General features: G+C 30.3%; 1 protein-coding gene across 1 annotated transcript; it reads left to right on the top strand.

The window, feature by feature from the left end:
* Window positions 1-8,511: 8,511 nt before the first annotated feature.
* tll (nuclear receptor subfamily 2 group E member tailless) lies at window positions 8,512-31,547 on the top strand. The gene is made up of 8 exons (XM_014429913.2): window positions 8,512-8,554; window positions 19,981-20,062; window positions 20,786-20,804; window positions 24,403-24,538; window positions 25,773-25,933; window positions 27,614-27,733; window positions 28,768-28,972; window positions 31,270-31,547. The coding sequence occupies exons 1-8, from the start codon at window positions 8,512-8,514 to the stop codon at window positions 31,545-31,547; spliced, it is 1,044 nt and encodes a 347-aa protein (XP_014285399.1).
* Window positions 31,548-67,820: the final 36,273 nt, after the last annotated feature.

The raw sequence follows: 67,820 nt of genomic DNA, 5'->3' as shown, positions 1-67,820 counted from the left end.
TTCGTAAAATCCTTAATGCTCCTTACTTTGTCACAAATCAAGTCATCCATCAGGACCTCAATGTTCCATATATTGTCGATTTGGCCAGAACCAGATACCATTCCTTCCATGATAAACTTCTCAACCACCCAAATCCACTTGTTTCTAACTTGGCTTCTCCTTCCCACCTAATAATCTTCCTAGGGGTCTGAAAAGAAGATGGCCTCGAAATCTACTACTCTAGAAATGTTATTGGAGTTCTATCAGTGGGTAGATTCTCCACATCTCCACGTGAAAAGAAACTTGTCAGCACAAGGATTTTTTTTTTTTTAATAATTTATTTATTGTTATTTACAACTGTATACAGATATATACAACAAGTAAATTTGCTGTAGGTGACATAGTGACATGTTTTTATCATGTCACTATGTCAAAGTTAGTAAAGTTGTAAATAACAATAAATAAATTATTAAAAAAAAAAAAAAAAAAAAAAAGATTCCTTGTGCTGACAAGTTTCTTTTCTCAAGTGGCATGTTTTTAAGCGTTTATTTGTATACAATTGTAAATAACAATAAATAAATTATTAAAAATAAAATAAATTGTACTAAAAACCAGTCAATGCGAATCTGGGAGAAGGCACTCTGGATTTTTCTTTACATAGGCAGGCCCAGCTTAAACAAAAGCCTCTGACTTTTATTACCGTTTTATTGCTGACTTCTATTATAACTGGAAATATGTAAACTAGGTAGAATTCCTGTTAACTTCTAGGAATTTTAGATTCTTAGTAGTATTCATAACATGGACCTCTCCGTCGAGGATCCTTTCGTTACCTCTTCAGGTAGTGATGGTACCGAAAAGGATAGGATTGGGTTGACTTGACTAAACTGGACTTGGAGTACCCATTCCGCTTTTCTTGAGAATCTACACGCAAGTTAAGTAAATATTGAAGACTCAGACTTTAGAACAACGCTAAATTATTGAGCTATATCACTATCTTCAAAGAAATGAAACTTAAAACCGATTGAGTCCCTGGTATAATACTCCTTATTTTGAAAAAGCCTATTGACGCAAACACATTTTGTAATTTGCTATCCATTTCTTTTATGACAGCTTGGTTTCTTGTGTAGTTTATTCACCATTTATTTATTATCTTTATTGTTATTCAATATTATTCATATAATAAAAATATACAATTTATTATGTGAATTATTTTATTCCTTGTGATCCCGAATAAATTTGTCTGCTAGATTATCATTATAAATATATATTTTTTAATTTCATCTTCGTCAAGGCTCGAATGTTCATCTGATTATTTATTATTTAATATCAAAGTTGTGTTTATGATAAATGTTAATAAATTAATTATTAAATAAATCAAAACTTGTATCCTTTTTTGTCTCCACACTTTTTATTTCAACAGTCCAACATTTCGGCCATTTCAGCCATCATCAAGGACATCTAAATATTTAACAGTTTATATTATATATTCATTTGTAACACTTATAACACCAACATTATCACTAATAATATAACATACCTTCAATTATAAATTCTTCTCACATTAAATTTAAAATTTCTTTTGCAGGCTATTCTGCCCAGGTCATTTATTAATTATAAGTTAAAAACCTATTTAAAAAGTCAATTATTAGAGAGTCATATTTATTATTAATAAGCTTACCTGAGCTTAAGTTTAGTTACCTATTCTTCTATTTAAATTCATAATTATCCAATTCTTGTTATTTTAAAACTATCCACCAAAATCACTAAACATATACACAAACCATTTATAACCTCCCACTCACAACAGGTCAGCCTTGTTTTTAAATTAATTTAAATTGCATTTTTGTCTCAATTCGTCATTTATTCTAATTCTCAAAATTCTATATTAAAATTAATTGTAAATAGTAACAAATTTCTCCATTTATTTTGCTTAAAATCTCTGTATAATGTTTGTTTAAATTGTTAGTATCTGTTTTAAAATTAACTGTGTAATTGATGTTCTCTGATATATAAATTGACTCAAGTATTTTTCTTTTGAACAAATTGTTTTCTTTATGTAAAATTATGGTGTTATCAAAATCAAAATTATGTTGATTTTTTGCTAAAAAGGAGGAGTATGATAGGAAGTTAAAAATGATACTAAATGAAGAAAGCACTTATAGAAAACTTAGGACAGACCCGTTGCCAAATATTAAAAAACAGGTGAACAATTATGGGGAAAAACTCTATAAAAATAAAATGATAACTGAAAAAGAATTAAAAAACTTAATAAATAATAAATGTAATCATCCAAGGATGTATGGTTTAGTAAAACTCCATAAGGATGAAAAACCACTTCGACCAATTATAAATGGTATAAATGGACCATTATATAACTTATCAAATTTTTTTAAAGATAGTTTCAAAAATGTTTATAAAGATAAAAATATTGATATAATTAATGTAATAGAGGCAAAAGAGAAACTAAATAAAATTAAAATTGAAGAGGATGAAATCATGATAAGTTATGATGCTGCTTCATTATTTACAAATATACCACTAAAACGGGTTTATAAAATTATAAATGATAAATGGGAGAAAATTAAATTATACACGAATATAAAAAATGAAAATTTGTTTTAAGAGGGCATAAAATTATGCTGTGAAAACGGCAAATTTAAGTATAATGGGGAACTACATAGGCAGTTATTTGGAGTTCCAATGAGAGGGAATTTGTCAATATCAATAGCAGGATTAATCATGAATGATTTCATAAATGATGTGTTTTCAAAATCAGGAATAAATGTCAAAATAATGTTTAAATATGTTGATGATATTTTTTGTATTATGAAAAAAGTTGATATAACTAAATTTTTTGAAGCATTAAATAGTAAAGCATTCTCTAAAAATAACAAAATTATCGATAAACATATAAAAGTGATGTCAATTTTTTCCATAACTGAGTCATTGGTGGGTAACTCTACACTCATAATGAAAACATATTTTATTTCTAGAAGTATTTTAAATGAGTTCAAAGATAAAAAAAATTGGTGCTATTCCTGTTAAAAAAGGGTTCGAAAAATGCCTAAAAGAGGGTATTTGAACATATAAAGTGCTATTAACATAACGAAAGGAGGCTAAGAAATGATATCCACAACATAATAAATTCTTGAGATGTAGAAATGTACAAAAACAATTGCCTGACAACTCATTTAAATATAAAAAATGAATTTTTGAAAAAGTGAGTTGTCAAGCTTTGAATATTGGTTTTCTCGCATTTAAATTTATTTGATAACACCTATTTTTTCATATAGTAGTCATATGATTTCTGTAAATTTATAAAATTAGTACGAGGTAGCCCAATCCCAAAGCGGCGTATCCGCAAATTTCTAAAAGAATTATATTAGAATTTCTGTTATATAATTAAATATTAGATGTATAACCTTCAATTAAATTGTTTTGGTGTTGCTAAGAGAAAATAAAACCACGTTAAAATATAACAAAATCAGGATAACGAAGTTTTTTTATATGCCACTTGGGCTTTCAATAAAGTCATTAGTTATATCGACACAATATGAATTGTGACTTAAGCGACATTAAGTCCCTCAAAATCGACAATACTTTTTTTTTTACTTCTATGTATCATTCTAGAGAAATTTCTGAACCTCAGGATTCAGGAAATCCAAGGTACCAAGAACAATTACTAGTGGTCACTCATAAATTGGAAACCATTCCGCTAAATTTAGAAGATATTGAAGATATCTTATGTTATATGAAATACAAGTCTCCAGGCAATAATGGACTCCCCGCAGAATTGTTTTAAGCAGCGCATCGTCAGGGTACTGCAGGAAGTGATATCACAAATATGGGAGGAGACCCTACCTAAACAATCGAATAAGGCCTTAATAGTGTCAGTATCTAGATAGGGTTCACAAGAAGAAGAGAGAATCAGTAATATGCAGTAACTATTGAGGGATTATTTTGCCTAATACTGAATATAAAATATATAAATAAATAACACTCTACAACAGGCTCTTTCCATATATAAAACTAAAACTAGATGACTATCAGAGTGGTTTCCTTCCCAAAAGGTCTAGAGTTGATCAAGTCTTCACACTCTGGCAGGCGATTGACAAAGTGAAAGAATTCCAGTAGACTATGTAGATGTTGTTTGTAGCTTTAAGGGCTGCCTATGATACATTCGTACGGAGTAAACTCATATTGGACATACATAAACGGGGGCTACCGAATAAACTAGCTCGATTTGTACAATAATCAACGGCGAGTACAATCTACCAAATCAAGTATTGTGGAGTACCGGAACCATTTAATGTAGAAAACTTAACATCACCTTACAAGCAGTCATTGATAGAGCAGGAATAAATCACGAAGGAACAGCGTTTACAAATATCACCCAGGTATACTACCTGCTCTGGTATAGTGCCTACTCTTTGCAGGTGATGTAGTCATCATAGTGAGCAATCTCTACAGAGTATAACAACGGCCTTAAAAGCACTTGATTTAGAGGCAAAGAAGATAAGACTGCATATGACAAAACTCATAGGAAAAACGCAGCAGGCCCGGATATGAAATGGACTCAATATGAAATAGGGCTTTACGTTTTTGGAACGATTAAAAACTTTCAATGCACTGGCTCTATTTATATTATATTAAAAACTATTCACTAAACGAGGAAGTGGAGGTGAGAAGGAGAATTTTTGCAGAAAATAGAATATATTTCTCATTCTCAAGGCTCATTAAAAGTAACCTTGTGAAGAGTACGACCAAGATCATACTGTATAAAACTTAAATATCACCAGTTTTCATGTACGGTAGAGAAGCATGGACCCTCAGCAATAAAATTATTATTAGACAGATTTGAAAGAGTAATTCTGAGGAGAATCCTAGACCGCTAGCGAAAATGGCCTTTGGCGAAGGAAGAGCAGCGAGCTACTTCAGTATGACTAAGAAATTTGCATTTTTTTCATACATTAAAAGGCTAAAATCGCTAGGCGATGTTATGAGGATGAGCGAGGAAAGAATGGCAAGTCGTACTCGAACGACTTATCCATCCACGCGATAGGACGAAGGGCCAATGGAGGGATGGAGAGGGAGAGGATCTTCCACTACTGAATTTCTGCTACCCACGCAGGTGACAGGGAAAGGTAGTAGGGGGCTGTTGAGCAGGCCAAAGGCAGCTCCATGCACCTGTTGTACGGATAAAAGATGTAGAAGAAACTGTTATAAAGTTTTCTCTTCGGTATTAGTAGGCACAGCTTAAGCAAACGATATTCATTTGATATGTTTCTTGCTAAGTCACTCATATCTCTGTGAAGGATGTGCTTTCAATGGATTTGGGAATGTTATAAATTCAGATATAAGGTACTGTAGTGACAAAGATTCAAAACAATGTCTGAGATCATAAAAGTACAACTGAATTTTTCATAACTCCACCCTGTTATTTCGTAACCAATTGTACTGAAACTAACCAGGAAGTTAACAAGAAGATTAATATAATTTTTTTTATCATATTATATATTTTGGACGTTCGGTCTAACAGGAAAACTTAAAATTTTTCCAATATTAAAATGTTGATATTGAGTCCCTTATCATGACAATATCAACATAGTCCTCATAAGAAAACAAGACTCATAAATATTCTTTCAACAATTGATTCAATTATTAAGGCTGATTTAGCCGGAGATGCCGAACGTCAATTCATTAAAAAATCAGTATGTTTTACTTCCCAATACCTTATTTACAGAAATTCTAAAGACAAATTAGGGTTTCAGTAATTAATAATGACTTTTTTTGTTTCCCAAGTTATTGAGTTAAATGCTTAATTTTTTAACACATCAAACATATAGATTTGCGTCCGTTATTTACATCTTCATAATTACAAAGTATTATATCGAAGGAGATAACGGTTTGGTATCACTAAAACAGACAGCATGGAATGTTAAATGGGATTTGAACTTACTGAGAGACATAATATATAAGTAAACTATTTAATATTCAGTTCCTTCTGTTCAGTAAATGTAAATGTATAGTATTTATTTTTATTTCAATATGAGATGTTTATTGCTCACTGTAAATACAATGTGAGAAAATGGTCGGGAGTGCGGTAGTATTTATTGTAGTATAATGTCCTCTTATACATAAGCGATTTTCTTTATAAAAAGTATGGTATTTAGTAGATAATTGTTAACATTATTTAATTGATATTTCTGTTTTATTCATTATTATATGATATCCGAAAGCACATAATGTGTGATTAATTTATAATGATCTGCATCCTCGGTCACTTGAATGACCTGATGATCTCACTTGAAGTCAAGACAGCATCAACACAGATTAGAGAACAGCGACTGGCAGGTCTATATGCATGGGTTATGGCCGGTCAGTGCGCCAGGCCGTCTAGGACGTAATCAGATAGTCCCCAGTCGGAACATAACCTCCACGTAGTTCTGTTTTATAATATGATTATGAACATGATTCTAATGGATCATGATATCGTAACAGTTGTGAGGGGATTGTCATTAACTGACTTATTTGCCATTTGGAAAAGAGAGAGAGGAATACCCTAACTTCTCTAATGGAATAAACTGACCGTACAGAATACCCTTATTGTGAGACACAATATGAATTCTGCACCTTTATTTCCTTGGAATTGTTCCTTACGATTTAATACAAATACTATAGTTACATTCAAATTCACTCCCGCAATACAGCTAATTTAGAACTGAACAAAATGTACTTTACAAGAATAATTCCTAATTACATAATTAAACATAATAGTGCTGCATATAGTCTACAAAAGTGTGAAGATGTAACAGTAAAAGGTATATATAGACACCAATAGTCAAATACACATCTAAGTAAATTAAACTATATAATGATAATATAGTTGGGTAACAATAGATCGGAAGGCTACTGTTAGAATCAAGTTTGCATTGATGCATCAATTCCTGCTTATTTAAAAAAAAAAAAAAAAGGCAATATCTTAAAATTGAAAACACATAGCTAGGATATTGAGTAGGTACTGAAAAAAAGTCGATAATGTTTATAATATATAAACTAAAATTTTGTTCACTATTTTAAAATAAATTCTTTTCAAAATATTCTTGGGATATCGCAATTTGAGCCATCAAACTTATGAATTGGTTATGATTTCGCCGTTAGCTCAAAAAATCATTATATAACTACAGACAGAAAAAACTAAAAATATTTAGAGGCCGTTGTAGCAGAATCAGTAGAAGTGTTACGTTAGATACCACCGGTAAGTCTGCATTAATACGGATTCGATTCCAGCCTGCCCAAGTGGCAGCTTCATGTACGAAAAACTCGTTCCTCCATCTCTAGCTATAGAATAAATAGGATACCTTTAGGTTAAACGAATCCATAAAAAAAAAATCACAATTCTAAAGAAATCACCCATTCAGAAATTTCGTTGTTATTTTGCAATAGATTTATTTACACCAATCTACTAAAATTAGAAAGAAGTAGTTTCAACGTTCTGAAAGGTCCAAAAATATCGAAATCTGTTACATTGGAGAAATAAGTTAGACAAAATGAATCGAAATCTGGCACCAAGTTCTGTAAAAAGTCTATAAGGCTGATTTAATCAGTAATTTCTTCATTTTGAATTTATTTAAAAATCAATTATTTTTTATCATTTGTACTTTTCCTTTTATCTACTACGGAGAGCACATATATTGAAGGAAGAAACATATTTACTTATTTCTTTTCCCTAATCCGAGATATACCATTAACATTTCAAGCTTTTTTTTCATTTCTTTTCTCTGCTCACCCTGCCGTTTTATCACCAAAACGTTTCAATCAAAATAGATGAGTACCCATCACGCACTGTCCTTGTTTGGTCAGACTGAAATGCGTAAACAGAGAGCTTTTGGAATATTTTAAAAATTATAATAAAATGGTAAAGCCTTCATTATTCATTTGGATTCGATAGTTTTATGGTTTTACTAATCGTATTTTACAAGTCAAAATTTGAGGTTTTTGAATGCTACTTTTATTTAAAACAACAATAATCTATGAAATAATTGTAGGCCAATGCTTATTACTTTCACCGGTAATAAAGAATGTGTAATTATTCAATTGTATAAATTGTTCTGATTTTATTTTCAGAAAAAAGAAAAATATGGTGTTCATTATTTTAAGTTCCCACTAAGCACTATAACCTATTTTGTATTTCATTAAAGAATAAAAAACCGAAGGGACTACACAATAAATGAAAACTAAAACAAAGGCTATACCTATTAAGAATAATTTAAAGTATAAAATTCGACCACCATTGTAGTTGTGGCAAACCTCCACAAGCAGAAGACACTGGAGGCGAAACAGGGAGACTTAAACGATGGGTCATGGTGGGGGTTGGTCCCATCCCCACCCTAGGGGGCGTGCCCTCGAGGGGGTAGGCTCTGACCAATCAGAAGAAAGCATGCTCATCCCCATCCCCTGACTCCAAGAGCAGTCAGTCAGCTTGTTTAGTGAGTAGTCAAGTCAGATCGACAATAAGTCAGTGCCACAGTGATGGATCAGTTAGAGACTCAACCGAAGCTACAGCCCACATCCAGTAAGTACAAGTTTAAATTATTTTGAGTAATTTATTATAATAATAAGATTAAGTTAAGTATAAATAATCATATTTTTGACAAAATCATTAAGTAACATTTTAATAATAATAAAAAGATATTTTTTGTTAAGTTTTCAAAAATTAAATATATTGAAATTGAAAGATTATTAAAAAATTATTTGCTTTAAAACTATAAATTCTTATGGAACATATCCCATGGCCGCTTGTTACCAAAAGCATTTTTTTTTTTTTTTTGGCAGTAAATTTACTTTACTTATTTTTTTTTTATTCTTTTCTAATTTTATATAAAAAATATTGAGTGTGTATTTTACAAATAATTTGGCGGTATATACTCAAAGCATAAATAATTAAGTTACTTTTGTCAGACCATTATTTGTCATTCCACCCAATATAAAGATGTTTTTTATTAAAATTAATTTCTCCTAAAATATTCAAAATGACAGCAAAATTAAAATATAAAATATCGAATTTTTAAAATCATAATTTTTGATAATAAAAATGAAAAATTAGGTCTGATAACGATATCTCCTATTGCGTAAAAATATATTTTTATTTCCTTATTAAATTTTGAGGGAGATTTAATCTAAAGCAAAATTTTATTCCTATTATATATGCTATAAGTATAACAATTGATAGAGAATTTCTAGAAGTTTTTTTTGTATAATTGTTATCGACATTTAGTAAAAGTATCAAGTAATCAGTAGATAACGATTGTGTTAAAAAACGCAGAATTTTTTGTTTATTTCTTATATTATAAAAATCAAAATGAAACTTATTCATTTGAACAAAATAATAATAATTTTGGGAAATATTGTTTTGTAGAATATTACACGGCCTATTCACAAAATGTTTACAAACAAGTGCTAGCAAATAAGCACACGATTTAGTGATTTTAAAATAAGATTTAACTGTAATATATTTATTGACATATATATATATCAAAACATTGAATATTATTTCTTTAAAAGTCCAATGTTTCGGCTAATTCGGCCACCCTCAACAATCTAATAAATACCAAAAAAGAACAATTTAATAAACTACAGCATTTATTATACATTCATTTTTAACAGATCTAACATACAACATTATTACTAATAATTTAGCCTTAAATATAAATTTACAACTCACATCCAATCATTTTAAAACTTTTTGCAGGTCATTTGTATCAGTTACAATCACCCTATCAAACAATAATGTAATAGAGAATCATATTAATTTATCAACAAGCTTGTCTTAGCTAATGTCTAATTACCTATTTTGCCACTATTTCATCAGTTTTTAAAAATGTTGATAACATATCAACTTAACACCATCATCACTTTCTTCCCAACACACTAGGTTTAACCTTAGACACATACACTCAAGGTTAGACTTATAATTGATTTATTTTAAAATGTACTATGGTCTAATTTTTTTTTCTTTTATCATAAAAATTCATATCAAAGTTAATCGTAAATAGTAACATAAAATTTACCCATATTTTTCATAAATTAATTGTGCTTAAAATCTCTGAATAATGTTGGTTCAAATGTTTTGTATCTGTTTTAAAATTCATCGTATAATTTTAAGTTTTAATAATTGGATGCGAGGTGTAAAATTATACTTCAGGTATGCTAAATTATTAGTAACAATGTTCTTTGATTTAAACTAGATACTTATTCATTTATTTAAGCTATTATATAATTTTTATTAATACAAAGTTTTGTTTAAATAACCTTTCAACAATATAATTCATTTTAAAAGAAAAGCTGTATATCTAGTATATACACAGCGTTTCTTGAAAAATGAATTATATTGTTGAAAAGTTAGTGCAAAATTGGTTATTTCCTTTTCCTTTTCATATGGTTGTTTCATTTTTATAATATCCATATTGTATAATTACTTTATACATCTTGAAACTTAAAGTTAAAATTACTATGTTGGTATAAAAATTTAATGTTCGTTTGTTACGTGCCATGATCTCTGAAAGATTATGCTGTTTTTTGTTTTTGTTTTTTAGTTTGGTATAGTCCTGGGAAGGTTCTTCGTTATTGGAGTTCTGGATTTATCGGGAATAAAAAAGTTATGATAAAAATTAAACCTTAATTCGACATAACCCAAAATATATACATTTCTTTCATAAAATGTATATAAGAAACTAGGGTAGGTATAGTATAATAGGAATCACCTATCATATTATAGGTTAAATTGTAGGTAAAAAAATTATTGAAATCGAACAATTATTAACAAAGATGTGGCGTGCTGAACATTCCATCCAAATTGATATCAAACTGTCAATTATCAAGTATGTATACGAACTAAGTTTGTATTATTATTTTACCACTACTCTTTTGTTGAAAAACTTGAGTGGAGAATGTATATTAATGGTTTTAGGAAGAGCATACTGGCGTCTTTAACGTTTCTAGGTTAGGTAACCAATACCTGAGTGTTATCCTATTTCTCCGTACTGACTAAGTAAGTCCCAAAACCACAATTACGGTTTGAAGTAACCATTATTGTTTAACAAATCTTGACCAGGTAGAGTACATTTCTGTTTAGAAGAAGAAATCTTGGATTTTAGTTGACCCAAAAATTACCCGTTACAAAAGATTTCTTCTTTTCCATTACACTTTAAAAATTCGTAGCTATAATACCTACTTGAAATAGAACTCATACGGTATCATTGAAAATAATTAACAATTTTCATTGATAGAGTTAATACACATCTTTACATACATAAAATCATAAATAGTTCATGACAAAGTTTAATATAATATAATATATGCTTTCTGCAGCTCCAAATGAAATGTGAAAACTTAAAATATTTCAAAAATATTGACCAGCATCGATTAGTTTTGATATGAATAGAAAATTACATATGTGCTATTTTAAAAAATAAAATAAAAGTTTTTGAAATTTCAGATACATTATTTTACGAGAGTGAAAGGTGCAAGTAAACTACTAAAATTTTACTTTTATTTTGTATTAAAATTGAAAATTCATAAAATAAAATTAATGTTCAATAGTATTTAAATATTGTTAAAAGTATCATTTATAGTTATTGATTGATAGCTGATATAAATAATATAAATCTTATTATAATCAATATTATAAATAATATAACTTCTGTGTGAACTTATATGCAACACACTGTAGGAAAAATCATCAATTTAGGTGGAAAAAATTCATCTCAGAATTTGAAATTTCTGGATGTAGGAGCCTTTTTATTATTAGTTACTTTATGCCATGCAATGTTTTAATAAAGTAAAATGTATAAGCAATTTGTGTTTATATTGGTATTGTCTCTATTTAGTAAAAATGTATTTTTTTTATTGATTCACGTTACAAAGACAGGTAAGACCGAACATTTCCCCGTCAATTCCTTAAATTTACATAATTAAATATGTAGCTCATGTATAAATGTACAAACCTTACTTATTATAAAGTAATGAATGAGATTTTATAAAATGTATACGATAATGAAAAAAAAAAAGTTACCGCTAGGACTCCCAAGAAGTTACAGGGTTTGTTTCTGTAAGCCTTCTCCTCTGAAAATCATATAGAGATTTGGCTTGAAAATTGCTTTTATTTTAGATTTTATATGAAAATTATAATCCGCCGCCATTTTTAATAAGAAGACAGACGGTAATGACGAATTCCGAGTATCATTTTGAGGTGGCCTATGATAGGAGCCAAATCTAAACAAAATCGGCACTGCATACTGTGAGATAGTCGCAGACGGAGGAAAGCTGATTTTTTTATTATTCAATTTTTAGGACTCCAATATCAATCGGTCTTTTAATGAAAAAATATGTAAAACATTATTTTTACACTAGTTATTTATTACAGAATTTTGTTCACTGTGCAACGGTGCTATACCTATCATATCATAAAAAAAAAATAATCATAATAAATATAAAAAAGAAACACATAAAACCTACAATTTTGAGGAGTACTAGAGATATCTATAAATTTTTTAATTTGATTGTTAAGCGAATTGTTAAATCGAATGTTCAGCTGTTAAATACCGTATCATTTTAAATAACAAAAAAAGTTATAACAAAATTATTTTTAAAAAAAAATTGAATATGCAGCAAAACCTTTTGTTTATGAGGAGGGCATATTAGCCGAAACATAAATCATTTGGTTTGTTCAGTAAAATTATTAAATATTTTTTTCTTTAAATTATAACTAATTTATTTATTTTAATATGGCATATATTTAAAGTATATGTGTCACCGTCTAAACAGATAGATTAAATTTTAATATCACAGCATTGTAAAAAAGTTGAATTTCATTGTTAAAGGGTTTTCGAGAATAATGCACAATGTTAATTTATCGACATAATTCCTTGTAAAGGGGAAAAAACGTTTTGTTATTGTGGAAAAAATTGATTATAAGCAAATATAGGTAAATTAAAAAAAAGGATTTAAGGATTTATTAAAATATAAAATAAATATATTTGATGGCTGAGTTGACCCAGAAACAGTGCAACTAAAACAACAGCTAGCTCAATGACTAATAGTTCGAGGGATGTAATTTTCAATTTTAAACTTTTGTTGTTAAGTTAGAAGCAGTTTTAGTTACATTCATTTTTATTCAACAACGCAAAAGGTACGCCCTGAGAATAAAATCAAATCAAGATTACAAAAATTATCTTCCAAGTTTACAAGTTCTTAAATTATTTTATTGATTTTTATAATTATTTTTAGTATTTGATTATTGGTAGTAAAACTAACACTGTAATTTTTTAAATTGTATCTTTTTTATAAGGAAAATTTAGAGAAAAAAATGGTACATAGAGATAGAAAAATCAGGGAAGTTAGTTTGATTAAATGATACTAATAATACACATTTATGTTTATATTATAATTGCACAGTAAAAATTAAAAGTATTTTCCTTGTAACAGATGTATTGTCACTTTACACGTCATGTTTACTGCAAAACTAACACAAAACCAAATTCGTAGAATCACAAAATAATGAAATGAACTGCTTGTTTAATTCGTATAAAAAAAAATTGGGAGAGAGAGACCGTCGAAAAAAATTGATCCAAATTTTAATAAGCAAATACTACAATAATAATACCTACAATTGTAATAAATACATTTTATGAATTTTATGAAACAAGAATTAAACTGCATAACTAAAATTACGATTTTTTTGTCAACATTATGTAAAAAATGTATTGTTCACAATAAACTTAAATATGATAAGTTCATTAAGAACAAATATAAATAAATCAGACAGCAAAAAGAAAATTTGATTATATTTAACGTAATAATACATACTTAGTCATTAATGTCGGTACTATGTTTTATTTTTCTTTATTGTGTTGTATTATATTCTGTTATATGCATTCAGACATTGGTAACAGAGATGAGAGAGCACAATTACGCTATATTAACTGAGGTATATAGAGCAAATGATAACAAAATACAAAATATAAATTTAAAAAAAAATACATTCATTATATGCCTGAAATCGAACTGATATGAATTTCTTGTTTGTAACAAATAAATAGATTTCGTTAGAATTCCTTGTATACGAAGCATTTCTCTCTAGTCAACTCATGCTTAATTTAATGCTAGCTTAGTAAAACTTCCAGTATTATTGAATATACAAGTCTGACCCGTGGCATGTAAGCATAGATTAGATATCTTAACTACGACAATATTCTTAAACAAGGTCTAACGATTATATATAAACTAGCTAATGTTATCAGAACACGTTGTCAATACCACATCAATTTCTAAAGAGCAGATAGATATAAACTGACGTTGCCTGTCAGCCCTCAACATGAAATATTAAGCCGATGGACACCGCTATTAAATGCCTACTGGCTATCAGTGAGTGTGGGAACGGGATGATCCATTCTTGTGAAATATGGATGGGACGCCATACGGTGGCATATGGCATCTAATTGGCCCGTTTCACCTGTGCTCTTTGGTTCCGTCGTGCGGAACTATCCGTGTCATCCGTCGATAGTGAGAGTAAGCGGATTGTATGTTCGCTGGGCATCCTATCTTGATGTACAGGTGTCCCTCTAATTATTAACAATTCACAAGCCGTTGATATAAACAAACCAACAGCCAAAAGTAATAAATAATTTCCTCAAGATGAAATTAGACTTACCATAAAGTTTACTATTACTAGTAAACTAGATTTCATATTCTGTTGACTTAGTCTAACTGGATAAATCAGAAGGAAATCAGAAACTAGCCACTACGAATATGTTTTGTGTCAGCCTTCACTGTCTCAATTAAAAGATGTAACATTATTGAAATTTACAGGAGACAACCCTTAAAATATTGTTCAATTTCATGTTAATGCAGAATTGAAGTACAAATTGCCGTTTTTCAATTAAATTGTAGGCTTTTGGAATATGTCATATCAATTTTCAATGTTGATACATTTATTTTTACTTACGAATAATTCCAAAAATGGCTAAATGTTTGCTAATATCCTGATGATAGTAACATTAGAGAGTTTTCAATGTTTTTTTATTTTTTGAAAAAGTCGATTCACCTTTAGTATTATAACATCTATTGAAGAATGGTGTCAAAACTGGAGAATCAAAATAAATCCTGACAAATCCCATCAGATCACCTTTACTCTCCGTCGTAAACCTCTACCCTCCAGTCCTACAGTATCCTTTCTAAATACTCCACTAACGCCTGTTGAACAGATTCGATACTTAGGACTCCATCTTGACAAGAGACTTACATGGAATCCACACACAAGACTGAAACTGCTCGTAGATTCCGACTGCTACAACACATACTTGACAAACGCTCTAAACTTCCCATTCACTACAAAAAATAAGTATACACTACGAAAATCAGACCAATTTGTACATATCGAATTGAGCTCTGGGGCTCTACCAAACCATCAAATTCCTCCCGCATCCAATCCTTACAATCCAAAATCCTACGTAAAATCCTTGATGCTCCTTATTACGTTCACAAAGACCTTAACATTCCATTTGTTGCAGACTTGGCCCAAAACAGATATGCGTCTTTTCATTCCAAACTCCTTAACTATCCTAACCCATTAATTCTTAATCTGTCATCCTTAACAATCCCTGATAATCCTCGGAGGCGTCTGAAAAGAAGATGGCCACGAGACCTTCTAATTTAAATTAATGTTTGAAGTACCACCAATGGGTGGTTCCTTCCCAAGATTTTCAAGTGTATATGAAACATACAACATATTTACTTATTGTGTTTATTATTTGTACAGTTGTAAATCTCATTAAATAAATAAAATTTAAAAAAACAAAAAAACCTTTAGTATTAATAAAAACAATTTTTAAGTGATAATAAGGCATTATTATTTCTGATCCCATGAAATGAGTCCTTTCCACATAAATCAACATTTAACACCGCAGACAAGGAATGTATATTAAAAAAACATTTTCACCAATATAATTCTTTTATTTTTTTTGTAAAAAACATTTTTGCTAATCATACTTGTTATATTATATTATGACAAAGGGTTTCAATATAACTATTAAAACAAATCTTGAGCGAGGATTACTTTATTTTGAAAATAAAGAACAGCATAAAATATTCAGATCCAAGAATGATGAATCAACTGGATAATTTAGAAGGCTGCGGAACACTAAATTTAGTGAACTGAATCTGGAAAATATATTTCAGGAGATAGTAATGCCTCGAATAGAATGAGCTAGTACTGTTGAATAGCACAGTTTATAAACGCTGGCCCCACTAGTAAGTGTGGTGAGGGGTAAATCAAAACGTAGATAGGAGGATTGCGTTAGGGCTGATCTCGAGGAGTTGGATGTATGTACACAGCCATTGGTGGCATTAACATCAAGCCGTTGGGTTAGCTAAACTTTTTATTATTGTCAATTTGGATCTACAAAAGGTTGCGCTACACTTCTAAAGTTAAAAACTAATAAACGCAATCAAATAATTATAATTAAAAATTCCTGGTAATAATTGACCAGGTATTTAATGAAATACACAAAATAAATTAGTTACGTTCTAAAGTTTTCTTACAGATTAGAAAGAATTTGAATGCCACAAAAAAAAAATATATATAGAAAAAATGTTCTCACAATAAAATAAAAACAGGAGGAGAGGATACCCCAGATGACAGCAAAGCTCTCGATTATCCGGCCTGTGAGAACCGGCCCATATGACGGCAGATGGGTCGGACACGAAACACTACTACACTGGATCACAGGTAACCATAGCGCACCGAATCTCTACTAATGGTTGCATCTGGTGTCCGTGTTACCGGAGCGGTGGTGCATGTTCCCATGTTTCAGCACTTAGTCCTACGGGGCTAATGGAAAATTAATTAAAAACATTAAACGAAACAGGGAAGAACATCGTTGTGTCAAAAACACTTGGTTACTAAATTATGAGAATCATCTGTCTACAAAAAATGAAATAAACATAAAATTGTTCTCAATAATTAGAATCATGAGACCAATTGAATTCCAATAATACAAAACCATTTCATATTTTGAATAGAAGGCGGCCTTTTTTTGTTGAGAGTCCTAATAACTAAAAAAATTGTTAAAGTTAAAAAAAAAAAAGGTCTAAGACCTCGTTTTGGACTTAAAATTTCCAGCAAAGATTATATGAAATAGTTTTGATCGATAACCTATACACAGTGCTGTTATACCCTCCCCCCTTAAGAGTTCTGAAAAGTATCCATTATAAAAAAATCGCTAAAGTTAATAGAAACCTAGAATTTCTAAGGTCACAAACAACAAAAAACGTTATATTTCTCAGGATAATTTTTTTATTTATGCCATTACTCTTTTTATCTTTTGTTTTTTTTCGGGATTTCAGTTAGACTTCCCCTCCCTGAAGAATTTTAGCAATTATCCTTAAGACCAAAGTCCTAAAGCAGAAAGCAAAAAAATTTATAGGGTGTCAAACTTGCAAAAAACGTGGTTTCCCGAAGCACGTATCTTCGAATGGTATTTTTCATGTCTTCAACAAAAGAGCTATTTCATCATAATTAAGAATTCTAGGGATCTTAGGGGTTATCGTAATTCTATAAGAAATTCTTCACAAAGGTCAAATTGGCAACACATGGAACATTAAGGTAATTTTAGATAATTTCATTTGTGACATAATAAGGATTTCGGAATTTTAATGGAGATGAAAGGAATTTTATGGTTTCGTAGAGGTCCCACAGCTCAATTCTTTATGTTTGAAGATGCCTATTAATGGTAGTATGTATGCTTTTTATAGTAAATAAGAAGTCCAGAACGTTTGTCAAGAAAAGTAAACCTAATCTACAAACCAACTAGACTGGAATAAAAAGAACAAAGGCCATGCAAATAGTTCATTAGCTTAACAGAGACCGATATAAAGACAAGCATATCCCTCTTCTACCCCTCTCACCCTCTGATCATATCTTTATCCTGAGAGAAGGGTACCTTATCAGTGGGTGGGTATGATAGTGGTTCGTTAAGAGTTTAGGAGTCTGTGTTCTCGTGCGATGAGATCAGAACAAGGATGGACCATAAGTCAGGAATTGATGTTAGCGTAAATATCTATGTGCCTACATCTCAAATTCGATACAGTATATTTTAAATTATTTAAGAGTTCGTTAACTAGTGAAGATACTAAATTGCAGACAAGTAACTTGTAATAACTGCACACGTGCTATTGCAAAAAAAAAATACCAAAGCTAGTATTAGACATTAAGCCAAGTCGTTGCTAATTGATATCATACACACTAAGGTACAGTTATCTGACACGGGCAATAATTGTATTTAATGGCATATTGTATATTGCAATTGGCAATTACAAATACAATGTGACCTGCTAATACAAAGCGGTGGGAGGTGCAAGAGGGCGTACTCAGTCCATTCACCATTCCCCACATCCTATGGTGCAGCTACCCTGTTATTAACCTCTACTTCCTGTTCTTACAAATGTTTCCTACTACATTATACGCCGCAACGAACTGTCCGTAAGGTGTGCTATTATTACTGTATGAAGATTCCATGAAGTCATATTGTCGATACGTATTCCTAAATTGCAACTTGTAATGAATCGTTAGGCCGTTGTAATCCAATAATTAGTTAATTGACTCTTTAGAAATCCCTTTTTCTCTTATTTGGAAATAAAAGAAAAGTGTATAAGTTCATTAGGCATTACTAAACAACAGTACTTCCAAGTTGAACTAACTTTTATCTTGATATATGTTCTGCGAGGGTAAATTAAAAGTGTCAACCAAAACCTTTATATGGAATTTCCCGACTTTTCAAAATTCATTCAAATATTTACAACAGGACAATCTGCTTTGCTTTAGTATTGGCATATCTGGAAAAAAAAAATTGTATTTTATTTTGAATTTGACATATTCCAAAAATAGTATTGTAAACTGTGGTAACTTTTTCTACTATGGTCGTCATTCAGACTGTCCGGAATCTATTAGTGTTTGATTAGTGTAGAATCTATGAAGTGTTGATACCATACAATGTAACCAAAGTGTACGATACAATTTATAAAAATCTCTCAAAATTAAAAAAAAATAATTTTGTGCCAAACGTGCTAGAGCTACAGCAAAATAGTTGTATATCAAATTTAATTAATCTTTCTACGTCTAAAATATTATGAGGCAATAAACAATAAAGGCAATTAAGTTTTATTATTTAACATATATAAAACATAACAGTTTTATGACCTATTGAAAAATCTCAATTATTGTATATGAAAAATAGATGAACCCAGTGTAATACGTTTGACATATTAAATACATATTAGTCTATATTTAACTACGGAAACTTATTATGTAACATAATGAATTTGATTTGCGATAAAAAATTTGCGTTGAGGTTGCTCAGCTCATACACACATACTTTTTTTTCATAAAATTCTCTAATTCGTAATTATTTATAATTATGAAAAATATAAATTATTTATAAAAATACTGCAACCGGTAATCTAGGTCTGTTAGACTCTATGGAGAATTACGAAGGCCGTCTAATCTTTATCTAAAGTAAAAATCTTTTTTATTTGTAAGATCTTCTAAAAGAGATGATATTAAATTAACTTCATTTATTAGTTATAATAAACATAATATATTATAAATTTATATTAGTTTATAACTGTAAACATCCAACTTAATTGTTTTATACAGAAAGTTAGAGTAGAGTTGTCTTACATTGAGTTCAATTTTAGAAAATTGATAAAAACAAAAAATCTGAAATATACCTAATTTATTCTGATGCCACAGTTACTCTTTATCATATAAATACGCCATCAAAGGAATGTCAAATATCAATATTTTGACCATAACTCTAAAATTAATAATTCAATTTGTGTTTATAGATGGCAAATTAAACCTAATCTAGCATGAATCTACTACAGTTCAATCTATCATAAAACAGTGTACTTCTCTTTTAATATTTTTTTTTCATTTCGTTTTAGGTCGGATACTATACGACATACCCTGCAGAGTATGCCAGGATCACTCCTCTGGAAAACACTATGGAATATTTGCCTGTGATGGGTAAGCTATTCTTTTTATATTCAATTAAATTTTTATAATATTAAAACAATAAGTAATTTTAGTAGTTTAATTTTGATTTTGATAAAAATGATCGAAGTTTTGATCCAAGTATTTAATATATGTAAAACTTCAGCAAAAACAATGCTCGCATATTAATTGATAATATATTTTTTTAAACAAAAATATTCACCAGTTTCTTATCGTACTGTTTGTTATACTTGTCAAATTGAAACATATTGTAGTAACAAAAAATAAATAAATAATTTAATGGAATAAAAAGAGTAGATATTTGCTATGACGTGTTGGTTATTAATTTTATTCATCAAAATATTAAAATTATAATTTATAAGTGTTAAATAAAGATTTCTTATGATAAATAATTATATGCAAATCAATAAATAGGAATTTACTTAACCCCACTAGGTTCAATATATATAAAAATGCCCAATAATTTGTTTGTTTTCCGACTTATTTGTTTATATCTCCTACAAAAACTTTTGTTTTGCATTAGATTCCCATTATGTTTTTCAGTTAAGACTTTTTATTTTTTCAAGACACTCATTTTTTAATTAAAAAAATTAAAGTTATAAATCCATCGAATTTAATATAGGGAAATGTTTTATTGTAATTGTTATTTATATTAAAAAGATCAAACATCTAAGTATATGCATAAAAGGATAATCATTTTATATTTAGACTAAACTGTTTTTTTTTTTATTTCAGATGTGCCGGTTTCTTCAAGGTAAGTTCACTTAATTAATTAATTTATATCTATTAATATAGAAATAAAATATATCACAATATAATTCAAGGCTAAATGGATGGTGCATAACACCTTGTTTAATTTTTTTAAGCCTTTATTATCGTAGTTAAAATTTCGTTTGATAACCCTAAACAGAAATAAATAAACATAAAGTTTAATTTTTCTTAGATTCAGATGATATTTACTTGACATCCTTATCCATTCATGTATTCAATTATTACTAGCACTTTGTATATTAAGTATTAGGATAATTTCTTTTAAAAATACAATATTTATCGCAGTTAATTAAATGAAATATAAGAGATATGGACCCCAACCGTGGCTATGACAATATGAAGGGTGAGACGAGGGGGACACTGGAAATATATTCATTCATACTTCAGGCCCCCTGAAATATTGAGCCTATTATTAATTCAGGGGATTCTTTGTCACTTCGGCTTTGAATTCTTGGTTGATGGAGCTTGATTAGTTCCAATAATATCTCAAGTATTATATAGGGTGGTTTAGATTTTAGGAGAATAATATATAGGTTTATTACATGAATAGATTGAAAACAAACACGGCAAAAAAATTAAAAACATAACATAAGGCTTATTGTAGTGAAAACATCTTCATACTAAATTACCAATTTATTCAGAAACTCATTTATTTAATCACAACGTTTCATTCAACTACACCCAAATAGGCAATATACAAATCTTCCAGTCATATAACCTAAATTAAAAAAAAAAAAAAAAACTAACAAGAAATAATGTCTAAAACATAAAAAAAAAAAAATTAAACCAAGTAATACTGAATTTTTTTAATGAGTTGAAGTAATTGATCTTCCATTAAAATTTTTGTATATTATTTTAAAAACTTTGCGTCCTCTGTATACAACATTTCGGAGCCATCGCCCATTCATCAGGAATACTAAAATTCACAACAATAAAATTTCAATAATGCAAACGCGAAAACAATAGTTCGAAAACTTAATACTAATAAGTAGTTACCTTATTATTAAAAAAAGTTTCTAAATATAATTTCATATGTGATATAACAACTATTCTCCTTGATAGTCCACATTTAAAATACAATAATATCTATTGTCAACCTTGTTTAAATAAGGCTCAATACTAGTTTAAATTTTTTGAAATTTTAATTTTTTTAAAATAATACAAAAATATTAATGGAAAATATTATCACTTCAACTCATTAAAATACTTACCACTCTTCCAGTCTTTGAACCTTTTTTTTTAATAGGTAAACGGAAATCAATTCAAATTAACAAATGATATTACAAACACAACAAATAACTTTAAAAAAAAGTTAAATAAAGAGAAAAATCAATAGTTAAATTAACAGTAGTCATAGAGAAATTAAATAATAATAATAATAATACAAATGCTTAAAATGAAGTTATTCCATTTTTAAAAGAAAATTGATAGACAGTATTTAAATAACATAAAAGCATGTAATTAGTTCTTTTTTAATTAATTGTTATTCTTATAAATAAAAAAATATTTTTTATTACACTAATACATTCTCATCAAGATGTATTTGCTTTTGACTTTTTATCATATTAAACTTTTTTATGTTATGCCTACATAGGTAATGGATTAAATTCATACCAATGTTAAATTGAAATTTCTATTTTGTATTGAATGGCCAAAATTAAAATAATCATTTTAGACCCTACATATATGAAGTTTAATACTCATTATTGTAAAAAAAAATACGTTCAAAAGTTAAATAAGTAATAATGTCTCGTAAATGTTTTGAAATACATAAAAAAATGTTCTTCTCGTGCATAAAATAAAACCACACTCAACGGTTAATGAAACGCATTTATATAGCTCGACTACCAAATCTAACTTTGGTGTGGTAGACTGTTTATATCAGTGATATACCGACTAAAGATTTGTAAGACACTGCACACTCAGTCTCAATAACGTGGGTACCTGTTTCTGTAGCATAACAGTTGGTTAGTAATAAGTAACTTCCTCATAATATCCTGTAACAATGTAACGTTGTTTCATTTTTTATGCATTAACTTTGAAATCAACGGTTGGTAACATACCTGGTTAAAAGATAAATTAAATAAGACTAACTTAGAAATTTCTTTATCAGTTCTTAAATATTAATGAACTATTTTGCACAATACGTTAAATGTGTTAGCAGTACTCGGCCCTTAAGCCCATCACCACAGATGACACCCTTTGGAAGATTCCATCATCCGCTTCGGAATCAGCATAATTGCATCAGTGGCAAAGCGATCACATGATGGCACTCCAACAATCCTCGCATGTGTCATTGCAGTGAGTGGGCACTCCACTATCCTTCGGTGGTTGACAACTCATTCGTATACAATGGAGACAATAGTCGACAAAAAGTTCTCAACAATTATCAGATTCAGTCTTTAGTGTTAGAGTATAATTAATAATTATAAGATTAAATTTTTAAGGATAATATTTTAAAATAAAGCTATATTACTTTATTACTAGATTTATTTAGTAAGGATTTTTTGAATATTTACGTGATAGTATTTTTTCAATCCCGATGAAGCCTAAATCGCGAAATCTTCATTGATGTTAATTAATTATTGCTTGTAGTTTTAGTAAAATTCAAAAAAAGTAAAATGCCACCATAGAGTACTTATCTAACATTTAAAACGTTCACTTATGGTGAATATTGGCCAAATATTGAAAATTAAAGAAGGGAATGCTTCCTAGGACACCCATTTTAAACCTAAACCATCACACAACTATATTCAAGACGTTCTGATAGTAAAGATAAGAAATTGAAATAGAATAAATTCTGACAAACAAAATCGTATGGGATTCTGGCTAAATTAAAAAAAAAAAGAATTTATTTTTGGTATTCCTCAAATAATTAGAAGTTTTCATATGAAACAGTTCAACTCGAAAATTCGACATTCAATAAAATAAGGAAATGTAATTAATATTATTGACGTATTTAAATTCATTTGGAATTATTATAACTTGTGTTTATTTTATTTTTTTAAATTTATTTATTGATATTTACAACTGTACATAAATACAACAAGTAAATTTGAGAAATCATAATGGTTTGGTACATGCATGTAGAGAAACTACCCATTGGTAGCACTCTAAAAACATTTTTACAATATAAGGTCTCGAAGCTATCTTCTTTTCAGACGCCACGGAGGATTGTCCGGAATAAAAGAGGAAGCATGATTAGAAACTAATGAGTTTGAGTGGTTAGGGAGTTTGTAATGGAATGATTGATATCTGGTTCGGGCTAGATCGGTTACAAATGGAACATTAAGGTCTTTGTGGATGATTTTATTTGTGACAATGTAGGGAGCATTTAGGATTTTACGAAGGATTTTCGATATAACTTGAGCTTAAGAATAAAAATTAAAGGCTCCTTTAGACGGATTACGCAACGCATGTTCCGTACGAAACATATGTTGACTAATAATTAATATTACGATTATGTAAACCGTGTTGCGGGTTTCTGCGTTATTCTTTTATTGTAATATCCTTTATTCTTTATGTAAGTTAATATCTATGTGCAATATTATTGTTATTCTTATTTTTTTCTTGCCTTACAGCGATCCATAAGGCGGAATAGACAGTACGTATGCAAGGCAAAGGGAGAGGGAGCCTGCTTGGTTGACAAGACGCACAGGAACCAATGCAGGGCCTGTAGGCTGAGGAAGTGCCTAGAAGCCGGCATGAACAAGGATGGTAAGGGTTCATAGTAAAATAATAAATCTATTTCATAATACTATACGTAAAATATATAATATATATTTAATAACCTACATCACAATAGTGATATATAATAGTTAAACTAGTAGGTAATCATTGTTTCTGTAATAATTGGCAGACTACTGGATATACAGGATATAATGTAATGAAAATGAAATAATAATTTTATTCTGGGACAAAAGTCCTTCAAGAATAAATACATGGTTCACACTTTGGCAATCTGGCAAACATTTAGAAAGCTACAATAGGCCGATTAAAATTACATTAATACATTAGGTTAAATTACAATTCATAATGATAAGCAGTATATGTCTATATACGTTTTTCACAATGATCCGGAAGTAAAGTAAGTGGAGAAATGGGCGTTGTTTAAAGGAAAGAACGGATGAGGATTGGTGAATGGAGATGGGAAGAGAATTCCAGAAAGAGGTTGCAACTTTAACGAAGGATTCACTGAAGGAGCTGGTTCAGTGGGAGGTCTTCAATAAATCAATCGATTAGGATCTATTGTATAATGAATGGATAATTAGAGTGGGGAGATCAAGATGTAGGCAGGATTTTTTTAAAATTATAAATACTTGGATTTGGAAAAACGAAAATATTGCCTTCGGGAGGTGGGCTAAAGTCACTTAAACTCGGTATACCAATATATATAATGCAATGCAATTTGTTGAAAATATTAAACTAATCATTGGTCACAGAATAGGCAGAAAAAGTCTTAAAATATTTAATTTTGTTCCTTGAAATATTTTTACAATTAATAAAATTTCAATTTAAAAAATATCAGGAATACTCACTCAAATGACTTTCCTCAATTATCATTTACCATTTCGGCTGCTGAGGCTAATACAATATTTCCTTCAAGTATCTTTATTAATAAAATTACTAATATCCGATAAAGATTTAATTTTTATTTATGAAGAAATCTCGCAATGTAAGATTTCTTCATAAATAAAATACTATTAAGTACACATTTTATGCTAAGCATATCGCTGTTTGGAAGATATTGAAATTAAGTTAGAAAATGTTGGTAACCTGCTTCCATTCTAATTCGATTAACAACGTAAAATCCAAATAAAAAAACGAGGGTTCAGTACATTTATTTCGTGTATTTACTAATCTTTAATTTAAACTACAATGCAATACATAATTAATTGTCAGTTAATGAATAGGAAAGAGTAATAGTTTATCCTATGTATTAATTTTCCAGCGGTCCAGCATGAAAGAGGACCCAGGAATTCAACCCTACGAAGGCAAATGTGCCTCCTGATGAAGAACGATCCCGGCGGGTCTTCACAGGACTCACAATCGCCTAAGCCTCCACCCCCACCCTACTTTCCACCACCGCCGCCTCCAGTTACTTACCCACCGGTTAGTATATATATCTTTATTATTTTTTTTAATAGAAGTGTTTAGTAGTAAGTATTCAGTTAAATGTTATACCTGATGATTTTAAGAGTGTTCCGCCTTTGTCAAGAACATTTCTTCAAATAAACGCAGTAGAACAGTTAGTTTTTAATTCTTTTTTTTCCCTAACGAAATCTCAAATTCCTAGCCATAAAAAGCAAATAATTAACAAAAAAAGTTCAGATTAATAATTAAAAATAAAATTAATTATAACAAAACAAGACAAGGTGGTGAAACCGTATTTCGTTGGCCGAAGTAAACAAAAACACCTTCTGCGGTTTGGCTACCATTCACTCTTAAAGGTTCTCTACTTATTTAATGCTGAAATTAGTGGAGCCCCATTAAACTGAGAATGTCACACAGTTTGTAGTTTACGTGATCTACTTACTTGATATCTCTCATCTCGTAGAACGAACTATTGATGAAGAACCTGAATAGTCAGAAAATACAATACAAAGGAAATAATTTGCTCTAAGAAACTTGCATTTAAAATTATATAAATAATAAACAATAAGCTATAGAATTATTATTATTATAACGTTAAATTGATGTAAAAATAATAAGACATATTCGAGAACTAAACAGGTATAATTGATGTTTTCCTCCATCCTACCGTGAACCCAGCCATACCGGGCGGCTTATCCCCTATACATCCTGAAGGCTGGACTCGATCCCTTCTTTGTCCATCGGCCGACGGGCTTGCTATTTGATGTTTGCCGACATTTCCTTCCAACGAAACAAGCGCACAGGACATCGTAGTGAGCCAGTCTGGCATTAAATACTCTTTAGCTTTAGAAATAATAACTATTTTTGATAAAATTAGATAAGGAAAAGAAATAAAATCTAAATTTCGTATATTTTTTTCCGTAATTTGTCCAATTTTGTTTTTTTGGTTGGTTCAATTATGGAAGCATTTTACAAAGTTTAAATTAACAAATATATTCTGGGTAATTTTTAATACTTGTTACATGAAAAAATTAAAGACATAACTCTCAAACTGGCATGTAGAAAAATAATTTTAATAAATCCTGGCAACGTGCATAGATATGGAAACAAGATTGCCAAATTAATCATTAATGCAGATTATCAGAAGATTAGCTAGCATTAGATAAGTACTTTGTTTCATAACAATAATTCATTAGTTATTATATATTAAATACTTTAAAATTTTACATTATTATCCCATTGAGTGTGATAATAAATTCAATTTTTTGAAAAGATATAATATTAATTTATGACTATCAATCTATAGATAATTTAAGTTAGAATTAATCAAAACCCAAAATATTACAAATTTGTCGACTAATTGAACAATTTTTAAAATTAATTATTCTGAATCAATCCACAAAATAGTGGATAAGCTTAAACTGAAAGGTAGTATATACTTAATAGATGAACACCGTTAACCATCTGGACTATTAAATATTTTCATAAGACTCATTTTTTGTTTAATAACAATGATAAAATATTAATAACACATATATTATTATGATCTTATAATTTTATTTTCACACATATGCCTTGTGACTTAAGTGATTAGATTAAAGTGATTATTATAAATGGTTAGATTTTTACATTGAAAAATTATTTGCAATAGATGAGTTCAAGAATAAATAATTATTTAAAAAATTGATGTTTTAACAGTTGAACAAGGTTCTCACGGATCCTCATGAAATCAGAGAATGGGCAGCCAAATTGTTGTACATGAACGTACGATGGGCCAAGAGTGTACCGGCGTTCACAAGCCTAACAATGAACGATCAGGTACCGTATAAATCTATATCTATATTTTTAAGTCCAACTGAATAAAACATTCAATTTGTTCAGTATACTATTCTAAGTAACTTTATGAAATGCAGTTCTGTAGCCATTTCACATCGGTGGGTATTGGAATTTAGATAAAACGATACATAAACTTGTTTTTTATAATTTTGCATTAGTATATTTGTAAATGCAGCTATTTCCGAAAAAACAAACAGCCTTAAAACTTCATACATTTTTTAGTTTTTCTACATATTCTTACATCAGCATTCTCCCACGGCTACTATTTATTAAATTTTGAAACTTTTATTTTTTAATTGGATTTATATTGTCTTTGATTGTCTTATATTGTCCATTTTGAAATTCAATCCTTAAAAATGTGTTGACAATTTAAAAATAAAAGTTAAATAAATCATATTTCTAAATTATAATATTAAAACAAATTTAATATAATTCAACCATAACACGATAACATTTTTAATGTGCAACTACTTCTGCAGTATTCGATAATTTGGTTTTCAGTTCCCTAACTGAACTGTATTCTATTACTTTTAAAGTACATATTCTTGTACCAGCATTCTTCCGTGGCTACTAATTATTAAATTTTAATGTTCATAATTATATCTAAATAATGTTGGCCCAATTCCCTTTAGCGTCCATTTTATAATTTACCATACTTTTAAAGCGATTAGTAATGTAAATTGATTCCATATATTTAGTTTAATTTTCGAATCTTCAGTCTTATTTTAAAATATCAGATCATTGAAATAAAACTTATTATTATTGCCTACGATATGTAGGCACTTACTAGTGCTGTCATGTTAATACTTTTTGCTTTATTTAACATTCATTTTGTGCTGATATCGATGCAAAATTGATAAGAAATTTGTTGACATTTAATTTTGTAAATTTAACCTATACGGGCCTTCATTTCTAGAATGAAAATGAAATTTAACGATATCTTAAATTGATTTTGTCTTATTATATTAGTATATTTTTCGTAGTATATATAAATATTTGCATTATTATTACTATAGCTGACGCTTTTGGAAGAGAGTTGGGGTGAACTGTTCATGCTAGGATGCGCCCTTGTCTTACCTCCATTGGATATCACGGGACTTACCGATGGGACTCTTATTCAAGAGGCTACTATCTTCCAGGAAACTCTGGCAGTGTTAAGGACTCTGCAAATCGACACTAATGAGTTTTACTTCCTGAGGGCTATGCTCCTGTTTAAGACTGGTGAGTAATATTTGAATTAGTTTTAGTGTGTATAGCATTCTAATATCGGGTGGCCAACTTCAGAGATGTGCATATCAATTTGGTTATTGCAGTACTTATTATGAGAATTGGAAAATATCTGACATAGGCATACACAAATCTTTTAAGCAATCTCAAAAATAGATTAAAAAAAAAATAAAACATACAGCATGTGGCCAGGTCCGACCAAAGTACCGAACCCACTATGCATACCGGTTTAATAAAATGTTGTTGGGCCTCTTTATCTCGGATGGAACGAATTAGAAAAGGAACAACAAAATTACCAGTTCCTCGCGAAGAACAGAACGTTTGGAACAGTAAAACCAAAATCGTGGAGCCAAGCCATTGCAATATTACTAACCTATTAGGCCTGATTTAAAAAATTCGCCACTAGCCCAAGGTTCAAAACACAACTGCTTGAAAGCAAAAAACATCATCGGAATATGCACGCAAATGTTCCATGCTGGTCGACGAACTTGTTCCAGCTATTATCTTTTGTTTAAAGTATTTTTATTATAAAAATAAAATAGAATAAAAGAGAAACAAAAAGAATATGCTAGATGATAACAATTTAAAGAAAGGTATCAGCTGTCATTAAATCCAGTGGTTCTAGCGTTGTATTAGATAGATAGATTACCCAGACAATTCTGGATTTTCTTTTTAGGAAGTTGATAATATTAATTTTTTTAATTGTTAAGGTGAAAAACATCCATAAACATAAAACAATTTTAAACTACAAGAGTATAGAAGACATGATATCAAAACGGAAATTGAAAAAAATACAAATATGTGGATGCAATGGTGCATAAGTATGGAATAATTGTCCTGACACGTTGTACAATTTGTATAGAATAGGTTATGTTCTATTTGCAAGTTTTTTTACCTCAATTTTTTTTTAAAATATTATAAATATGTATGTGTATTTTCTGTATACTTATCTAATTATGATGAAGTAGCGATACTTCTTTAGTCGCTATCAGGACTGTCAGTAATATACCGAAACAAGAACAGGTATCCTCAAGGCCATTAAACCTAAAATAAACAGGATAGTGAACCCTTGGATTTAGAAAATGAAACATTGTAGTCGTGCAAGGACGCCTGAAGGTCGATCCAAAAGGGTTTTGCTTGATTAATGTTAGGTGTTGGACACGTGTATATCCAGTCCAATATCCTGTTCAACATATTCTTTTATTTTCAAAACCGAGTACTGCTATTGTATCTGCATCACCGCAACTGCGGGCGTGGTCTATAATTATCTTCTACTTTTTTTTTTCGGTTATATAATCAAGATCCGAGGCATAAAAAAAGGTTTAAGTGGCAAATCACAATTATTGTTCAACTTCGATATTTCCATTTTTATTATGTTCTGACTGTTCCCATCTGATATTTTACACTAGCTTTTATTTCATTTTATTTAAACAATTGGATACAGCGGAGAATAAACTCAAATAAATATTAAATAGTACTATCATACAAATAAAACATCATTATATTCAGACAATCATTTCATTTAAGATGGTCGACAATTTAAATTTATTTATTATTTGATATTGCATGTAGAGCATGTTTTACAGGCTCACATACTCCATACAACAAAATACCATATATCATATGCATAAGTATGTGAAAGGTTTAGTTTAGTATTTAGTAACGATATACAACAAAAATTAAATAGGCGTTTTCATTTGATAGAAAATCTATGTTACTTTTATAAAAAATTTAGGCGATATATTTTAAAATTGTAAATACCTCTTCCATGAAAAATGTATCAGAAACTTATGTAGACCCAGTTAATAATAATATATAAATCTGTACGACTACAACCCATGAAGAGAAAAGTGGTACAGTACATAGTAAGAAAGCACTGTTACTAGGCCAATAGTTGTGCAAGGAGGTGATTTAGTTAGACGCTCGACCGCCACATTTTTGCCCAACAAAGCGTACCCAATTTATGAAGCTTGGTGGATCCCGAAGGGCTTCCATAAAATTGATAACGACTACAGTAACATATTATATAATTGGACTTAGTGGCACAGTGCCTTTCCACGCTCCCATTTATAATATATTACTAATAAATAGTGTGTATTAGTTAAGATTTACAATGTATTAATTTGAAAGGTTAAATGCTTTAACTACAATGACCTTAAAAATTACCTCATTATGTCATGAATAATATCTTTCTTAATAATGATAATCAAAACTTTCAAACCTCCATATCTAGATTAATACAGATTTTTAATCAAATAAGTGTTTTATTTATTGTTTTTTTTTTCTTGCAGCTTTGGTTGGGGAAGGGAAGGACCTTACTGATATAACATCCATTGCAGCATTCCATGACTACAGCCAGATGACTCTTAACAAGTATATGACAGCGGCGTATCCCGACAGACCGTACAGATTCAGCAAGGTTCTTCTGTATCTTCCGGCGCTCAGGGCAGTCTCCCCTTCGGTTATAGAAGAACTGTTCTTCAGGAAGACCATAGGAGCGACGCCCATCGGGGGTATACTGTGCAGTGTGTACCAATCCAATTCTTGGAACGAAGCCTTTTCCGAATAGGTGTATTTATAATATTTCAACTGCCAAACAATATTAAATAAATAAATAAATAAAATCTGTACGGCTACAACCCATGGAGGGTCAGGGGTTCAGTACTTTGTAAGGAAGTACTGTTACTCGACCAACGGATGTGCAAGGAGGTGATTTGGTCAGACGCTCGACCGCCACATTTTTTACCCAAATAAGGGTACTCAATTTATCAGGCTGGGCTAAGTGATTCTAGGCTAGAATTTGTAAGTCTTTGCTTCACATATTAAGGTTTATTTCCAAACGAAGGGCCTCAACTAAAGAACGTTGTTGAGTCACTCGTAGCTCAAAGGGCACAGTCTTAACAATCTGGGATCCGGTGTCAATTCGAATCCGGTCTAGGGCGTTGTCTTTTTTCATTGATTAGCGTTCCCACAAAATGAAAAACTTACTTCGTTTCGACCCCCAATCATGGTGAAAATATCGGAATGAAAATAAATTTATACCTGGCTGTAAGGAAAATTCCGATGCCATGAAAAATATATATATAAAAAGATGTTGTTGAGAGAAGTGTGTTGTGCATATTTATCCCATATTTCACATCAAATATTATTAAAGGGATATTAACCATATAACCGAAGATTTTTTTTTGTCTTTTTAACATTATTTTTAAATAAGTTCTCTAACTAAATTATTAATTGTACAACACAGAAGATGTGCTTTACCAATATATTTACATATTTAAATAATGTATATTCTATAAAGATATTGTTTTCATTAAACAAGATATGGTTTAATGTTCCTCAAGTTGGAAGACAATAATTTTGTAACACATTGAAATAAGTTGTCTTTCTCAAAAGCTTTATATTAAAAGAGATATATTAAAGACATATTATATTTTATTGTATATTCTTGTATAGATATGTGTATACTATATGTAAATATTTTTATATAGCTAAAAAATATATTGACATAATTATATTTTTTAATTATGCCGTAAGATATTAATTATGCCTTTTTAATTTTTATTTGAATTTTAATTAATCGTGTGTTGTGCCTTAATGTGAAATATATTTTATTTGTACATAATAGACAATTTGTGCAATATTACTTTGTATATTTTTGTATATAATATAGGCGTTTAATTGAAGTTTTTTTTTTCATTGTATAGCATCATCAAGTCAAAAAACATCTAGTTAATAACTGTTTTGTTTTTTTCAAAATTAAACTTCATCATTACTAGTAATAGAGAATAACTAATTTCTCAAAAATAGTTTATTTTGTAAGATATGATTAATTAATTCACATAAATTTTAATGTTGATTGTTATAATTCTAATGACACTGTGTTCGCTTTACCAATTGTTCATGTTTCAATAATATAAGCAACTATCTAAAAAGATGTTTTTCTCTCATAACTATTCCTGCTGGCATAGCGGGTGAATCCACCCGCCATTCCTTACATTTCACGGCCAATCTATGGTTCTTACCTGACATCCCACCATCCAACCTCATGCATGTCCTTCCATCCCCTGGGTCATTCCAATGGGACACATTATATATTTTCTCATAATGCTTGAGGCTACCATTCTAAATATATTAACCATTTAAAGCTAAGCAATCATTGAAAATAAAAATAGACTTTAAAAATGACATTGGTATCTTATATATACGTATTTAGCGATATTATGAGTTTTTTAATTCTTTTTAAAACATTTGACGCTGTGAATCGCACCACTTTCATTTATTACTTTGTGTTGAAATTAATCCTCGCTCGTTTCAGAACGAATATTTCTATATTATTCACAGTAGCAATACTTTCCCGCAATAACTTTCCAAATGTGCCTTTCAGTTAACACATTGGCCAACTCCAATTAAACAAGTTTTCAAAATAGTACTTTTAATATTATTTCTTCGTCCAAAATTTTAACTTTTTTTTTTTTTACAAAAGTATGGCATAAACATAAATATATAACAGTTTACTAAAATTTACATTCTACTTTATTCAATGCTAAATTGCACTAGAATGAATACCGAATACTTTGAATCATTTTATGGAGTTAGCCATCCTGTCAAAACGAAAGGCTAATATTTTCAGTCAAGTAAAATCAAAATTATTATTAACAAAGCAAAATAGTTAATTATTTCATTTAGACAAAATTAAAGGTACTTAGGAGGACGAATTTCTGCAAATTCACCATTTAAACCCATTCAGACTACTTAAATGAGGATAAAATCTAGAACCGGAGATATTAAATAAAATAATTTTTTTTTTTATTCAAAACAACTATTGCTCCCTTAAAAGGCATAACATCTAAAATATACTATTTAGGGACTGGAAGTACTAACGATGTATTTGGATAATGTGAAAAATTAAAAAATATTTACGTGAACACAGGACAACGATAAAAGAAAGTAATAGTTCTCAAATATGTATAAGTTTTGATTTATGTGAAAATTCCTGTTTGAGAAATTCAAAAGACGTAAAAATTAATCTTACTTGATTTTTCCTAAATAAATCATTTTTTTCTACCTCCCCTTAAGAGCCTTTTGGTTTTTGTAATTTTTGATACATTTAAGCTAATTTAATACGATCAATATTAAATTGTTTTTATTCTACACAAAAACCAAACCAAAATCGATTCATTTCATTTCAAAAACTAGACAAAACATTATTTTTTCTTAGCTCATTGAAAAGATCCTTCCGACATTTTTCAACCTGGTATCATAAAAAAAAGTTTCACTGAAATCTGTGATCCCACGTGCTCCTCTTGTTAGTGAAAAATCCATTAACTTCTGCTAGCTAATAAATTCTTGTATGTTACTGGTGTTTTCACGTAGATACTTTCACAGTCATTTTTAATTGATTATTATCTAGTCTTTGTCGACTCGTTACTGTTTATACGGTCACTGTATATACGGGCTATAAGTTTTCCTGGTGAAATAAAAAAACTAGCTTTACTAGCTTACAGCCTACATCTGAAGTATCCTAGGTTTTTATTAATTATCGATACATAATATTTAAATAGAATAATAAAAAAAAATTAGTTAAATTTAACCACAGAATGAAACACACTTTCTTCATGCCTGGAACCCTCTCCTACCTGACCAAAAAGCCAGGTTGCAAACCTAACCTGACCTCATCTTCATGGCTCAGTAACGTCACTTAATTGACTTTTACTGCACCTGGTACCCGGATTACCTGAAGGGCAAGAAACTTTAGAGAGGAGGCTATGACAACGGATGAATTATAACCCGGAAGGAATAAGGGCCACTAAAGTAACGTTCACACTAATTGGAGGAAGTGATTATAACTAACATTCTTAGCTGTTCAGTTACCGGTAGTGAATGCGAACAGTAACAGGTAACAAAAGGTGGAAGAAATGTACAAAATGATAATTGTATTTAGAAGCAACAATAAACAATGTCTATTTTTAGAGGTTTATAGTTTTTTAAGTAAGTTGTCTTTTTTAACGTAAGATTACATGATTTGGGGCTCCACTAAACCATCAAATTCCTCCAGAATCCAATCCTTACAGTCCAAAATCCTTCGTAAAATCCTTAATGCTCCTTACTTTGTCACAAATCAAGTCATCCATCAGGACCTCAATATTCCATATGTTGCTGATTTGGCCAGAACCAGATACCGTTCCTTCCATAATAAACTTCTCAACCATCCAAATCCACTTGTTTCTAACCTGGCTTCTCCTTCATTACCTAATAATCCTCCTAGGCGTCTGAAAAGAAGATGGCCTCGAGATCTTCTCCTCTAGAAATGTTATTGGAGTTCTATCAGTGGTTAGATTCTCCACATGTTTTTATCATGTCACTATTTCACCTACAGCAAATTTACTTGTTGTATATATGTGTATACAGTTGTAAATATCAATAAATAAATTATTAAAAAAAAAAAAAAAAAGATTACATGATGAAATGTCAACAGATAAGTTGAATTATATTTTTAAACCACATTTCCATCCTTCTTTATGAAAAAATTCATCTTCAGTTTTTCAAATTCACTTTTTTTAATTTGACATTTCATTTCATCATAACAGTTAATAAACCGATGAAAACTTTATGAACAATTATTATTATCTCAATAGTTATACCGATTGAAAATATTTACAAAATCAAACAGAAATTTATTAACAATTACGTTCATGATTCGACATCAAAATAAAGGGCATAAGCCAACGGAATCGATTACACTATAGGTATTCATGATCTTTAGTTTAAAATTTAAAAGCGTGTTAAGTGGAAAATGTGCTAAATGGAAAAATATTTCCTCCTTTTAGCATGTTAAAAACAAATAATATTTAAGATGGTTGAGAGTCAGTTAATAGGTCTACTAAATGGAAAATGAAGTCACGTAACAGAGCACCTGAGCTCCATACTATCAAGTCTGTTGTTGATTTCATAGGTTAGTAGCTCGTAGCTCGAGTTTGGTTTGTGTTGTTTTTGTTTTGGATGCTCTTAAAAGTCAAATAAGGTAATGGATAACAATAATAAAGTAATGAAAAAAATAGGAGAGGAAACAAGGAACAAGTGAGGGAGAGGAAAGGTGGTGTGATGAAGCTGTGGGACATTTTATTATTATGTAAAGATTACTAGCTCTCTTGGAATTAACATACAACATGGAGTTTAAATTGGGTTGATCACAATCCTATACTTTTAACATTTTACATTTAACACAATATCATGAATACCCCTAATGTTTACAGTTAGTCATACATGATTTCAAACCAGTTTTCGCTGCCTGGTACAAATATATCTCCATTCGGAAAAAATAATGGGTTTACATTAAAGCTATAAATCTAAGAAAATAAAAGAGATCTGAACTGATTGTAAAGAGGAAACTATCGGAGGCTAATCTTGTTTACAACCAATATGCGAACGGACTTAGAAATACTTCTTCCAGCACTTTGAGATTGTAGGGTGGCGAGAACAGTGGGCTACGAAAAATGAAGTCAGATTAGATCAGTGAAATTCATTTAATGAAGATAATGAATTCTACACACTACATACCAAGTAGAGTTACGTGGAAAATTTAATGAATTAATATCTTTATAAGCTGTCTTTTTTATAACAATGTTCAGGCAGGACCGTATAGCTCTTGGTAGTAGTTACTTCCTACAGAGAATATGTAATTATAAAAGGGCCTGTTGTAAAAGTCTGAAAATAAAGATTTAAAAAAAAAAATTATTTACATAAATAAATTACTGAAATTAATTAATAACTGAAAGTTTTATTAATATTTTATTAACTATTCACTTATAGATGCTTATATTATTTAGATATTTCTATTTCAATATATGGCAAAGCATCATGGGTTCTTTAAATTTTATACAGCCAATTGCATCGGGAATTACAAATGAAGTCAATAGGGGATTGCATAAAAAAGGAGGTTCATGAAGTTTCACTTCCAGTTACCGACAGTTAAAGGAGCGTAACCTACTACTTGGGAAACCCAACCAGAACCCGAAGTCTCTAGCCCTGGCTGCTATAGGACGTACCGTTTTAAGTTCTATATGTGTCAGTTCTGTAATTGTCATTCCAAAATGTTATTTTATTTATTTTTTTTTCTCATGAGACCTCCCATAATCAATTGTTAAATGAAAAAAAATTACCTCTTACATCAACCAAGGCTGATCTGGTATTAAATAAAAATAAAAATATATAAATAAATTTTATATTATTCTTTACCACGAATGAATGAAAATTTGAACACTAGTACTTAATGTCCTTAATTTGTGGCAGAATATATTATTTTTCCTCAATAAATATTTTACCAGATATATAAAAAAAAAAAAGTATTAAAATATTTTAATATTTTACTTCTGTGCAAATTTAATGTTCAACATTTAATTTCTTCTGTTTGCTAATCAATTGTTTTTACATACTAAAAAAAATAAATAAATGCCAAAAAAAAATCCATAAGTTCCTTCCCAAGATTATCATGTGTTCTGAAACATTCATCACATTTACTTATGTTTTTTTCAACAATGGTAAATTTCAATAAATAAATTAAAAATATTATTCTTTATACAATAAATTAAATCTCTTTTCCTCTCGTTCATTCCGTACTCATGTTGTTAAAAAGTAACAAAAAAGCAATTAATTACAATAAATCAATGTTAAGGTCTTTATATCATATCCAAGTATTTAATGTGCATCCTTGCCCTTATGTCATTACAAGGGGGTTGTGGCTTATCTCCTTGCAAGGAGGGTACGGGGATTACGAATACCAGTATTGCAGCCACTCGACTATACCAGCTACCCATCGTGATAAATTGATATGAATAAATTATATAAATTAACATTTCTTAAGCAAATACTGATTACATAATGTAATATACGGATGAATACCGAGATGTAGGTGGGGGATTGTGTACTGACCTAGTTAATGTGTGTTTTGATGAAGTTCAGTATAAGAGAAGAAAGAATACAAACAATGACTTTTGCGTGTTTCGGCATCGAACCTTCAGATTCTTTAAACCTTATTAATGCCCCCTATCAGGCATTTAAGAACATCATAAATAACAGACCAGATTTAATTAAGATAACATAAATTACTAATCGATAACAAACCAGTAATAATTTTTCATAAGTTAAAATTTTTGGTAGAGGACTCGATTTCCTATTATAATTTAATAAATTATTAAAATTAAATGCATCTAAGAGTTTTTCACAATAAAAGCTTTGTAACAAATTACAAAGAAATGTGGCCTATAAAGTAAAATAAACATAATATTGCAGCTCATTTTGTAATAAAATATTTGGTTTTCATTTAAGTACTTAAAATGGAAAATTTTAAATACTTAAATGGAATTATTTCCCATATTATAAATTTTTATATATTTTTTATTTATAATTATTCAAAAAATACATTATAAACGGTATTCTGAAGGACATCAGGCGATAATAGTGGGGTGGTTGACATAGTATATTATTAATGAAGTACTCATTCTTTAATAAATTTAAAATCCTTTAAATAAATCACAAAACAGCACCCTTTACAACTTTGCAGATCAACATGAATAACAAAAAAGTCAAGTATATTACAGTCGTTTTAATATTACTTAAGAGAATTTGACACCTCTGATTGAAGAAAAGTCTTATAACCCTCTCTTCTCAAATCCTAGAATGAGTAAGTAGCCCTGAATGACAAGACAAGGAGCCCCCAAGAGGGGATGTACCATAAGAAAACATCCCAACAGAAGCGCAGTTGTTGTAAAACACTCAACACTGAGATGCGGGCGCCAAAAAAGCAGCAAACACTGGGCGGCTGGAGTCATATGCCCGCATACCCCCCGGCGAGCCTTCGTCAGTTCCCACACCACTCTCTTCAGCACCAAGTGCCATCCCTCTGCTCACAAAAAAATCAGACAATACATCAGACCTTACAGGCATATCCCAAGTACCTGACTGATTAGCGTCATTTGCAAAATCCCCTCAGGGTGCGTGGAGTACGCGGTGGTTAGGAGGTTACAGAGTCATATCTTGAATACGTTAGGCTATTAGGGGAGAGTAACAGGATGTATTAGAGAAAAGGACGAAACGGTAAAAATGAATAAATGAATACGTGTGAATCAGAATAATTATTTACTAACATAAAAAAGTAAATAAAATGGATATAGTCCTATTAGATGAAATAGAAGTGTTTTATTTTTATTTTATTAATTTAACATGTTGGTATTGTGTCACACCAATAGAGGCACTACTACAATATTTAAACAATCCAATTTCTTTTAATTTTATTTTATGTTAGTTTTAGAAACATGGTGATCAAGGTATACGAATAGCAGAAAAAAAATATAAGTGAACATCGTTTTACCCCACTTTGCACAATTTATCTTGTATCTTGTTTTCATTTAACCCTGAGGAAGTCCTGCAAAGTGGTGCTAAATGTTGGTTACTACTAAATATTGTTTTCTACAATTTGTGTACCGCCACCCGGACTATCTTTTAACTATTAATTACATAAGGTCATCTAATAATCATTCAATTTATTTTATTTTATTTGACTATATTTCAAGTCCTCCTATGAGGAAACATACAACATTGTAGGAATGCCGAGAATCATTTCTTGGGGTCACCAAGAAAAAGAAATTGACTGATTCAGGTGTGACTCGAACCTACAGCGTTCTAAGGTAAGTACTCTGGGACACTCACTCCAACATCCTTAACTGTCACGTCCTCCTTTTAAAAATTGTTTAGCTTGGTAATAAAATTTAGTTTCTCTTCCATTTAATTTTCCTCTTTTTAGGCTGTTCATTCCGTTCTATCTGCTTGCTTTATTTTGACGTACTAGTTCTAATGTGTTTTATTGCCAGCTGTTTCTATTGTGGACTTGGCGGTATTGGGCACTTGTTGGTAGGGATTTCCCTTCATTTGGCGGCAGTGCGTTATTTTCGAGTGGCCGATCCTCAATCTTGTTATCATTACTTCTTCTTTTCTTTTTTCGAAACGATGCTTCTTGTTTCTGTCGTCTCGTAATTGGCTATAGCTTGTTTAATTTGTTTTATAGGAGCCAGTCTATGCCTAAACTACTATACAGTGTAAGTTTTTGATAAAGAATTTTAAATCCGGTAAAGGATTAGAAAGTCGTGGCATGGGAAATAGGCCGCAAGATTCTTCAGCAGTAGTATCAGCAATGGCAATCATCTCCATATCGGAATGACGTTAGATCCCCATGGAGTTGATTATTTCGAAATAGAGAGTAAATATTTACTATGAGAATAAGTAAGTATTTTCGATCAACTATAATTGTTATTAGCGGAGTTATTGCAAACATGTTTCTTATGTTAATGATAACATCATAAAATATATTAAATATTATAATTGAATATAGAGCATTTTAATTAATATCACGGATGGTCTTCTCAGTCATAACAGAAGGGAAACATCAAAAGAGTTCTTAATTAAAAGGGACGTATACAATTGAATCATAAATAGTGAGCCTGTTGATAACGTAGAAATCGATCCCAGCCTGAACTAAGGACTTAATGAACTGGCACTAACGTTTCGTTCGGACAACAGGCTTAAAGACAAAAGATCGCAACAGTGGAGTGCTCTCGAAGCAGCGTATGTGAACCAAATAACTCATAACCGAGCCGTTGGTGAGACAAAGCTCTTTAAAACTGCTACTTCTGCGGAGGGACCGCTCGCCTATTCAACAGCTGCCGGAGGGGTACTTAGTTAGCCAAGTCCTATATCCTTCAGCGAGGCCGTTGGTTTGAGGACATTGTCTCTCGTCGGCGAAGAAGTAGAGACGCTGTAGCGCAATAAGTCATCGACATCGAAGAAGAGAATCCTAAGGGGGAAAAGGTTTCTTTTACAAAGCGATATGAGTATAGCAAATACAATGTAGCGAGGGTTCTATAGAAAACTTCCACATATATGCACACGTGTTTATACATTTAAAAGATACTTCAACTTTTCTCCTAATACATAATCGCCAACCGAGTAATCGCCATACTTGCCATAAGTCGATGACCGTGATGTATGAAGTAATGATACATCAACTTATGGCAATTGATTTATTTTTCGGAAGTGATAATAAACGTAAATATTTTCAAATTCAACAATGGATCAATCGAAAATACTGCTTGTCAATTAATTGGCTTATTCAATTAACTTTTAGTAAACAATACTCCATTAAATATAGACGTAACCGGTAAATTGAAATGTATTTATTTGAAGCAACTTAATAACATAATCTGAACACAACAATTTTATACCTAACATTTTAAAACAGTTAAGTAAATGATTCTAAACATTTAGAACCATTAATTATATTAATCTTAATTATAAGTTAGAGCAGAAGAAAGAATCCCTCCTACCACGGGCACATGCTTCTGCCATGGCAATATCACACATGTTGATCACACAAAAATTAAGAGTGAATTTATTTTATGAACACACTTTGCATATTTGGGTATATATGTTTTACAATAAAAGCTATCATAGAATTTACGGATTATTCCTATCCACGCTGTCACTAAATGTGGACTCATAATTTGGTTTATTAAGTTTTGCTTTGTTTTTTCAATAATAAAAATAAATCCCACTAGAAAAAAAAATCATAAAGGTGTTTACAGTGATGTAAATTAATATATCTTAATTTAAATATGGTGGCTTGATTTTTTTTCCCTGAAAAATTCTTGTTAAGCCAAATATATTTTTTTCTTAAATCTTCAAAGGCTCATTACCGTTTCCCCAATTAGAGCCACAGCATGTGACACAGTTTGTAACAGCGGATAATTGTTACAACGTTACAAGTTCATTATAGAAGTTCATCGGAGCAAAAGGGCGTTTAAAACCCGCATCACTATGCAGATCCTGCACTAGGGTAGGCGTCAGAGCGTGAAATGTGGCCTCAGAGAAGAATGGCAGGGTCCGAGCGAGCATTTGCATAACCAACTGATGACAAAGATTTACAAAATAACATGAGTGTGTTGGGAACAAGATGGCTGTTAAGTTTATAAGGGTCTATGATAAGGTACTGAGGTATAGTAGTCATGTTTTGTCGTATTGGACGTAGTTAATAACAAAAATCCAAGATAAAAAGACTAAAATTACAAAAAATAAAACAGTAAAACGCCTAAAAATACCATAATAGTAAATTTATGAAAGGAGGGAACATAAGTCATTTTCTATGTTACTATAAATGTATTTTTCTGATGCAGTACAATATTATTATTATTATTCACTAAGAATAATAGATTTAAACATTTACAATCTACTATATATTGGTGAAACTTTCCCTCCTATAAAATTATACAAATTAAATCTTTCATGCTTTGCCAAAGCATTTCAGAATCGCTCGGGTCCATTCTCATTTTCAGCATTTAGCGGATTTCTAGAAGAAAAAATATGAAATTTATTAAAATAAAAAAAAAATAATAACAGTAAATTACACTAACTGAATAGAAATATCATATAGTCTTCACTTTCCTCGACTTTTTCAGTCTCGATTCGCTTGGGACTAATCCTGACTAGTGAAACATTGGCCGGTTGTTTAAAACCTGCTATTTGAAAATTTTGAAGATGTTTTGATTCGAGTCTTCCGATAATATCTTAATTCCATTTTTTTTTTCTTGGATTATTTGTATTAATATAAACATGGAATGTAAAGGATTATTTAATATATTGTTTAACGTAATTGTACTTAAGTAAAGTATTAAGTTAATTTTAAATAGAAAAATTTAAAGCACAATTTACCGATGCATAAGTACCTATTCTTTCAGAATTAACACCTTTTTGATTGAAGAAATGTTAAAATTAATAAAAAAAAAAAGAAACACTATTTCTTTTTAAAATGATTAAGACTAAGACCAGTTAGACTAGTACGCCGAATTGCTTTTCAAGGTCAAGTCCTTATTTACTCAAAACTTATTCCTTATCATCAGAACCATTGCTAATGCTCCATATTACGTTTCCAAAACCTTATACCAACCATATTTTACAAAATTCTATGAAAACCTTTCCAATCCACTGGTTCAATCCTTATCCATTTCTACTCATCACTGTAATCAACCTCCAAGATTGAAACAGAAGTAGCCACGAAGTTTATTGTAAAATGAATTTGACAATTGGAGATCTCGTAATGGCCTTCTTATCCACTCAACTTCAGAGTGTTTGCAGCTTTAACGCACTTACTCAGTCTCCACTGGCTCACGAGCACAAGTAACGTGGTGTGAGGGATACGGTGAGATCTTGAAGAGTCCTGCTTCACCCTTCACACTTGAGGAATAGAGCAGGCTTTAGGACCATTCAAGCTGAGTGTATAAATATTAATATGTATGTGATTTGTATTTTTATTTAATTATTATATTTATTTCGCAATTAAACTTCTTTGCTGAAATTTTATTTATCTATGTACATTTTTTTTTCTTATTTATATGTGATATTATATATGATATTATATGGGTATATGTGAATAACATAACATTGTTTTTCTCGAATCTACCTCCTGCCCGATATATAGGGTGTTTTTTTAAGCCCGATAGAACTTGAAATTGTAAAAAATAACACAAAAAATTAAATTGTAATCAAAATTTTTTTTTTATTCGAAAGATCAATACGTGACATTAACATTTGAAAATGATTTCGGGCATATGGGCACCGCGGCTGTTCTTGACGAAGCGCATTCTGTAAAATTGTGTTCAGCGATGAGGCGCATTTTTGGCTTAACGGGTTTGTTAATAAGCAAAATTGCCGCATATGGTCGTGCGATTTGACACCTCTCGATTATTTCCTGTGGGGCTACGTGAAGTCACTGGTTTATGCTGATAAACCAGCAACAATTGACGCCTTGGAGGCCAGCATTGTTCGTGTTATTCGTGACATACGGCCAGCAGTGCTCGAAAAAGTGGCCCAAAATTGGACGTCCAGAATGCGCTTCGTCAAGAACAGCCGCGGTGCCCATATGCCCGAAATCATTTTCAAATGTTAATGTCACGTATTGATCTTTCGAATAAAAAAAAATTTGATTACAATTTAATTTTTTGTGTTATTTTTTACAATTTCAAGTTCTATCGGGCTTAAAAAAACACCCTATACATCTGAACTCATATCGATTTATCAGAAAGTATTTGATGAAAGATGGCCGGCCGTTCAGTGTCAGATGTATCCGGTGACTGACATTATGATGTTAATTAAGAGCATGGAGTGCCCCCCAGGGTCCAGATGCCGCTCGGATCAGGAAGGGCATTAGCATATCAGACGGATTACTGGCAATTACATCGAGGGGAGGATTGGGGGTGGGAGTGGCGGTGTCGGAGCGGGCCGCGGCAAAGGGACGACACCACCAGCCCTCGACTAAAATAAACGCTAAATTAAACTTTAAATCCCATATTGAGCTGCGGTCCTACCACTCGACCGGTTGTTGACATCGTCTCCTCAATAGGAATGGATTTTATTAAAAACCATTCTCTTCAACAGTACCTTCGCCTGAGTTAACCTTAATATGAGGTAGAGAGTGAAATACTGTATAAATTTTATTACTAATTCTAAATACCGTGTCTTATTAACTAAATTTGCGATAAAAAGTAAATAAAAAAGGAGTTGACGTTCGGTAGAAGAGCGCTGAACCTCCCCAACCACCAACCTCACATGGCCTTATCGACGCACACTTTTTTATTTTTTTTTATTTATTGCTAGATCGGCCTGGTGGGCTTAGCATGGTTACCATATGACAGTTTGAACCACTTCTAATAATTGTCAATGGTTGGGAATAGTCTCCAGCAAAAGACACCACTATGTTCTAATTACCTAACAGTTATAAATAATAAAGAGAAATTATAACTGCAGGAAAACTGCAAATGAAATTAACCTCTATAACGTTTTTTGATGAATTTATCTATAAATTCCTATTATAATTCTCAATGTAATTCATTAGTTTTTACAAATCAAGGGGTGTCTACTGTCTTTTTTTTCGTACCCTCCTTAACCAAATTTATTTATTATTATTATTATTAAAATAAATTCTATACATACACACATATAACAGAGAAATTATATATACGTATACCTGAGAAATATATTTTTTTTATTATTGGTACTTGAGCTACTACTAATTATCTACGTCTAACGTACCTAATCATCTAAAGTAGAAATACAGAGACCATATGTTTTTTACCGTTAAATTTTTTAAATATTGAGATTTGTATTATCTATGCTTTTAGTAACTGTAGCAAAAGTGAAAATAACCTATTCCTCAGACAATCACTGAAAAACAACATATAAATAAATTATAGAACTAATAAATAATAAATATGTAATTAAAATTAACTATTTTCTCAAAATAATTAAGGGTCTTATAAAACATATCCCTAATATTTTTACACATTGATTTTTTTTTTGTTTTTTTTATAGGATTATCCTAATATTTACAAGCCGTAAAAATCTGAAATTCGTATTAGCATCATACTGATAAAGTTTTGATCTTATTCAGAATCGGACGTATTCCAGAGATAGTAGCGTAGAGTGAGGTTACTTTTTTACTCGTCCTACAGACTTTCTTAAAGCTATTAAGGTTTTTAAAAATCAACTTCAATCTACTGCACAATATAAAAATAAAAAAATGTTTTCTTCTCAGGTGTGCAAAGATTCATGCAGAGCAATACATAAATACATGTATATATGAAATTAAAAAGATATCAGAAACAAACAAATTTACTGCAAAAACCATTTATTTTTAGTATAGTCTTTGTAACTAAAAAAATGTTCCTGACTTACAATTTAATGGTAAAGAAATAAAGATTAATTACTTTTTTTTTTAAACAAAAAAAGAATATAATACTTACAAAAAATTTTTGACTGGAGATTTTATCAGCGAAGTGAGATATAAACATAATAGGTGAGGTTCAAACTGTTCTGTAAAATTCTACTTTTTCGTATTTCGGCACAATTTTTCTAAACAATCGATATCTTGAAACGTAAAATCTTAAATTTTGAGGGAAGGTTAATTTTTGTTTTCATGGGTTCATTGCTGAAAATAGTGAAAAAAAATCACTACTATGAGCTGAAAAAAAAGGGGGGGTATGAAACACTAATGGTGCTCAAATCTATCTAATAACAGAAGAATTATATGCATAAGGTGCATATTAATCAAGAAAAACGAAAGGTCATATACGTGAAGTCCAAATAAACAACCAAAAGCAGCCCTTGAACACATAATCAACATTATAGTCCATTTTCAGTCAAACCATTACTTTCATCAAGCCAAAACAAAAGAAGCCCATATCAATACTAAGTTATCCGATTACCCATTATCGTACTGGTGTGGGTGTATATAAGGAGAAAATATATTTCCCAGGGAGTGATAAATCACCAGCGAGGAGGCATTCACCTTTATGGTCGAATTTACAGCTCGTATTGTTGTAATTCACTGTTGGCTACATAATGTGTTGTTGGGAACACCCGTTGTTCGTGTGGGTGTTTTGAAGATTGATTGTTCATTCTTACGGATGTATGGAATATAAGCTGTCTTACAAAGCGGTACTATATAGTATAAATAGTAACAAATCGATTTAAGTAGTTTAGGACTTCATGACGTTACCTTAGCGTTTTGTTTTACTTTTCTAAAGAACTATTTAATGTGACAGATAAATATTATCAAAACCTACCAGCCCAAACTTAAAATGTTATAGCGTTGATGATGAGAATTAATCACACAAGAACAATTAAAATTTTTTTTATTCATTTAAAAAATTACTTCCAGATGACATCTATTAGCCAAAATAACATATAACGAATATAAATATTTTAGTTTTGACTATTAAGGCGTTGTGGAGGTTACACAATTTTTAAGCTAGATAAGTACAATATGAATTGATCTCAAATGATACAACTAATAATTTAATTAACAACTGATAAAATGAAAAAAAAGTAAGAAATAAAAATAAAATAATAATTATTAAAAAGTAATAATAATAAAAATGACAGGATTTGAAGTGAATAATAAAGCTGCAAATTTACAATTAGTGAATTAATATAATAATGAGAATAAAACAAGATGATACAGAACATGATAAAAATAAGGATCAAATAATATTTGTTACTAAGCACAAACAAACATTGTTAATTCTAATTGTAATATAATAAATAAATTATGTGGAGTTGAGAAAAAATACAGGTAAATGTGGCTCTTTGGTGAATCAAAATTAATTATTAGAAATCATAGAAGTAAGAAAGTACCCAGATAAATATTTCTTTTTTAGTTTGGTTTTTTGTAATTAATTTATTTATTAGTTCTTCTGATAAACGATTGAATAGATATGATACCATATAGTTTAATATAAATATAACTTATATACCATATAATTTTTTTTCTATTATTTTTTAGATATATTATTTCTTTTCTAAATAAATTATCATTCATAAATTTTATAAGTGTTTGAATCAAGCACTAACAAATATTTTTAAAAAATTGTCATAAGCAGTTTCTCGTGTAATGTTCCAATTTTTTCCCTTTACATTGAGTTTATCTGGCCTAAAAAATGAGAAGTGTTCATGATCTATAACACTTTTAAGGCATGTTAAAGGTTTAAGGAATGTTACTATATTAGGAATGGCTTCTGTAGAGATGCCACTGAGTAATGAGGAACCGAAAAATTAATGATGCGTAAACCATTACGTATATTGGTTGTTCTAAGAGAAAGGGGCAAAAGCTGGGTGGATTCTATTTTACCATCAAATTGAACTACTTCCAATTTCGTCCTTTCTAGGTAAAAAAACAGTAAATATTAATTGCGCGGAAAAATCCCAAAACTAGTGGTTTTTTGTTCATTCTTTTTTTAAAAAGAAAATTTTAAAAAACCATTATTTTAGTATTCATTTTCTAAAGTGATAATTGCTCAACCATAAAATTTAAAGCAAAATTATAAAAATAAAAAAGGACAAAAATGAAAAGCATAGTACAAAACCCTTAGATTAATTATATGTTTATTTTCTCCGAATAATTAATATTTAACAATCTTACGATAAAAATGAAATAGTCCATTTTGTAAATAGTCGAAAAAATCAAATCCACCCACCAGGCGCGAAAACCATGAGCAGTTGCACAAATTGCTACATCCAAGTTCAAAATCATCAACTTAAATATCTTCTTTCTCTTCTACTTTATGATTAAACATCCGATTTCGGGGCCTTAATTTGGAAATACTGTAATGGGTTTTCTTCCGTAGAAAGACATTTTAAATTTGTCTCATTTCATTGATAAAAACCTTGGAGAAATATGACAAAAACAACTTCAAATGCAACAAATAACAACTTAACAAAGAAAAGACACACATTGACTAAAACCTCAACACAAGTGACCAACCAAGTAAACATGGAAATGACAAGATGATAAGTAAAGTTACAGTTATCTATCACCGTCAGCGCTCGTGGTCACCCATCTACACAAGTACCCAATGAGAAAGATCTTCGTTTTGTCTAATTAAGTCCATCTTATTATGAAAAAATAAGCAAATGAGAGCAACATGCTCATATTCTTGATAGATGTGATATTCAAATAATAACTTTTAAATTGCATTGTGGAGCAGTACGCAGAAGTGAAACTTTTCTTTTAGCCTTGACAAATTTCTTTTGTATAGAAAAATATGTTAAAGCCGTAGACTTGTCAGGTCCAGGCACAACCTTATTACTCTAAAATTGTAAAAAGTGTTTTCTAGAAAAAAAATTACAGAACCCGTTCTTTCACCATAATCCAAAATACTCCACTGAACTAAAAAATGATTCTCTTTTTTTTTAGAAAAAATAGTTTAGAATACTGACATGAAAATGAAAGTGTCCAATGCCATTGCTTTCTCCGTTATGTCCTTTTTTGTTTCATATATTTTAGAATCTGTATTTTACCATATTGATTTCTTTTTTTTCACACATCTAAGCAGTTTTGAACAATGACTGATCTGTTCATTCAGTCAATTTAAAGTGGTCAACGAATGTAATCGTCGCTAGGGATGTGAATAAGCAAACTGCATTACGCTCCAGACTTGATTCCTCGATGGCTTAAATTACTTCAGTGATATCTCGTGAACGTCGTTAAACAGCTTGAGTTCAAAATAAGATCGTCGGGCAAGGTTCCTATCCATCTACTTATTTCAAGTATCTATAAATAAATACTATATAATAACAACAAAAAAACTAAAGCCCAAAAATATGCATAGTCACAATTTCATCACGATTAGGAAAATGGATTCTGTTGAGTTGGCAATCCCAGATCTGGAGTGGTTAGTCACAATAAGAAGAGTTGGTGAGCTAGAGGCCTGTCGTGAAATACTAAGTAGCTTATACGGACAATAGGGCAGTAATAGATAGCGACCACACCTACCCGAGGTCAGGACCAGTTCCGGCTGCCTACGCACTCCTTCAATGGGATGATCGCTCCTGCCAGGGCGCCACCTTGATCTGCGATCAGACCAGGATCACCCTGTAGCCCACTTCTGTCACTCAATCTTTGTAAGTTTGGACTAGAGACCTTGAACTGTGGATCCCTTAAATCTCATTGTTGGAATTCTTGTGTCATGATTTTACTATTTATGTCCTCATCTGCCAAAGCCAGGGCTCAATTCGAGGTGGAACGCACCGGAATGGCGTTCCGGTACCACTTTGAAAAAATCACGATGGTTAGACTATTTCTTTAGCCACACTATGACCTCCTCCTTCTTTTATTTCTCGCAAAAGAATCATTCACAGCTCGTATCGATCGATAATTTATTTTTTTAATTCTAATAATTTGGAATATCAACGCCTCTTCCTGAAAGTTACAATTCCGGCTCCCCTGTTCTTAGAAATCGAGTCCTGTACATAGCCTCTTTATGATTCATAAAAACAAAAATATTCTCGAGATATAACTCAATAAGAATAAGATCCCTTATTTCTTCTAATTACTGGACCAGTTTTTAGCAATAAAGAAATTAAGTTCATAGTTGAAGTATTCTCTTCAAGGGGATGTAGAACGAATATCGCAAGGCTTAAATATAAGCAATTAAATTAAATGCTCAATATGAAAATAAATGTTGTAATCGAGACCGAACTTAATCGATTTTAATAAACTATTTAGAAAAACTGTTATGGTATTTAGTTGACTGTACAGTATATTATGAAAAAATAGTTAGGAAGCAGTCCTGTTTCTTTTTTTTTCTTTTTTTTTTTAATAGTTGTACAGCTCCCCCGGACATCTTATCTCTGACCAGAAAATAAACTACTAATACTATACTTCCGTTGGGGAACAGCTAAGCCGTCGAACATCAAACGTATCCAAACATCTCAATCCAAAATCCTCAGAACCATAGTTAATGCACCCTATTGCGTTTCCAACAGAACACTATACCATGACCTACATATCCCTTTTGTCCTTGATCTCATACAACCCAAATTCTCAAAATTCTATATAAACCTTTCCAACCATCCTAATCCTTTGGTTCAAACCTTATCTAGTTCTACCCATCCCGACAGCCAACCTAAAAGGTTGAAACGGCAGTGGCCAAGAGACTTATTGTAAAATAAAAATGGACAATCGGAGCTCCGGCAATGGTCAGATTCTCCACTCAAGTTGAGTGTTTGCGGCTTTAGCGCACTTGCTCAGCCTCCACTGGCTCACTACCAGTGATGCGGTGAGAGGGATGCGCTGGGATCTTTTGAGCTCTGCTCTACCCCTCACACGTGGGGGATAGAGTGGACTCAGGGATCCTCAGGTCGATTGTGTAAATATTGTATATAAGAGTGTAAATGTGATTAGAGATTATATTATTTTATCATGTTATTTTTTTTTTCATACACATAGTTTGATTATGTTCATTTTGTTTATCCTTATGTTTGTATATATTTTAAGAGAGATTTTTTTTTTTCATTCATTCATTTATTTGTATTCTTATTTTATTTTATTTTAGTATTGATGTGATCATTCATCACTATTACCTATTGCCCACACCTGTGCAGATTGCAATAATTATCAATAAATAAAAAGTATTTAAAAAGAAAAAGTTGTACAAACGTCTCAACGTGTATCAATCTCGAATAAAAATTGAAACACAAATACAAGAGATAAGAATACATTTGTGTTTTTGTTTTTTAGTAAATTAGAATTAAATAAATAAATAGAGCTACAAATAAAGAAAAAAATATATTCAAGTTTTACTTATTGAAGCCATATCACTCGACATTCTTTACTACTTTGGCTGTTAATAGCAATAAAATAGTTTTTTCTGCTTCTTTATTAATATAGGTCGAATACCCAGATTTTATTATTTTTAAACTAATTATAACAATATTTAGCAACAATAGTTTCTCGTTTAAATAAAATAATTTGTATTCAAGTTAATCTATTGATTTGGCAATATTTATTGACTTGGGCAGAATAGCCAATAAACAGTTTTTAGTTGGAAGTGAGGAGTAAATTTATATTTAAAATTGTCCTTGAGGATGGCCAAGATGACGAAACTTGGGCGTTTAAAGTAATAATAAAGAATGTTTGAGACTTAACTTAGATACAAATTATTTTATTTAAACAACATAACCAGTCTCGAAGAAGTGAGAAGATTATATATAAAATAATAGAAAAAAAAATTAATAAATTACACCTTCTAGTTTTCTCTATGAGGTATAGAAAAATCTATACTCATTGCTTTGGAAAACATTTATTAAATCGATATCAATTATGTAAAAGAGAACTAGTTATTGTAAACCAACGTTTCGCCCCACTTTGCAGAGCTTCGTCAGGGCAGTCAGAATGAATAAATGTATAAATAGTTCTCTTTTACTATTTTGAAACCTTTGTTGACCACCACCCCGACTATCCTCCTACAACCTACATCATAGGTCAACTATCTTCTTTCGATATCAATTATGGGACAATTAATGCCCGTGAATATTTTCTAAACAGCATTTTGGCACACAAAAATGTTATTGGTTTCGTATCTAAAATTAAATTTAATCAATTAATCAGAGGGCTGTCGAGGTCTTTTCAGAAGCGAAAAATGCAATTTAAACTGAGCATCATTAGTGAATACACCCTCAGCAGCTTTTCTTTCATAACATATTCGGTCTGTAATATCTCTCTATAATATAATATTTTCTGTAATCTATCGGTATAGTGTTGCCATAGCACTGATATATTTTAACTAAATTGGTTTAGATTAAACAAAAAAAAAAAAATAGAGCACTTTGGCCTTCATTTTGTTTATTCATCACAATGATAAATAAAATTTGTTAGGGCTATCGCTCAGCGGACATCCAATATATCTTTGGGTACATTGGCTTTCTAACCAAAGAGCCCCTCAGCCTAGGGCCGTAGCAGCGACTGCCTGCAACCGACGTCCCATTGTCAACGATAAACTGTAATTACTGAGTCCTCCACCCTTCCACACTAATTGGACTGCAACGCCCCTCTCAAAGTCTCTTTTTCATGTCGGTTTATTATCTCATAAAAGGACACCGAGAGCTTATGTATCGCTATTAACATACACTCCTGAAAACAATTATAAAGGCAAGCTTCATAACTTAACCTATGATTAAGGCTATTCAATTTTATTTTTTATTTACTGTCAAGAAATATTTAAGAATTACTTAAGAACAATTTAAATAAATAGTTAGATAAATAATAGATTATTAGTTATTATAAAATAATATTTAATTCTATTATTAAATAAATAATAGAAATATTTAAGAAACCTTTAATACTTCTCACTTCATTTCTTTCTACATATCTATATGAAAATGAATATTCGTTTGTACGTATTTTATGCACTGTTATACCGTTCATCCGGTTGTGATGGGGCTCTTTGCTAAATGTTTAGGATTTTCCCGGAAAGGTTATGGAAAGGTCTGTACCCTTTAGTGCAGTTCATATAGCCCCAAACCACTCCCAAGTTTGGTGTAGATTAGTTGAGTCCTGTTCAAGTTATTTCTATTTTTTTCATATATTATTATTATATAATGTTATTTACCACAACTAACTAAATAAATATAATCAGCACTTTATTCAATCATTACTTTAATGTTTAAAAACTAAATATATTAATTTATATCCAACTTTCAATTGTATTCAATTATCTATATACATCTCTAAAGTATGCAATTACGAGGCACTGTCGGATCCACTAGAATTATTACATATTACGTGAGTGGAAAAGATGAGAGGGTGAGGCAAGAAAAAAAAAACAAATAAACAAAAAATGATTTATTCATGCCGACGTTTCGAACTGAGTTTCAGGTCATCATCAGGGAGTTTTAAGCAGATATTCTAGCTAAACTCCCTGATGAAGACCTGAAACTCAGGTCGAAACGTCGGCACGAATGAATAATTTTTTTTGTTAATTTAGGTTTTTTTTTCTGAATTCACCCTACGACAATCTTCTCCACTTAATAATCTCTAAACCTCATTACTATATATTATCCATTATCCAGTCCATATGTATATTCTATGTCTACTATCCAGTATATTGTGTGCATCGATAATTTGAGTCCCAAATGTAACTGACAGTGAGATAGACAATTTACAAAAAATTGAACAATTGGTAATATAGTAATTTTTAAATGGGATAAATCCCTTAAAATGAAGACAGCCACGCATCAAATTTTGTATCACAATCAATCAAAATGTAATCACTTATCGATAAGGATATTATTTGTTATTCAAAATAATTATTTTAATTACTCTGATTTTTATTAAGAGTAAACCCTATTAAAAATAGAGCCTATCTTCACTTAAATAACATGCCTCATTATATACACTACAAGCAGTACATTTTTTTATGGTAAAATTTAAATTACATACGCTAATAATTGGTAACTACAATAAAACTAGAACTAAAACCTAAAACTATCTATACAAGTAAAAAAAAAATCAAATCGTTTTAAGAAATCCAATATTCCCTTTCAATCGTTCTCAGGAGTCTAGTTTAGAACACCAACAGAATTTCGATAGTTGAGAATTAGATTTTAGGGCATTAAATTCTTTCTTTTTTAAAATCTTAATAAATCAACTATGAGTATTAGTGGATTCGTAAGATTATTTATTATTTATTACTCCTATGATTGACTTTTATAAGAAATCATAAAGATATTTTTAAAGTTGTTTAAGTATTATTCACAAAATGTTTAGAAATTATAGTTGTACACAAATGTTGAAAATTCTGGATTTACTGTTAAAGAGATTCTGCTCTACCCCTCACACGTGGGGCATAGAGTGGGCTCAGGGATCCTGAGGTCGATTGTGTAAATATTGTATATAAGAGTGTAAATATGACTAGAGATTGTATTATTTTATCATTATGTTATTTTATTTATTTATTTTTTCATACACACAGTTCATTTTGTTTATTGTTCTGTTTGTATATATTTTGAGTTTTTTTTTTCATTTATTTTTATTCTTATTTTATTTTATTTTAGTATGAATGTGATCATTCATCACTATTGCCTATTCCCCACAACTATGTGGCAGATTGTAATATATATCAATAAATAAAAAGTATAATTAAAAAAAAAACCAAAAAAAAAACCGTTAGAGATTAAGGGAGCATAATTCATTGAAATGCACTGCAGTGTATGCATCGAGTTTTCTTGATACCTTGGTCTAGGTTTTCAAAAGCAGAAAAGAGAGAAAGGTATTTTCAGGTATTGCATGATCCGGATATCTTCGTATCACAGCTAATTGCATAACCCCATCTTCGACTAATTTTAACAACATTGTAGAAAACATTTTTCTCTTCAGGACGAAATTTTCAAGAATGTAACTCTCTTAACACGGTGGTGCAGACTATTCGACAATTGTGCAAATATGCAGGTCAGGACAATTAGCCCACTAAGAGGTGAGGCAGCCTGCTATCCTTCCAGGTAATTATTATCAGGCACAAAGAAGTCTTCCTTATCTGTCGGCAGATTCTGAGGGATTTACGATGGACCATTCTCCAGTCCGTTCTTTGTGACCTAAGCTAGGTCCTCAGCTAAAGTACCATACTCAGTTAGCTTTTAGAGTGAATACAAGACAACCTTCTCTACACATAAGAAGACAATTTTAAAACATATGAATAAAATCAGCGACCCAACTTTCTAGCTGGTTATACATTGTTGTATAATCTATCTGAAGTAACAAATTGAAAATATATATATTTTTTAACCATTGAAGTATCTACTTGTCTATTGTTATTGTGTTAAATCTAAACCAATCTTTATTGAAAAACAATAACAAGAATAATAAAGGATAACAAAGAAAGTGTAATGGGCATTAGAGGAAGTGTTTATTAATATTAAATGCACAGGACAAAATATTTCCGTTTTTTTAATAAAACATTGTTTGATCCATCTGTTAATCAAAATTATTTCATTTTGTCTTTTTATTATTATAATTATTAAGACAAGATACTGCTTACACATGTAAACATTTTGATTTTTTTGGTTTATACCGGAAGATTGAAAATTTTTATTTTAGGTAAATATACTACACATTACATTAAAATGAATCAATCTAATTATATAAGTGGGTAATATAGTTAAAAATATTATATTGTAAATATGGACATTCACGTTTATAATAGGACTGATCATCATGAATGATCTTTCATCATCATATGTTCATAAATTCAGACGATTTCGAGGCCTCTTTAAATCCATCAGCTCTTGTTGTATTATACATTGCAGTCTTTCTTCGATTGGCTTAGGTCTACTCTTCGAGGGTATAATTATATACTACTGCAATATTTTTTAGTCATTCGCCTATGGCCATATAAATATGGATTTGTTTATTTATGTTGTTCTTTGCTGACCGTACCCCCCGACAAACTTCTTCAAACATATACCTAATTTATGTTATTAAAAATTGTTTATATATATATATATATATTGTGAAATATTTCGATTTCATTTACAGAATTTCCCTTTCCTTTCATTTACACTCTTTCAATAAAACCTAAAAAATAAAAATGTTCATGTGCGTGAACAGATACCTTACGATTTATATGTTTTTGTCCCTTTTAAATATTTTTTGTTTTATGTAGTTTCTAATTTTAATTTAAAATATGATATATAAATATTAACTATCGTTTCTCGTTAATTATATTAATTTTTTTTATTAGAAGATAATTTCTTTGTGATTTATGATTGATAGATTGTTTTATTTTATTTATTTATTTTATACCTAATACAGACCATTATGTGCGTCTATAATATTCATTTAAACGTTATACTTATGTAAACATTATTTCCTTTTTTTTAATCTTTATTATCTCATTTTTTCACAATTCATTATTAGAATAGAATAAAATAGCATTGAATTTATTTGTTTAAGATTTACAATCTAAAAAGAAAGTTTAGAGCTGTTAACTAAAATTGAGAGATATGGATATAACATTCATAATTTTCATTAATTTAATAAAGTACCAGATGAGGTTTTTTTTTGTTTTTTTTTTTACCAATAAATACTGAACGATGCATTCTAGAAAAGTATGCGATAAGAAAATAATTTAAAAGCATTGATTTCTTTGTTGGATAAGGACTATATATTAATAAGTTGGTCAAATGGTAGGTTCGAAAGCCTCATGTTCTAGTTCAAACCAGCTATTGAAGCTCAAGGATTTACTGGAACACGTGCAACACACTACCAGGTTGAAGGAATGCTTTCTGTTCTGCAAGAACCCAATTTGTTGTTTTTGGCTAACTAAATTTTATGTTTGAACACAATTAGTGAATACAGGAGAGAACTAAGGGTTAAAATATGCTGCCTTGGCCCACTTAAAAGAACTTTATACCCTTCCACTAGTAAGTAAATAAAAAAAGATGATGGAATACAGTGGTGTATGCCACGCACACTTCCTCCAAAGAGGAACATATGGCCCAGAATCTGAACTACTGAACCAATAGATTATTGAATCTTTTGTTGGCCTGGACCATACAAAAAAAATCTTACTTGCTTTTAACCGTGACGTTCAATATTTTGAAATATCAAGAATACTGAATAGTTTCAAACTCGATCAAATTCGCAGGATACTTTAATAATAATTTTTTTTTAAAAGTATAAATAAAAAGGAGATGGTCCAAGTTTTTGCCAAGATAAAAGAAAATGTATCAACTATTTATAAATACAATAAATAATTTACACAACTATTGTTTTTTCTTTCCTCAATCCAGATCATATCCATGTTATTCTGGATTTTACATATAGTCAATCAAAGACATACCATAAAAGTGTAATAAAGAATTTAATTAAATCTAATTAATTCAAATGACCTAATAAATAGAACAGTTAATGAAATATTCTTGAGCAATATCATCAATATTTGTTAACGTGATAAAACTATTGGCACCCGCAGAGGTACGTCAGATATCGTCTAAAGGATTTAAAAAAGTAAGCTGTTAGGGGGAGTGAGGTGGTGAGTAAGGCGCTGTGTTACCAACATCCAGGATCCTGCTTCGAACCCAGATTTGGCAAATAATTATTAATTCTGTTACTGTAACCTTTAAACCGTTAAAGCGCCAATTTGACGGCATCGGCGCTGGTTCAAATTAATCTTGGGGGTCGAATAGTATTCAGTGGTGATCCCACGGAAATGAAAACTTGGCCCCAACAATAGTTAGAATAGAGTGATAACCTGTAGATAACTCCCCCCTCCTGTCCACCCAGCTCCTATAAAATGGATATCTCTAATTGGGGAAAATCCGGTGGTTGATAACCAATAAATCAATAAATATTTGTTTAAATCTTTCTTATACTGTTCTTTCTCAATAAGCCTTTACATGAAATCCCAGAAGTATCCCATTTACTCCGATTCAGCTGCAAGTGAAAATGCTGATAAAATATATAATTATTTTTTGTAAAGTTTAACAAGTAATCTGAAAATTTGGGAAACTTTTTTGTAATAAAGAGTCAAATAGTGGTATAAACTTGTGAGGAGCCTACGAAGAACAGTAGGTTTGAGGTCAATTAGAAGTTAATCTAAGAAGATTTTAGGATCCATTAACCTCGGCGCACCTTATTTATTTTTCTGATATACTATTTCAATTGTATTATAAATTTATTTTATCTATTTAATTTGCTCATTTATCTTACATAAAATTGTTTTATAATTCATTTAATTATAAGTTATTTAATTTTTTCTATATTAAGCATTTCTGATAATGCATAATAGTTGTTTAAGTTTTATTAGATAGTATGATTGTTTTTTTTTCTAAATTATCATATATATTTAATATTATTCTTTGTTTAAAGAAAGATAACTAAAGCTGAATATTCATATCATGATTATAGGTATCGATCTAAGTAAGTTACTATCTGACTTTCATCACAGATGCAGTACATTCTACCTTCAGAACTCATAGAAATTATTTAACCCACTTTGTAAACATGTAATATAATACCATAGGTAAATCTGTATAAGTTAGCGGTTACATGGACCTGATGACTCTGACTTATGACCAAACAGGGCGGTGCGGCTGACTCTAGGCCGGTTTAAGCCCCATCTCTTGCACAATGGAGCTCCTCCCCTCGCATTTTTTGCCCCGGGTTGGGAAGGAGGGGGGGAGGTTTAGGCTAAAGCTGGCTAAAGGTAGACGGTGAGGATAGGAGCCCTTTCTTCGGGTTTATCCGACCCTGAAATAGGCAGTTCTTGACAATGGCAGCAGGGGAAAAAAACAGAGCTGTCTCCGAGTCGAAACACCTCAAAACAGCCGACTTCTCTTGTCCCGTTTGCTGTATATACTGAAAGTTGGCAGAAGATGGGTGTCAATAGTCCTTGCACGATGTAAATAGTTAGACGGTTCGCTAAACGGAATTGAAACAAAAATTAGAAATAAAACAAACAACGATCATAAATACCTAAAGTGATTGCTTCATATTTGAAGTGAATTACTTAAAATATCTAAAATTAACCTCCGAAAAAAATCCTGCTCTTAATTGATATGGAAAAGAACAGAGTTCTTCAGACGGACATATTTTTGTATTTGTCTTCGATAGAAGTAATATACTTTAATAATATTTTCGAAATCTTCAAAACTGAAACTTAGATAGGAAATAAAAACGTACACATCCTACTTAAACTCATATGGTCAGGGGCGGAGAAAGAAGCAAACCTTGGTGGGGCCCCCTTCGGCTCTTTGAGAGAGGGGTCATTACCTGGCCTAAAATCGTAAATGTTTCTTCCTCTTTTTATTTCGTAATTATTGTTATTTCTATTACTTTTACTTTCACTTACTTGCATAAGGAATATATAGTTACGGGAAGTATTCTGTTCGTGAAAAATTTCGAATTCGACGTAACAACACATTTTGAGATTCCTTTGAGAACCAAGTTCCACAAAATGGACTCTATGTGTGAGTTCAGCTTAGCCAAAAACGGCAAGTCGCATAAAACTGAAATTTTAAATTTAACGTGGCAATATATCTGACACGTGACAGCAATTGATTCGATAAAATTGACTAAACGAAAGTGGTCTTTTATATAATAAATTGTTAACGATTTTGATGAATGTACAATCAAGTGATATTTAAAATCAGCTAAGTTTTATTCTCATTGAAATAGCATAAGAGGGCTAATTTTGCCGATTTTTAAAACAATATCTTCATCTGAAGTACCTATAATTTGGTTTATTTGAAATAAGAAACCATCTTTCTTGAATATTAGTAATAAAAAATGGGTAAGTCTGAAAGTTGAAAGAATTTAATAATTAACTAAAGGAGAAAACAGTTGTCACAAAACTGAATAAGGCTCAGAGAATTGGTTACTCGAAAATGGTCAGGAGCGCCCGAACTCACCTGACCCTAAAAGAAAGGAGAAAACAATTTTTAAAAGATATGAGTCCAAAGACTAAGACTAGGAAGTAAAAAAAAAAAAAACCGAGAACGCCTGATTAATACCCATCCCACCACCATGCCATCCATAACATTATGTACATGATTTTATATCTTTTAACTGTTGTATTCTTTTTTTTTTTTTTTTTGTTGAATGATAATCAATTTTTCGTTCACAATTTTGCCCTTTCAGGATAGGAACAGGTTTTGTGCTATAACCGATTTAAATTTTTTTTAAAAATATAGAAACTTAACACACTCATTTTATATATATTTATAAATAATAATAATAATAAAATTGACAATAGTGTAAGCATTTAGCAATTTATTGCTTAATTTAGGTTAACAACTTAATAAATCCTAATTTCATAAAAAGTAAAAAAGATATTCAAACACAGCTCAAGAGTTTCGGAACTATTAGGCATATTTTAAGCTCTTCGAATTTTTTCTTTTCTAATTTATTAATCAGCGAGGGGAACATTCCTCTCGCCATAGTTTAAAAATATCACGTTTTCCAGTAAATAGTAATAACTGATATCCTGTCTTGTTTTTGTCCTTCAAAATTAGCAAGTGAAAGTTTTGCGATGCCCGTACATTTCAATAATGAAAAAAAATTTCAATTGAATAATTTTGTTACCAAATGATTTAAATTCTGTACGTTTAGAAATGGTCAAAAGGTTTTTATAAAATAAAATTAATGAATGAAATGACAAACAAATATTCAATTTTTTTTTTCAACATTAACCTAAATAATTAACAATGCTAAACGGAGAAATGACTTGAAACAAAACCACAATATAAAGATAATAATAATAAAAAATACAGATTATATTGGAAATATGCAAGGTTGATCTTAAACGGCCACGTCTCTTGAACATTCATAAATATTTGTATCCATGTATTTTTATTTTTATCCGTAAAGTCAACTTCTGTTATTAAAAAACAGATATGACATTCAGCATGCCTGTAAGAATGTACAAATTTTGGATATTTTAATTTTGGCCCAACAAAAATAATTCATTTTTAGTCATATAAATATTTCTTGACTTGAAATTCAGCTGTAGATATATCTTCCTTAACGACATAGTAAGTTCTTATTTGTACACAAATGCTGTTCATTAATTACATTCATCAAATATTGCAATCACACTGGTATAAAATATCGATTACATTTGCGATAGTTATTACTTTGTAATTATAATATTTATTTTTAATTATCGTTTTGCTCTTCTTTATCTTTAGGTATCTACATTATATTTATTACGGTGTTTACATTATATTGCCTTTATGATATTGAAAATGAGAGTTGAACTTTTGAGAACTTTTAACGGTAGTTATTACGGTAGTGTATGGAATATACATATGTGTATGAATATTTGACCTTCAATGATTGACAGTACATTGTTTTTTTTTTCTAAGCAAACGCCTATCTCCCAACTGTTATGATGCTTACAATCGTTTAATATGACATCCGCTGGGCTTATCAGGTTACACAGGCACTACGGAATGCCTCGACGATGCGAGATTGGATATGACTCGGATAGGATACGGTACGGAGGAGAGATGAAGAGAGGCACATGGAAAATGGCTGCAGCTGGTCCCCATTGTCACAGATAATCCCCCGTCCACACACCACCATATTAGCTATCTCCCTTGGCCCTCCATGACAGCTGCCTTCTTAACTCCAGTCGACCAGGAGGGAATCTATCCATAGTCCGCTATTTGGGGGAAACTTCGGGTTTTCAATACAATAATAGAATATGGCGAATGTTTATAGGGCTTCTTGTAGGGCGGATGTTTTATAGGGCTTTTATGGTAAGCTTTGGAACAAAATAACGTTATTTTCTTCAATATCTGATTTAAAAGGAAAAGAGTTCTGAAATTAGAAAACACACCTTGTCCACACACACTTTCACTTACTGTCCATCTTTGAGATGAAATTAACTCTTGTACGTTTCAAAATAACAATTTCTTGATGTGAGAATATTTACTTCATAAGTATCAAGGTAACAGGTCCCTACATTAAACAGGTCACAGTAGAGACAGACAAATGGAATTAGCAGCATAAAACATTGCCGAGATATGTTGCATACTAAAAAGTAATAATTTAATAGCTGAATTATAATATCTTATGTTTAATATTTTAAATATCAAATAAATAACCTTATTAGAGATATATTAATTATAATTACAATAATATATGATTTTATTAAATGAAGTTTATTGTTAATTGGACAAGTGTTCTAAAACTAGATATCAACTAAAGTATAAATATTTTTTGGTTTTCTCTCAAAAATACCATAAACAAGTTTTAATAACTTCAAAGAACCGCAAAAACCACAGAAAACTCGAAATAATTTTTTTTCTCAATTGCAATGCTTCCCCTTACTATAAATTTCATAAATAAGTAATAAAAGAAAAAGTAAACAATCTGAGTAAAGAATAAAATAAAGCACATACAAAGAAAAGCTTTCATACCCATTTACAAAATTATAAACCTCATTTGTACAGCAATAAGTTGATCAAAATAAAAAAAAAAGCATTAAGTTGTATAATAAGGTAACAGAGACTACACCCTGTAGTAACACGCTGAACGCTTTCCTACCACTATCCGGCTAACAACGTGGATTGTATATTAAAAAAAATGAGCGGTGACTAATATAAAATTAAATCTAAGGCTCAATATATGTGAATCAATATAAAAGCAAAGAAGCGTCAAAATACAGCATAAGCGTCCTTTTACATATTAAAAAAGTGGCGTATAATAGTTATTACTTTTTCAATTTCAAAAATAATATTTTAAAGTTTCATATTTTTATTAAAATTTTAGCTCGAATAAAAAACTAAAAACAATATTATTAGATTAATTGAATTTTATTTATAAAAATAACAAACATAAAAAAATTACAGCAGTTAATTAAAATACATAAAAAAAAAAATTTAAACAAACCATCCAACACGGCACAGAGTCAAGATATCAATCAATAAGTAAGTCATTTAAGAACTGACTAAGTTAGAAGACCCAGAGCAGAGACGTCACAGTAAGGGTACAGGAGAGGGGAGGGTGTCACCCTCCCCACTAATTTGAAAACCTAACAAGTTAGAAAATTTTAAATTTAAGAACCTAATTAAAAATTGGGTAAAAACATTTCACACAAAGAGTCAAATCTGAAGCCTAAGTCCAATAGAAGATAAGAAACTAGGATTTAATTGATATAATGTTGTTTGGACAGAAAATAAAATCATTATTGTTAAGCGTCGGCAAACAAGTAAAAAGTTTAAATCTAAAAGAATCAAGAAATTTAAATATTTCATAAAACAGTTAGAAAATTTTTAATATTTTAATACAGTTAGAAAACTGGTCAAAATTGTAGAGAAATTTAAGATATAATAACTTTATTGCAAAATAAAATTCCATTTTTATTGTTATCAGACGAAAAATTTATTGTTTTATATTATTATTATTTTTTTTATTTTTAAATGATAACCTTATTTAAACAAAATGATATTCTTCTCTTCATCAGGCAAGAACGTTGTGGGACCTCACAGAGAAATTCCCAGTATCCAAATATTATTAAAAATTGTACTATGGTAAACCGGTTTTTTAAGTTCAGATAATACAATAATAAAAAAAATCTGTAATATACATTACAATAGTGACTCTCAACCTATTGAAATATCCTGTCCTCTATATCAGAAATTTAACCATGTTCAGACCACCTCTTCTCCCGTACTGGGGCAAAAGAGGTTCCTCTTACTGTCCCATTTTTCTAACGGCACTCAGGAACTGGGCTGAGGGCTCCACAATCCATAGGATCCCCACCCCCTTACTCCAGTTAGCGCTAATTTAAAACTAATCAAGAATGGGATGAGATGTATAACAGCTTCAAGAAAGATTAAGCAGTTTATCACAGAAGTCGATAGAAAGTGGTGTGCTAAAAGAAAAACACTTTTGACTTCGAAGAAGTCAATTTTTTCGAATAAAGAAACCAGAAAAGTCTCCCTGCTCAATGTTATTATATTTTCTTAAGTTTTCAACTTTTCAAATATTAAATAAAATGACCTGTTGAACTAGTATATTGTTTAATTCTGTTGATAACCCCAAATTCTTCAGAAAATAAATTTCTGGAGGGTCCCTATATTGTAAAGTACTTGGAGTCCTAACTAGGTTAATGAGCGTTCTGTCCTCTTAGGAAAATTTTTTAAATTTAGTTAATTTAAAAATGCAATTTTAAGCGGTTTTATATCCCATTTACTTGATTGAACAACCTTTCAACAAATACTTAAACAACAAGAAAGGTAAATAATAAATTTAGATGTTATTACAACTATTATTAATCAGATTAAATGTTAAGTCCTGGCAATAAATCCTAACAAAATATCCCCAAAGCTCTATTTTACACCATTTTTTTATTACTTTAATGATTAAAAAACTTCATACCATATTATTCAAATTATGGAGAAGATGGATTATGACCACTAAGGTCATAAGAGAAACAAAAATAGTTAACAAATAAAAAAAAATCAACATTTTTCTAATTTATATTGGTGAATATCTCATGGAAACTGCTACTTTTACCCCTCAATTGAGACCTGATAGACATCTGTATGCCATTCTTTGGAGCAGTAATTTCAATGATATTTGTAAAAAAAATCACAAAATATTGAATTTTCGTTACTCGGAAAAAAATGTTGGAGGATCGCTGATTGACCGTGTAAAGAATAAAGCCCTAATAGATCTTTTTACGTTCATCAGTTTTCGAGATACAATTTTTCAAAAAGCCACAATTTTTTTTTTTAAATAAATGGAAGGTGGTCCAAATGCGGTCAAAGAAAACTGAAATAGTGATTAAACAGTAATAGTACAATAATTATCAAATAGTTTAATCACTATTTGAGCTTTTAGTTGACTGCACCCAGACCATTTTCCTTCTATTTTAGAAAAAAATATGTTGCTTTTTTAAAAACTGTCTCTCGAAAGCTAATGAACGTAAAGAGATCTATTAGGGATTAGATTTTAGAAAATTTGCTCTACTTTAAATAATGTTCTGTAAGGTTTTCAGTGTTTTAAATAATTTTATGGAAATGGAGCTACGAATGAAAAATTCATTTTTTTGTAACGTTTTAAAACAGCTATTATTTTTTATTTCCCCTAACCACAGCTGACTGTATTTAGTTTTCATTAAAGTAAACTGGGGTGAAATAATTTAGGTTTTTCCCTTGGGCTGTTAGTCCATACTAACTTGTCCAAAAAGCGTTAGTTCTATAGTAGAATATAAGAAATGAAATGTCTGTTCTAGCATAAGAACAGACAATTTCACTAAAGAATATCTTCACTATACGGGATCTTAATATTTAATAGCCACCTGAGCTAACTGGGATACAAAGAGCACGAAACCACTAAAGACTTCCCGACTTCTATTAAAGAGAGGCACAAGCCCTATCCGACTGAATAAGTTATTTACCCAGACCAGCTGACTGGGATGGGTTCACAATGGGCGATCCTATTGTTGAAGTGCAGGCTATAATCTGGTCCCAATGGACTCGACCAGTCAATTATGGTGCCCTCTCACCTGGGCCTGTTTGGCCCCGGCAGACAAATTTGTTCCCAGAACCAGGCAGAACTCCTCATTATGTCGGCGGCACGGCATTCAGGTCCCGTCACAATGGGCTACTGTAAATATAGCTCCGTCTAACTGTGACAAATGTCTCTTCAAACATTTCTGCTTTTGTTATTACGAGATTTTTCTACTAAAAGCATAACTATTTCCTATTTAGGTAAATAACGAAACTTTATTTTTCTTAGCGGATATTTTTTTTATTAACCTAATACCTTGAATATTACCTTTTGAATTTCATTCATTACTTTACCTTTTTTTGGTCAGCATGTCACCACATTATCATTAAAATAAGTTCACTTTGTGTGGTGACATTGTGCCACCCTTTTATTGTTATTTCTTGTACTATCAATGGCATACAAAAATTGGAAGACCTGGCAGATTTATTTTTTACCCCTTTCCGCCCCAAACAAAAAAATAATGTTTTTAAAAAATAAAATGAAGGAATACATTAATTATATTATTTCAATTTCTTGAGACAAGATAATTATTTATTAAATAAATCAAAACTTGTATCCTTTTTTGTCTCAACACTTTTTTATTTTTCACCAGTCCAACGTTTCGGCCATTTTAGCCATCCTCATGGACATCTTCAATTATAATTTCTTCCTCACATTAAATTTATTCTGCTATTATGAATGACCTGGGCAGAATAGCCTGCAAAAGTAACTCTAAATTTAATGTGAGGAAGAAATTATAATTGAAGATGTCCATGAGGATGGCTAAAATGGCCGAAACGTTGGACTGGTGAAAAATAAAAAGTGTTGAGACAAAAAAGGATACAAGTTTTGATTTATTTAATAAAGGAATACAGTTATTTAAATAAAAAACTCTCTTAAAAGAGATGAACTTGAATTTGAAATTGATAGCAGCTCCCTTTTCAACCTACATAAGTGATTAAATTTTAAAAAATGATTTTTTTTTTAATTAAAATATATTTTCTTGTTTTTTATTACAACTTGAACAAATAAACCATTGAATGAAACTTAATATGATGTCGCTGTGAGATTTACTATGATATGGAGCATAAAACTGACAAAATATTACTTAATTGTATCTAAGAACAACAAACAAGAAGAAACTTTACTGTAGAATCAAAATGATTTAACACTAAAACATTTCATTGAATTAATCAACAAATCAGTTAGAAAATGAAAAATTATGTTTGAATGCTCATCTCAAAAAAAAAAAAATATAAAACCTTATTATTTTTATCGCTATTTATAACTAAGAGATGATAGAATAAGAGATATCTATTATACTGCTGATCGAGTGATAGGATAGTATTTCACGATTTTAATTCATAGTTCTAAAAATAGGGTGCAAAAAATACATAAAGTATCATTACTGCAACAGAACATTAGAATTAAGTAGATCAGAACCATGCACGACCAACAGGTGCCAAAAATGAAGAAATGTGAAGTTTGCAAGAGGAAACTTGAAGAATACACCATTACTCAAGTTCATCAAAAACTAGAAATGGAATATTCTCTCTCTAAAAAAAAAAAAGCAAGATATGATGGAAAAATGGAGAATCAATTTTAGAAGTACTTGAAGTTCACTCGGTGTTGGAAGAGGATCACAATGAACAATTAGAAAAATATCATTACCTAGCTGAAGATGAACTATCAGATGCTATAGCAACAATGAAGTTCGTAAATCCAGCAGGAAAAGATGCCATACAGTGTTATAGCAAACTAAATATTTTAAGAGTCAGGTCTTTGCCTGGAGAGGCCAATCCTTCCCAAATATATCAGGCACAAGTATAAAAACAACGTTTAATTTTGAAATATAAAGTTAATTGTAGTATTTTAGTGGCAAAATAATAATAATTATTTATTTTTGTTTTAATTCTTTACTTCTTGGTATATTTCCTTCAACAAATTTGGCAAGTGGCTATTACTGGTTAAACTTATCTGATTATGCCCATGATGATATAATTTAGAAACTAAAGTGAATAACAGCCAATCTTGTTTTAATTTAAAATATTTATCAAATAAGCTTTCTTAAACATAGCTATTTATTAACAATCATAATGGCAATAATCAAATACAAAAAAATATTTAACTTTGAGCAAAGCTGAAGGATTCTGAAACTTAGAAATTGGTATAAAAGTAAACATAAAATTGAATGAGATATTAAAAAGGCGACTAGTTCTCATATTTTTTTACAAGAAATATACAAATAATTTTTTTTTTTTTTTTTAAGAATATAGATACAAAATAACAGAAGATTCGAACAAAATCTATAATAATACACATAAAAAAAAGAAAAATGATAGACGGACTATAGTAAATGAGGAAAGGGAGAAGATAAAAAATGTAATAAAATGTGAAGACTTTTATAGCATAATGGAAGACCTCTATCAAGCCACTATTTTCTAAATAACATGATTCATACTT

The sequence above is a fragment of the Halyomorpha halys genome, unplaced genomic scaffold, assembly GCF_000696795.3.
Source record: "Halyomorpha halys isolate HHAL.00 unplaced genomic scaffold, Hhal_1.1 Scaffold836.1, whole genome shotgun sequence".
Taxonomy (NCBI): domain Eukaryota; kingdom Metazoa; phylum Arthropoda; class Insecta; order Hemiptera; family Pentatomidae; genus Halyomorpha; species Halyomorpha halys.
The sequence above is the reverse complement of the archived record's forward strand: the minus strand, read 5'-3'. Positions and strand labels throughout refer to the sequence as shown.

What these genes read in the sequence shown, in the direction of transcription:
- tll (XM_014429913.2), top strand. Translation starts at nt 8,512, where the DNA reads ATGGATCAGTTAGAGACTCAACCGAAGCTACAGCCCACATCCA. An exon ending in GAAGCTACAGCCCACATCCA is followed by an intron (nt 8,555 to 19,980) that starts GTAAGTACAAGT and finishes ATTTCGTTTTAG; the next exon opens with GTCGGATACTATACGACATA. An exon ending in TATGCTCCTGTTTAAGACTG is followed by an intron (nt 28,973 to 31,269) that starts GTGAGTAATATT and finishes TTTTTCTTGCAG; the next exon opens with CTTTGGTTGGGGAAGGGAAG.